The sequence below is a fragment of the Triturus cristatus genome, chromosome 4_2 (genome assembly GCF_964204655.1).
Source record: "Triturus cristatus chromosome 4_2, aTriCri1.1, whole genome shotgun sequence".
Classification (NCBI taxonomy): domain Eukaryota; kingdom Metazoa; phylum Chordata; class Amphibia; order Caudata; family Salamandridae; genus Triturus; species Triturus cristatus.
The window spans coordinates 276,094,590-276,166,678 of record NC_140586.1 but is presented as its reverse complement, the minus strand read 5'-3'; positions in this window follow the sequence as shown (position 1 = coordinate 276,166,678).

The window sequence follows — 72,089 nt, the reverse complement described above, 5'->3', positions numbered from 1 at the left end:
TCCTTCTTCCTTTGACTCCAATCTTTAACCACTTTGCACCTTAGTGAGACAGTCTTGGACAAATGTAAGTGTGCGGGAAGGCCACAGGTCATTTCTTCCCCTTTCCAAAACCACCTCATTCGATGAGATGTTGCAGAGGGCGATAGGGGTGGTATCAACAGAGATCGAATTGACAGAAAGAAAACTGTCTCTGGGCTCAGCGGCATCTATTTATCTATCAGCTAGCTTACTTGAGACAGGAACAGTCATTGATGATTCAGAGACTGTAAATAGCAAGGATGTTGGGGGCCTTGCTGTGGACTTTGATACATCACTGAGTGCAGTTAATGCAAAAAAACCCACAGAGGGTAGTTCGGAACAAGCAGAACAAGGTGGTCACAAATGAAGCTTCCACAATAGGCCCCTCCAGTCCTGCCCATGAGCCTTGTGAAAGCGAGGGAAGGGGCCTTAATATACCACCTAGCTGGTTGACCTGTTTAGTGGAGTACATAGCAGAAAGGGTCAAGGAAAGTCTGTGTATAGAACTCACACGGGTAGTGGCACGGCTGGCCCAGATTGAAAAATAGTATGAAACCCTAAATAAGCAGGCCTCAATGCAAGCAACCATGAGAGGAGATCAGTATGCCTGCTGTAACTCCACTATCCCCCTTAGGAGCTTAGCCATGACCTGTATGACCAGTAGCCCTACCCCCACTATCCCTCTACTAGCACCCAGAGCCATTACAACCACCTTTGGTTATCAAATAGTACATCAAGGGGACCTACAGTTCCAAAATGGGAACTCAAATAGGTCAGCAGGCCCATGTAACAGTAACATTCAGCCTGTCATAAATTTACCATCTGTGTCATGTCCCTATGTGACTATCCTTGCAGGAGCCCCTGATCTAAGGGACGGGCAGAGAGAAACCCAAGAGAAACTTTCTAATGAGATTTTTGATTTTATTGGCACACAACATCCTCCTAACACGCAGAGTGGGGTGGATTGGGCAGGGCTGCGCTGATCACCCTGGAGATTGTATTATGATTCACTTTTCAAATCTAAATATGTGTGTAAACTTCTATTCAATGTTGCACATAGACCAATAGGGGAGTCATTAATTGCTCTCTTACCACTGGGTTATTTTTACAAGCCAAGACCTTTTGCCACCCGTAAGCACCTCACACCACTACCACTACCACATCAGCTGCTCTAAGCAGAATCAAATGGCATAATCTGTACAGATAGAATCCACAGTGCCTTGAACAACAATCAGAGAAGGGTGAAGGATGTCTACTCCAAACTGACCTACAACCATTGTTCCTGCTTGGAAGGGGTTGATTGACCTTTGCTCATAGGGCAAGGTCCACAAGACAGTTCGTCATACTTAGTCCAAAACTAAGCGACTCTCTTACCCCTAGGGGATTGTCTGGTTTTGTAAGGGAAAATGCTGCCCCTAGGGCCAAATTCAGCAAGATTGACCATATAAGGAATACCAAGAAACATTCTACCCATAATGGAGAGGGAGGCTGTTGAAATGTTTACCCTGTTTTGATAGAACTGCATTTGGCCCAAAACAAGAGTCTATCTACTGCTACAGTTGGCAGCATTATTAGAACATGTGACCCAAAGCCCACGTGAGGTAGCTTGTGTTGAGGCACGTGTGAGGTGGCACTGCGACAGATCATGCAAAAGCAAAAGAGTTGCATGGAGAGGGTTGCTATAATGTTAGCCACAGGAACACAGACTAATCTTATTTCTTGGAATGTGGCAGGCTTGGCACCAAAGCTTGATCACCCCGAGTAGTGTGAATTTATTGAACAGTTTGGTTTCTGCCTCTTCCAAGAGGCCTAGTCCCTTTACCACGCAGGCTATGTCAATTTTACAGAGGCAGTATATCACCTTCGGGGAACGGAAGACCCTCAGAGGGACTTACACCTTGGGTAAGGACTACAGTGGAGGGGGTGTTGAGAGAGGTTAAGGTGGACTCCACAGACTTATTGTGTGTTTGTCTTTCAACTCCCCTTGGCAAAACTCTCTATTTCTGTATCTATTGTAGGTCTGCTGAGACTAACAACAAACCCATTGTTCTGGAGCACTTAAATGCTCATTTAGCATCATTGCCCACTAGTGCCAGGAAAATTGTAGGTGGTGATTTTAATTGTCAATTTGAGCTCCTGAGCATTGTATCTCTGTGCCCCTTGACAGATGAGGATGAACTGTGGTCTATTCCAGTTTTGGAGATTGAGCCTATTAGTAAGTGGACAGCCACTGCTAAAAAAATCAACGCATTTGTCTTAAACCAGTGGCAGCGAGCCTGCAATGGCAAATCCAATTCTGATAGGGCACGATCGCATATCTTCAAGCGCATCACATTAACTAGCTTAATAGATTTCTTTTTGCTGGATCTCAAATTATGGCCCTATTTGGAGGATATTATGATTTACCCCAGCAGGTTAGTGATCACAATGACCTGTCTCTTAAGTTAAGACTAAATGATAAAGGTCCAGTGGATTTCTCTAGCGAGCCGCTGAACAGAAGATTGAGAGTTTCCAGTAACAAGTGCAGGGTCAAATGGAGTAGTGTGGAGAACTCACAGAAGACACTGGGCCAGATCTATAGAGTGGTGGCTGACGGGATGGAGGAGTGGTGTTGCTAATGCAAACGTGGGAATGCAGTTTATCATTGGGAGGATCGCTGAGATCCACCAAGGGAAGTTTGAAAAATGAAAAAGTTTGGTTTATATTGAGGCCAGGCAAGTATAGAGAAAGCGACCTCTTCCTGGTATATAAGCAGTGTAGAGTGACAAAATATAATCTAGTTCTAGCCATAAGCAAGCAAGATAGGACCATAATTCAGTCAGCACGGGGAGCACATAAACAGGCTCTCAATATAGCTAGAAAACAGTGGGAACGGTGAAGGTGGAAGAGCCTCTGATCTGCTGCCAAGCAAAAAGATCAACGTGCCTTTTGGAATTTAATGTCCTTTGGTTCCAGGGAGGGGCACAGTACTATAGCGACTAATATTTCAGTGAGCGGCTGGATAGCTGTCAGGATCCCTAATGTGAGTTCCAAAACGAAGCGCAAGGAATTAAGTTCTATGGGCGCTTCAGTTCTGAATGGTTTTCAATGGTCGAGTTTGTGGCATGCCCGCATTTCCAAGATGGCCGCGCAGACGCTGGGGTCGGCGGTCTAGTTGTTAACAGATCTAGAGGGAGACGATGTGACGCGCGCGCGCCTGAGGTAGTGCGCACTTCACCAAGATTTTTCCTCAGAGAAGATGTGTTAGAGAGAGTTCCCAGTTCTGAAGAGAATATTTGTCGAAGAAGTTTTCCAGAGTGACACAAGAGAGTTGTGTCGATACAGAAGAGAACAGAAAAGGTTGCAGAGTCCGTAGAGGCAACTTACTGAGAGTTGAGTTCTGAGTTTTTCCTCGTCGCTTTAGGAAACGAGACACGACTTCTACAGCACCTGAAGAGAAGACAGAAGAAAGCTAAGTGAATTATTGATAGATTATCAAAGGTCACATTAAATGATAAGTAGTGTTGGGCGACGCAATTAATTAAGACTTACCAGGGACAGCTGAGATCAGTTTATTGAGTCCTGAAAAGAAAAGAAGTATATTACAGTTTTACCGTAAAGGTTTCAAGGGAAAATACATATTAAAGACTATAGAACAGCCAACTAAGAAAGTAAGGAGTAAGACTTACCAGAGCCATAACAATCCGCAGTAACCATAGGAGAGGAAGCAACTGGAGAAGTCCAAGCATAAAGAATCCTCTAGAAGTCTACAGTCATTAGTGTAACTAGAAGCAGAAAAGAAAGAAGAGAAATCACGAGAAGAAAGATTGATGGTAGGTCAAAAGAGAGAGGGTTAAAAGATATTAAAACTACAAGATAAATAGGGATAATAACGAATATATGTTTTACAGATAATAGTGACATCAATAACAAGAAAGAAGAAAAAGGCAGAGTTGAACAAGAAGAGAGGCACAGAGTTCAGGATACCTGGGTAGGTAGGAAACACATTAGAGGAAAGAAGAAAAGAGACAGAGTAGAGTAGAGGAGGAATAATAATAATATAATGTTGTGTGCTTAGTTACCTCAGGAATATTCAGTAGCAGAGAGATAGCTGAAGAAGAATTCCAGATAGGAAAACCAGAAGGTCCAGAACCAGTCTCTTCTCTCGTTTGTTATTTCATCCAATTCCCCCTTCCCCCTTGCTGATCAGTTAGAGCCCAAGACATTCCTTGGGACTGAGTGATTGGAAGTGGGAGTTGGGAAACTAGCAGCTTCTGTTCCTGTGCAAGACAACGGCAACCAGCGAGAAGCTGAAGGTGAGCCCTGACAATAGCCCACATCTCTGACTTGTATGTACAGCTGAGTAGAACTGTTACCTACCCAGTTTAATCATTGAGCACTGGATTTGTAAGACAGACATTTGGAAGTCTTGAGGAGGTAGATTATGGTATTGTGAGGATGTCTGCCACAATCTCCGTAATTGGGAATACCCATAAACCTTTCTGAAACATCTGTATCTGTGTGCCCAGTCTTGAACATTCTTTAGAATCAGAGGGGCAAAAAATGTAGCCCTGCCAAACAGGTATATCAGTCTAAATTCAAGGGGTCGTCCTTACTACCTTTTTTATTGATAGGACAATGTGCAACCCCCGCCATGACTGAGAAATTAGGCCAGTAAAGAAAAAGTTGTCAAAGACCCTGCTCATTGCATTGATCCAGAACCTGCTATTTGCTAAAGTTCACAGTAGGGAGTCCATGTGGGCCTGGTGCCCCATGGTAAAAAAAAAAAGACAATTTTAGATCTTTCCTTGGTCTGTCCTGCTCCTGAATGGCCCAGGTGAGCTAACTCAGTTAACCTTTTCCTTAAGGAGATCAGGGGGACAAACCTAATACCCCTAAAGAGAAGAACCTTTTTATGGATAACTTATCTCACACCAATAACTTAACCCACATCAGCCAAAACATCATTTAATTAGTCATGAAAGTTTTTCCTTAGGGCATTTTTCTTTCAAAAGAAAGTTTACCAAAGATATCATTTTATCTTTCTCAATTTCAGCTCTCCAGTTCTCTTCCTGAAAACCTCCTTCAGTTACTGCACACACATTCTGCCATACACCTTCACTTTCCTCTTTTTCTTCTTCACCAACTCTCTCTGTGTCTAACATGAAAAGGCAACATGCTGCATTGTTCTTTGGCCATGGGATATATTCCACCTAGAAGCAATACTGTTACAAACCTGCCACTCATATTTTATCCATGCTGAAACCAGGTCTAAGCTGTTAATATTTGACACAGGTGTTTTTGATTAGTCTTCCTCTTAAATATAGCACTGCATCATCTCTATAGTAGCAACCTGTCTTCCCTATAACTGAATAATTGAGTTCCACTGCCTTTAAAGCTTAAAAGGCAAATGCAGTCATTCTCTCTTCATATTTCACTACCTGTACAAATTTTGTTTCTGATTCTTCTGAACTAGCATCCATTATGACAAAACAGTCTTTACCAGCTCGAGGCCGTATGGTTGGTGTGCATTCCTTAAATCTTATTTCACCATCTTAACCCCTTCAGTGCCCATGACGAGATAGTCTTGTCATGGAGCGCGGTTGCGCTGTGCCCATGACGAGACTGTCTCGTCATGAACCCCGTCCACTAATGAAACGCCCGGCACAGGGCGTGGAAAAGGGCGGGGCAATGAAGAGGTTAACGTAGTCCAAACACCTATCATTCTGTGTAACTCTACATTTTTCTTCATCAAAGATAGCAATAGCCAGGTTTTAGCAGACAAGTTCTCAATAAACCTTCTATAATATTCTACCACTGCCAGACAAAGCATCTCTTCCTTACTGCTTCATACCTCCATCTTTTTGATTGCATTTACAAAATCTTTTTTACAATTAACTCATCCCGCACTGGTATGATGTCCGAAATATGTTAGCTCCTCCTTACCAAAATTGCACTCTTTAGCCCTAAAGGTCAATCTAAACTTCTCAAATGTTTAAGACCTTTCTTCACACGTTATGTTCCTCATACGTCGACCCATAAATCATCACATCTTCCTAAAAGAATTTCACCCCTTCTATTTTTTCTAAAAAAGAAAACACTGAGCTCAAAAGACATGAGAAGACTTCTGAAAGCCCCTGTGGACATAATAAAAGGGCATCAATTCTTGTGAGTCCTAGTGCAATCTTGTCTGCTGCTATGCAGAAACAAGCTTTGGTGTAGTGGACATTTTTGCCCCTGCTAACATGGTAAGCATAATCATAATATTGGTCAATGGACAGTTGCCACATTTACCTCCATTTTTAGTGCTCTAACGGCCACATCCAGATGGATCTCGCTACTTATCGTTTAGGCCCCACCACCACAAGGACCAACTACCCTGTGGCCTCCACATATGTTATAACACCAAACCTGCATGCTTCTCCAATTGCGCGTTATCATCCCCTAGCACATCTGTAGGTAATTGTCCTGACTTTAGTCATCACACACTTGGTGAAATCCTTCAGTTTTATTTAATATATGATTTCAGACACCCTAATCTGTCTTTGAAGACACTCAGAAAAAGTAGCTGGAAATCTGCACACCCTTCATCCACTTGCCACACCTGTGAACATGCTTTCGGATCCAACAGAATCCCTAGTTCTTCTTGATGGGGCCATTCTAATATTTCATCCTCTGCCTGACACTGTTACAAGTCCAATGGTAACTCTACACTTGAGCTCCATGATGGCTTTGAAGTAATCTCTAATTTTTATCAACTGACCTCATAACCACCTGCTTTTGCATCCATCAGTCACAAGGCATTCTTCTCCTGAAAATGTTTTCCAAATAAACTATAAGATATGATGGTTAACCAAGAACATTGATCAAGCATCATTTTGATATTCACATGGTCCAAAACAACCCACTTTGAGGGATTGCCCTAATTTCTCTCACCTAACTGCAAAACTTTCTCCTCACATACTTCCTTCACTGGCTGATGTTTTTTGATTGTGGTAGCACTAACACAGACTTTCAAGAGATTACTCTACTTGTCACAGCTGTTGCAGGTAGCCTTCTGCATGTGACACACTCTACTATTGGCCATGTGACCAGCCTTACCACACCTAAAGCATTGGCCTTCAATTTTCAGAGCTTGTTTCATCCATCTTGTAGCTCTTCATAGCCATCTCTATACCCATATTTTTTCTCACACCCTTTCTTTAACTCACTGACTCTTTTCTCTTGCCGTGCAAACCTTAAATCAGCTAACTTTCTTAAATCAGTAACATTTCTTCACAGGCTCCACCTTGACTTGTGTATATCAACCAAAATGATATGTCTCTAACATGGTGGAAATTTGTGTAAATAAGTCTAAATTTTTTTATGCACACCTCATACCCTTTCAAATCCTGTATAGCATCCCTTCTGCATCCTATACATTGTCTGATGCCTCTTGTCCTTTTGCCTCTAAACTGTGCAAATAAGAGCAATTGTTCACATCCACCTTCATGTGCAGGCTGCAACCCCTGTCTTAATTTTTAAAACCTTTATTGGATGTATTCCATCACATAGAGGGTTCCTCTGTGTGGCTATCAAAAAAGGGATAGAGGTGATTTTCTGCACTGTTTATGCCAGCTTTCCTCTTATCATACCTCTCAGACACAAAATCCTCAGTTCAAAAAGGTATTTATCAAACTGTAATCTCCCTTGGTCATTTAACACCAAAATGCACTTCTTCAATACAAGGTCAAGTAAGTTATTAATAAAAGACATAAGGTCTCTTTAACTTTAAGCCTGACACAAAACTTCTCTTGAGTGCCATTTTCCTTTTCTTCTTAAAACTCTGGCTCTCAGTGGCCAAGATGGCGGTTGAGACGGACTTGTCTTAGAGACCTCTGTATAAGACCCCAAAAATCCTGCATTAATCCTACTTCCCACACTTGTCAATCCCTCCACGCCAATGGGCATGGACTGAGGGGCCAGGCAGCGACCCAAAAAAGTGGAGATGCATTAACAGATCAACAGACAGAACGGGTATATTTCCAATTAATGGAGGCCGGATCACGCCCGTAATCAGAGTGGAATTAGACTGAGGCAAGGGAATGTACCTGCAGGAGTTGCTATGCGGTATTTCCCTACGTGTGCCTTAACACAGGCTAGCCGACTCAGCAACTCCTAATATGTCTACCACCAATGAAAACCTGCCTTCCCCTATTGCTATGCAAGTTATTACAACAACGTACTTAAAACATTTGTCAACTACTTGCCAATTGGCAGGAGGAAGCCAAAATCAAGTAAGACTGCAGCACCCCAGGGGGACACACAGGAGGCAAACATGCACCCAGAAGATGGCAACAATGCGGAAAGGACCCTGCCGGCATCTCTCACAGACCACTCCCATAATTTCAAGGAACTACTGGCGGCAGTTATGTACATTAAATCCACCCCGTAACCCAAAATTGGACTCAATGAGCATAGACATGAGTATTTTATGAGAGGAACATAAGAAATTGAAAGACAGAGTCACAGAAACAGAGTCAACTTTAGCGACCATGAGGCCCACAGTGAAAGAATCAGACAAGTGGTTTCAAGCCCTACAGATTGAAGTGGATCATTTAAGAAATAGACTAGAGGACCAGGAAGGGCAATCTGGCACAATAATGTGTGCATAGTAGGTCTCCCAAATTGGGCAGAAGGCCCCAACATGGAGCTCTTTCTGGAGGACTGGTTCGTGAATACTATTTTGCAAGGAAAGCAGTCGATCTTCTTTTCAGTGGAAAGAGCCCACAGGGTACCGGGAGGGCCACCTCATCCAGGCGCCGCGTACAGACAAGGCACGCCTGTTCAGTTACCGGGACAGAGATCATATCCTCCAATTGGCAAGGGCAAAGGGACCATGGTCTGTCCAAAATTCCTTGTGCATATTTACCCAGACTATACCCTAGAGGTACAGAGACGCAGGTCCTCCTTCCTGGAGGTAAAGAGATCCCTACGGGTTCTTGACATAAAATATGCTCTGCAATTTCCGGCAATGCTTTGGGCCCAACATGAAGGTACTACACATTTCTGGACAACCCCAGAGTACGCATGGTCCCGGCTTGAGCAGAAGGGGTTGGCTCAGAGGACCCAAACCAACGCAACACACCGAGACAGTTGCAGCGCAGACGCAGAATTTGCCCGAATAATCAACCGAAGGGCCCAACCAAGGAACAATATAACAAATAGTGGGATGCCCAATAGACCCTTGATGGCTTGGGCGGTTCAATATGAGCAGGTAAGTGTGCCTACAAGGGATTTGTTCAAGGATATTTCAGCAATAGTTAAATAAATAAATTTGAGTAAGTTCTATTCAAGTAACTCACAATTAACTTATTCAAAAAACAATTCAAATTATCAATGAATAGATCATCAAGAAAATAATTAAATAAAACAAGGGTGTATATATTCAAAAAATGATTTAGTATTGACTGAAATTTGTTCAATTATACAGGGTACATAAAAAGCAAACAACACAATGTAGCCGGAAGTGAGGATTACAATCAGATTAAATATCCTCAGGACCGGGTTACTTAAATCTTTATAGTGCTGTATAAGGTTAAAGATAAATGAAAACAAGAATGAGGCCGAAAGATAACCAGAAATGGTAAACTAGTTAATTAGAGAAGGCACGGGGGAGAAAAGGGTAGGGAAAACTACCTTGAGTGGTAGTTGATGGTCTAGCTGGATGGAAACTGTAAAGGACAATGTCGCTGCTGAATCTGTTTAAAGGAAGATATAATTGGCCAAATGGAGAGGCAGAAAGTGATGAATTGGCCGCTCAGGAGTTGCAGAAAGAAGAAAAATTACCTGCAATACTTGGAAATAAGGACAACGTTCAAGAATTTGTAGTCCTTGTGGGATTAGCTGCGTAGGTGCAGGACGAGGAGTGTCCTTCATGAGTGAATCATCAGGAAAAGATATCTCGACTGTGAGGGTAAAGTGACTCACAAAATAGTGTATTGCGACTCACTATTAGGAAGGGGCGTTCCCTTCCTTATAGCTACCCCACAAGCCATATACAGATGTTTTGCGACCGCAAATGTGATTGCAAAACACTCACAATTTACCGCCCTCTTCAAGAGGATGGTAATGCAATTACAAAAGGGAAGTGGTCCCCAGGGGACCCCTTCTCCTTTGAAAATGCAGGGGAAAGTATTTTTTAGGGCCAGGCATTGGTCCCAGGGACCACTACCTGCCCTTAAAAAAATCAACGAAAACGTTTTTTTTTTTTTTTTTAAATGCAGCCCGTTTTCCTTTAAGGCCAAGTACTCCAACGTGGTGACTCCCTATGGAAGCGTTAAAAGATACGCCACTACATACATCACTCTCCGAAAGTATTGTCTCTTATTTCCAAGACAATGAAGGAACTGCCTTAAATTTAGGGATTGAATGGGATGAATTTAAAGTTTTGTTGAGGGGACCCATGATTAAGGCAGTGTACGGCACGACAATGACTCTACACAAAGATATTGAACAATTACATTTAGAGATCAGGTGTTTGGAGCAGGGAACCCCTGATACCCCACTACCAACAGCAGATCTAGCAAAAATCAAACTAAATTATAAAGAAGCAATAGATTGCCTGGGAACTGTATATTACAGAGAATATATGGCCAAGCTGCATGCAGAGGGGGATAAGGCTGGCAGAAACTAGCAAGGTTACTACGCACAGACACACCCAGAAGTCCGATATTGGCTTTTAAAGACAACACTGGGCATATAGTCATTACACAAGCACAGCTTGAGATAAACAATGCTTTTTACACATACTATGCCACCCTATACAGTACACAGCAGGGAAATGACACCTTAGACTTGCAGTCCTTCTTGGAGGATATCATGCTGCCACAGATCCCGCCAAAAATGCTGACAGAGCTGGAATCTCCTATCATAGTAACGGAGATAGAAGAAACCATACAACAAATGGCGAAAAGGTAAAACCCCGGGAGCAGATGGCTGGCCACTGGAGTTCTATGCAACCTTTCACTCTCAACTTGCACCCCACCTGCACAAAATGCACATGGAAGCATTTAATGTAGGCACACTCCCCTCCTCACTTCAAGAAGCAATACTGGTTGTACATCCCAAACCGGTCAGAAACCCATTATTACTTGGATCGTATCGTCCATTGTCCCTTTTAAATGCCGATTATAAAATCTCGGGGAAAATATTAGATAATAGACTAATAGAGATGGCCACATTGTTGGTACACACAGACCAAAACGGCTTTATTCCGAATAGGAGCACTTTTTAAAATTTAAGTAGGCTCTTCATGCTGATGGATGGGGCAAAAACAAGTGAGACCCAATGCTGGGTAGCATCTCAGAGTCTAGATATAGAGAAAGCATTTGGTACTCTGAGCTGGCACTATTTGAAAGAAGTGCTAACATGCTATGGTTTAGGGCCGCACTTTATGAAGTGGATATCCTTGCTGTATAGTGGCCCTATGGCAAGAGTACGGACATGTTCCATTATATTGAATCCATTTAAAATTGTAAGAGGCACTCGCCAAGGATGCCCCTGTCATGTAGTTACTACAAATCTATATAGGATCTGCATGTTTAGACAACATAAACTGAGGGATTGGTGTCCAGACTGATTCCAGACACCCTCAAAGGATATCTGAGTCTGTAGACAAGCTAGCTCACAGTGCCACTATAAGCCCCACAACCTTACCAAGGAGCGAATAGTTTCTGGCAACTATCAAACATGACAACCCGACCCCTCAGGGATCATGGAAACAGTACAGTACTTTTCGCTCAGTCATCCTGCTCACTCAGTCTCAGAGAGATATACAGAATAAACAATGGAGACAGGTTCAATAAGCATTTATTGAACCAGCGTAAATGTAGTATAACATACGTGTGCTGCAACACCCATTAGACAGAAACAGATGTATAAGTTTATAAGCACCGATAGAGTAAAGAAAAGGTAGAATTCTACCATGGTGCTAAAAACAATTAATATATGCAGGCACATTGATACATGGCAGTAATCATTAGTACTCCTAAGATGCAAACCCTAACTAGATGCACCTAAGTGTACCTAGCCTGTATGAAGGTATATAGCCAAGAATACCCCCAGGAAAGAGCTAACCTAATTACCTGATGGGAGAAAATGAAGGATCCCGTCTTGGTCTCGAGTTGGACACCCCGCAAGGACGTCAGACCACTGCATGCTGGAGTGTCTGCATGTCAGCATGGAAGCTTATTCCCCTCTCGTTTGCCCAGCGAAGATGTGGGATTTATATACCCGAAGGGTACCCTCTGGGGTTCTTCCTAGATGTATCATGGTACTGTTGGTCTGTCGGCCAAGGATGATGATAGTGGTGACTTTGTACAGAGTTATTATGCAGAAGATGGTAATCCTGCTGTGATAATAAGAATCCTCATGCATAATAAATTAGGCTAGTTTTCAAAGAAAACCAGACAACATTTATTCGGCACCTAACTAGGCAAAAGGTCAGCACCAGGGCCATTATATAGAGCAAGGTAGGACCTAATATAGGTAAAAGGTCGTGCAACTACCTAGGCCTATATTGGGGTACATTGGGGCTCATAACACCCACTATCACCAATAATTTCTGCATTGGCAATGGAATCACTGGCATGCACACTATGCAGGTGAGCATTGAACTGGGGAATAAAGGCATACAATAGATGGCATTTGATCTCATTATATGTGGACGACGGGCTAATATACCTGTGCAGTAGCGAAACGATCCTACCAGAATTGATGCTGCTCTTAAAGCAATTCGGAAAGGTGTCGGGGCTCAAGGTTAATTGGGAAAAGTCGCTATTGTTTCCTATGACTCCCTTAACACCTGAATAGAGCACTTCTAAACATGCCACTTTCACGGACTTAAGATTCTTTTAAATATTTGGGGGTCCAGGTGTATCACTCACCTACGGGCCTGTTGGATGGGAATTTGGGTAGGGCAGTGTCCAGTACCAGATCCACCTTACCATTCTGGACAGAACTTCCTTCTTCACCCAAGGGTCGTATCGTCATTTCCAAAATTCTACTTCTACCAAGACTATTGTATTTTTTTGCAGTCATTCCCCTACAAGTACCCCAGAGAGTATTTAAGGACTTGAGATCAGTGCTGGTAGCACTAAGATGGGACAAGAATAGGAAGTGGGTCTCTCTTAAGAAATTATATGCACCAACATGAGAAGGGGGTTTGGGAGCCCCAAACTATGAATATTGTCACACAGCTGCTCAGTTGCAGTGTCCGACTAGACGGATGACAGGCCAAGATACATCAGAATTAGGAGAATGGTTTACCCCGACTCATCCAGCTGTGATCCTGGAGTGGTTGATGAGTGTAGACACTGTGATACCCAAAACGATCAGCAATCTCGTGATGAATGCTGCTAGGTCATGTTGGCCCCAGTATCTGTATAGGAAAGAATCCTCCCCCCATGACACTGCACTGCCATTGAGGGTGATGCCAGGACATGAAACACAAGGCCATAGAAGTATGCGACGAGTTGGTCCAACTCAGGATTTACCAAATGCGCTACTAGATGACTACGGGATAACTCTGGGTTCCTTCTTACAGTACGGGTCATTAGCGAACCAGTTGCAAGTGGTGTGGAAAAAACCCACTTGCAGAGCCAAAGATGTCCAGACTCCTCCAAATACTCCTAACACATGGTACAGCCCGTGGAGCCGTCACAATGTTATACAGCTCATTACGTCTAGATGAAACCCCCTGTTGTCGTCTATGCAGGCTTATTGGGATGAGGAGCTCTCAACTACACTGACAGATAAACAGTGGGAACAATACCTAGTGGTTCCAAAAGCTATCACAATAAATGCAAGGCTTAAATACACCCAGTTTAATTATCTGCATCATATTTATTTAACCCCTTAGAGAACAGCCAAAATGTATCCAGGAGCAGCGGACACCTGCTTGCGATGCAATGCCCCAGAGGTCACATTCATACACATGGTATGGTCATGCCCAAGCATAGTTGAGTTCTGGACAAAGATAGCGTGAATATTGTCTGAGACTATGGATATGCTAGTACCAATAAATGGGCAACATTTTATGTTAGGGATCACCAAGCGCTCCTCAAAGCGTAAACCACTGAATAAATTCTCAGACCAAGCTATGGTGGTCGCTAAGCATAGGCTAGCTATGTACTGGAAGGCATGCCTGCCCCCATCATCCCATGCTGGCTGCAAGATGTGCATAGGGCCCTCACAGCTGAAATACAGATCTGCCACTGCATAAGCCCGAGCTGATCGAATGCAACTAACACGCCTGACTTTAGGGCATGTCTAGCCCCCATAGAGGCTAAACTGGGTACTACCCCAAATGTGACACACAACACCACGATAGAACCCCACACATGCACAACTGAGTAGTACCTACCAGATGACAGAATCTAGGTTAGAAGCTAGACATTTCCCCCAGACACAGTACTCGATCCCTTTGATATCTGATTATACCACCGGCACCCCTGGTGAAATTAATGTAAATATAACTGGTGTGATGTACCAAAATAAACTAAAGGACTATACCTACCAATAGTCCCAATACCATTACCAAATAATCAGTCAGTTGGCAGTGAAGAAGATTCAATCGTTTATTAAACAAAATACTCTATAGAGGAGCCTCTCCGAACCTCACCCATCAGGTGCGCCGAGAAGACTGTCGGCTCATATTCAAACATGAGGTTATATACTTTTCGGTTCAACACACACAATCACTGCAAAAGGAAAAACACCAGTTGTCCCTCGAGCGCCAGGAAAAGACCATATATGGCACACATCAGACCAGTACAAAGGCTTGACTATCTATTACTGATGAGGTCAGGAGGGGTGACTCCCTTTCATCTTGGTGCCTGGGAGTGTAGACACGGCGCCTCCAGGAATGCGCTTATCGCCCCCAAAGCCAGATACGACCTTGAGTCCTAGAACAGTCTAGTATACAGCCTACCTTCTGCTGCTACCAGTAACTCAGATGAACTGGGGCCTGACAACTGCACGTGATCAACGTGTGATCACGGCCCGTGCTCGTGCATATGACCAGAAGATGGCGTCTGTATGGTTCTCGGCCTACTCTTTTAGCAATAGATGTACAGGGGGGAAATAAATGAGTTTCCTACAAGCAAAAGCATATATATCAAACAGAAAGTATACGTATAGATGCATCATGCTAACATAATATAGGTCCGATACTCCTTATATACAGGAAATCTACTTTTTTATCCCTCAGGTGATTAGGGTCTCACGTCATGCATAAACCTCTTTCAATGGGTTGCTAATGGGAGTTAGGAATACAGAGAAAGTGGTATAAAAGAAGAGTTATAACACAGTCGAGATTTTGCTCACATTGTTCTCCCCCAATATTTACTTTCTTATTATGTTGAATGTTGTTTCTGTTATTAAAACTGATATATCTCAGAATACAGAGGAACGTGTGTAACCCACACCCTAGGTTGTGATCACCAATGATTATATGAATGAGATGTGGCAAACTGCATGGCTCCAATACTAATCTATTGCATTGTTATAATTTGAAATGACAAACGGAGACACTGTGCTATGTTGCCATGTCTTGTGTAATAGTACTTGTAACTTATGCATATTGAAGAAAAACGAATAAAGACCAAGTAAAAAAAAGACAACTGACTCTCAATGTGATAGTTCACCTCAATAAGCACAATTTGGGATTGACACCACTGTCTTGTAGCAATCCAGTAGCTTTTTGCCACTGAGGCTCCAACAAACATGTGACAGCCACCGCTGTTACTACTGAGTGGCCAACTCTCTGGTATGTTCAGCACAGACAACCTCCATATTGTATGCTTTCTCTTTTTTAATGGCAAACAATAATGTGTGCCTATTAACAACAGGCTTAAAGTTACCTCAGATCACAGTGCTAATGTGATCTGTAGAGGACCGCTGTTGTCGCCCTCTTTTCTCTGTGCCACTTTGATGCTGCTCCCTATTGCATCCCCACAAGTGGCCTCCAGCATCTCTGCAGCAACCTGTACATCACAAACAACAATACCACAGACTCATCGATAGAGCATTCACTCCTCCTCTTTGTGCGCATGTGGCCTTATTGAAACACAACACGCTTGCATCTCCTTGGATTTCATCAGATGTCTATGTCGTGAAAGTTACTGTCTGTTTTCATAAAGTAGTTGCAGCCCTTTGAAAATTCACTCTGCACCGGCCTGTGCAGCTAAAAGAACAGAGCTCAACATTCCTGTCTCAATCTTGGATGCCGTCTTTGGTGTCAGACATCTGTAACATGCTGTGTGGGCCTCCTTCTGATCCAAAGGCTGTGTTGAGATGCCACTGCCCTCTCTAGGGTCTCCCCTAGCCCTGGAGCATGCAGATGAATTAAGCTACACAGGAACTGCAGCTAAGCATTAATTTATTCTTCAGCATACACTCACACACTGCTCATTACATCATACTTCTCATTCACCAGTCCCTAACACCTCCCCACAAATTATATAGTTCCTGTTCAGTGTCCGCCCAGACCACGAGGGTCCTAGTTCGTATAACATCAATGTGCTACGCCCTGGTCATTCATTGCCAGTCCATAATTTGGGTGTGAGAGATTAATTGAGCACAAACCAGAGGAGCCTGAGAGAATCAGCAAGTAGGCTCGATACTGACACCCCAACCACCTGCAGACAAAATCCACCATGAAGATCTATGACTAGACTTTCTCTAAAGACCATGCTTCATGAGCTACCTTTATTTTTACTAACATAACATAAATGCCCTTATTGACACGACTTTCTCCAAAGACCATGATACATGGGCCACCTTTATTTTTACCAACATAACATAAATGCCCTTATTCACATTTGAACTGGTCCTGGAATGTGGATTACACATAACATGGAATTGTTATCCCAGTGTTCTCATTTCAAGTCAGGAGGACATGGATTAAAAGTATTCTGTTTGCTTGGTGAATGTCGGCATCCATCACTTCCTGTGCAACACTTGGGTTTCTGAATTTATAGTGTTAATTAGAAATCAGAATATTCATAATTATTCCAGGCCCACATACTCTATTTACAATAAAGATTGCCTCCCAGTTGGCACTCCTTGTTTGCTAGGTCAAAGGTCTTCTGTGGGATTAATCTTAAATCATTGCATATTGATGTTTTGAAATTCATGACGATGATATTGTCCTTCCTCTTAGCAGCGGCCTTGCCATGAGTAATAATCAGCTTTTGACTCATTAAGTTATGAGCGTGTGGATTCTGATATGGGGTACTCCCCCGTGGCTCGACTGAGAAAGCAGCCACCATGCAAGCGGAACATTATTGCTCATTCAATAGTTCTGTAAATGACCACCAAATGTATCACATTTATCCCAATAGGCTTTCTCTTCATGCAAGATTTGTTGCATGTGTTCAGTAAAACTCAGCAGGACCACAACTACCTTTTTATGCGAAGATTCTGATGAAACTCAATAGACAAAGCTGCTTTGGTTGTTTACCCATTAAGCAAAAGGCTGTGTTACTTTTAGTATATACTACGTCTAAGCTCGTCAACTAACTGAATACTAAAATTTAGAAGGTTTTTAGAGTGAACAACTCTTTTGCCCTGGCACTCATTATATGTAAAGTCACTTTAGACATAGTCATTGTGGATATCCTGAAAACGTGCATAGATTTTACTAGTTAGTTGATCTATGTGCCCAGCCCTGCTGTTTGCCAAACACTGAGAACTCTTCCTTTTTTATACCTGATTCTCTTTGTGAACTCACAGTCATATTTATACATCCTGGTGCTTGCAGGTCACGGTGCAAGCTGCGGCGTTGTCATTGCTGAAGCGCTGTCATTGGCTGATGACCCGGATTTGATGGCGCCTGGGTCGGTGGACCAAGGCTGCGGTGTTGGATGAGGAAGGTGCGTCATGTAACTTACGAGCGGTGCCCGCGAACCACGGTGCAACCAGCGGCATCAATGATGGTGTGGGGCATTGTGGTCGGTGATACCAAAGCGGCATCATGAAGCAAGGCGGTGAGAAGTACGGTGCCCACAGGTCGGGTGGCATCATCGGTAAGACCAGGGTTGCGGTGCGGCATGCAGTGGTGTCCTCTGCAGTGTCTTCAGGACACGGAGTCGGCAGAGGCATCGTAGACGGCGTCAGGTTGCTTTTTCTTGTGTTGCTGCACAACACACAGTCCCCTTGCTGATGGCAGAAGAACTTGAAGTCTTTGCTGTTCCTGAGACTTCTTGAACAGGGGGCAAGCTCTACCTCAAGCCCTTGGAGAAAATCAATAAAGAAGTTGTAAGAAAGTTCAGTCCAGTCCTTTTACTTCCCAAGACAGAAGCAGCCACTGCAGGCCAACACAGCAAAGCACTCAGCAAAGTGGTGGTTCCTCCTCACAGCTTCTCCAGCTCTTCTTCTCTTGTCAGTCTTCTTGGTCCAAAAGAGTTCTACGAAGTCTTTTCTATCCATGAGACTTCCAACAGGAGGCACGCTCTACTTCAAGCCCTTGGAGAAAACTCTAACAGCAGGATGATGAAAGTACAATCCAGTCCTTTTCCTGCCCAAGACAAAAGCAGCAAGCAGCAAGCAGCATGGCAACACAGCAGAGCACGCAGCAAAGTGGCAGTTTCTCCTGAAAGCTTTTCCAGCCCTTCTTCCTGGCAGGTTCCTTAGTTCAGCAGTAACTAAAATACTGGGCCCTGGGCCCCAATATTTATACACCAAAATCCTTTGCTCTCTGGAGGCAGAGAGTGTCTGTGCTCAGCCAAACCCAGGTCTGTCCCCTCTGGCTCAGCTTGCCAGCAGGAGGTGGAGACAGCATTGTCCAAGGCAGACAGTGCCTATTCAGGTGCAAGGGAAATCTCCTCCCACCACTCTAAATGAAGACTGGGCCTATTTAGGTGCTAGTGAAAATTCCTCCCACTACTCTGAACGCAGCCCAGGTCTATTCAGCCCAGCCCTGACTCATTCAAGAAAGGTAGGACACACATCAACCCCCCCCCCCCCCCGGTGGCCGTCTGAGAGAATGCACCTCCCCAGCCCCTGTCACTCAAAGCCAGACAGTCAATACACAAACCAGCAGACCAGAATGGCTAAGCAAGAAAATACCTACTTTCTAAGAGTGGTCTTTTCAAACACAGAATATAAAAATCTTCTTTGCTAAAAGATGCATCTTTATATTCTGGGTTCAGGCATACTAACTTTACTTTCCCATCTTGGCCCACTGGCAAGTTATATTTTATAAGTAAACTTCTATTCTACCCTATGGGACATAAGCCTTTCCATAGTGAAAAACAAAATGCACTGCAGACCCTGCAGTGACAGGTCTGAGATACGTTTTAGGGCTACTCATGTGGGTGGCACAATCAGTGCTGCAGGCCCACTAGTAGCTTTCGATTTACAGGCCCTGGCACACTCAGTGCACTTTACTAGGGGCTTACCAGTACATCTAATATGCCAATCATGGAAACACCAATCCATAAAACAAGTTACACAGAGACTATATGCACCTTAGCACTGATCAGCAGTGGTAAAGTGCCCCAAAACAGGTCAGGAAAAAATAGGAGGAAGAATCAAAAAGCTTGGGGATAACCCTGCAAAAAGGGACATTTCCAACAATCATCATCAGGGAAGGCTGATGTTCTTGCCATGAAGTGCATGTGGCACTGCTTCATGATATCCAGAATGTACTACTGTCATCATAAAAGCATTTAGGTGCGGCCAAAGGAATGGGGGTTATCATTATTACATGATTTTGAATTAGAGTGGGCTGTCTTGCAGGCAACACTCCTGAAGCTACCCCCATGCTCTGTAAGTTCGCCAATTTTAATACAGGTTTGGTTTTAGGCTGGATAGTTAAGGGAGTCTGCAGCCCCCATGACCTGAAAGGTTGGCAAACTAGAAGACTATGCAGAGATATCTCTCAGGGTAATGTCTGATGTTTTCATATCCTTGCAGTTTGCAACAAGGCTTTGCAGAGACCATATAGACCCAAGTCCTTCTTCCTGACCATTCCTAACAGTAAGACTCAATACACACCAAGAAGGCGAGATCAGAATTAGGGAGATAGATCTTATTGGTAGGATGGTGCTCTGGAGTTATTCTCGGATTGACAGTTTATAAAAAACAAAGATAAACAGCATTTGAGGTTAGCACCTATCTTCGCTGAGGGCTTCCCTCTGTGCTGCCTCTCCAACCCTCCCGATGGAATTGACTAAAATACCTGGGATCAACTTGCTCCTGCCCCTCACAGAGGTGTTGAATGGATAGGGTTTATTCTAAACTGGTCTCTTTTCTTCACACTACCAAGGAACTTGGAGTACCATTGATTTCTAGGAGAGATACAGAATCATCAACCTCTTTCTTCTTAAACAGGATTATAAAACTTAATATATACTCTAAGTACCTGTATTCGTTTTGTTAGATTCCAAAAGCAAGGATCCAAATGTTTCATAACATTGGTTCTCTCATAAGTCCTTCTCCTTGGTTGGTTGCCTTAAGTATTGGTCACTGTGCATCATATTATTAGTCACACATGTAAAGTTCATAAAAGGTAAAGCAGTACCTTGTGTTTGTTGTGCTTGAAGTTGACCTTCTTGGTAATGTCTTTGTCCTTTGTTGTAGGCACCTGTGGTGACAGTGAAATACAGGTGGCTGCCAGCGCTGCTGTGCAGCCAATCGTTGTGGTGTGGTGTGCAGGATGCTGTGGAACATGGTCTCTGATGTGGGCAGGGAACCACTTGCTGGAATCAGGTAAGTGCCCCGCTGAGGCCAAGGCCATTGTCTCCGATGTGGGCAGAAAATCTCCTTTAGGTAAGAGAGCCTCTTCATCAATAACCTTGAGGCAAAGCAAAGATTCTAATCTTGGGTGTGGTTTCAATACATACGAGATCTCGGCAAGCCTCTGTATGCAGAAATGAGTCAATCAGGCAGGCATAATTACAGTTGAGCACAAGGTTACAACATGTGTTTTGAAGACTCAGGGCTGTGATCTGGTGATTTGGGACCAACGCTTCGAAGCCTCAGGGGACTGGGGTCTGGTTGATTTGGGACAATGCTTGAGTGGAAGACTCGGGAGTAGGTTATGGATCGGGAGGAATAAGCTATAGCTCGGGGGCTAAGATGCAGGTGTAGCTATGGCTCAGGGGGCTATGGCTTGGGGGTGTGAGATCCCAAATGAAAGCGAGGAGCCTGAGAAGGGGTGAAATGAGCCACTACCCTGACATGGGTTCACACAATCACATATTCTTTAGTATGCCTACCTGTCTTTTTGGTCGATATATAATGAAGGTTTTCTTTTATACAAAAACCTGCCTGTAACTGTGAGGGGTATATGTCAATGTCTGAGCCTACAGTTTTTGACTGGTGCTTTTGATTAAATGTAGTTGAACTATTCATCTTTTGTCACGACCTTATAGTGAAATTGATTGTCGGACCTTCCCAACTTTCCCTGTAACATGAAATAAAAATTCTATTTAGTTTTCACCATTGTTACTTCTATAAAAATTTTAAAGCACATTGTTCGCCACTAATTTCCCAGAATTTTCTTGATGAATATACTCCAAGTTCTCTGTAAAGGTATTTTAAATTAGTGGTGAGTTAAATTAAAACTTTACTTAAGAAGGTGGTTGGAATTAGGAACCGCTACACTTTATGACGCAGATGAATTTCCTAGATTTACACAAGGTAAGGTTTATCCTTTCAGGCCTTCCAGGTGAGATGATCTCCTGATGCAGAATGTCCCACGTTGGACATCCTCCAGCAAATACATTTTAAGTGTGGAGGCTGGAAATCCACCACTTGAGGTGAGATGTGTGGGAGGGAATGAGGGCTCTGAACTGATGCCACTTTCTTTTTTTATCAGAAAAGAACTTGAATAGCTTTGCATTGCACAAAGTTTGAGCAGCTTAGAAAATACACAAAGTAGCGAGTCAGCCTACTTTACAGCTTTACACCCCATTACCTCTAGTTTAAGTCCCATATTATAGATAGGATTTAAAATCAGATGGTGAAAAGTTGATTGAGTGTGCTTTAATTTTTAACTTTAAAAAAACACATATTCCATCACATAGAATCAAATGGTGTGCACCTGAATATTGAAACCAGAATATTGAGGACAGAATATCAAATCCAAAATATCGACAGGTAAGTATCCTCTTATGTACCTTACCGTACATATATGTACCTACTCAATATATATATCTACAAGGTATGAAGATGTGGAGTTAGGAATAGTAAATGTATACTATATGCACTCAACTTTCAATATCCTGTCCTCAATATACTTGTACCACGATATTATGGAGGTCGTTATTTAGAAGTACTACCAGTATTTGGGAAATAATACACTGATAGAGCATAGCTTCAATATCTGGTCATAGCTGAGGGCCATGCCCCCCCTAAAAATATACTTCTGGCTATGGCCTAACGTTATTCAAGTCCAAACAAGAAGGGGGGACTGGGGGCAATCAAGGTCCAGCAAACGTACTCCCTAGCGTAAATCAAAGAAAAAGGGTATGCCGTTCCTAAATATTATAGGTGTAAGCACATATTTTGTCATCCCCTGAAAACAGACAGGTCAAAAGGAGATTTGAAAATCAGAAGTAAAAGCCCTCAACCACCCAATTGGGTGGCATGCTTCATCATTGGGCAGCTCCTCGTTAGGCCGGCACTGCATTACTTAATGGGCACCCATGAGGGGGCTATTTGCAGGAGATCTTTTGAAAAATATAAAGAGATGTCTGGATTGAAAAAGAAAAGGTGAGAGTTACAAATGTCTAAAATACATTGGGTGGATGAGGGCTTAGTCCTGATTTTAAAATCTCATTTCGACCTGTCTGTTCTCAGGGGATAGCATAATATGTACTTAGCCCTATAATATTTAGACGGTGCTTAACTCTTTTCTTTGATTAACGAATTCCATCTGTAGCTTTACCAATTATTACTTTAATTGGTAGGTGGTAGGTGCAAAGAGCGTTGTCAATTAGGGGTCACTAGGGGAAGAAGCTACTACCTATGTTCTTGCTGCCAGTTAATCAAAATGCCCTCTGCTGAATAAAAAAACGATTTTACTCTGTGAGAATTATACTAGGTTAACCGGCTGTCAAACACATGAATATCATGCAGCCAAGGGAAATAGACCACTGACCGAACCATGGTTTGATTTTAATACATTCAACAAATACACAGAACCAAAATTGCATCGGAAATATTACTTTATTTTGAGAAACCCTTTTAGAAGTCATGTATTAAGATAGCACTTTTAAATTCCAGACCCTCTTGTCAGCAGAGCGACTTTTTGAAAACAGAGATTCAAATTTGAAACCCCACCATGCTCTGGGGCTCTGAATGTCACAGTCGAAGTCTGTAGTCTGAGGAAGAGTTTAGAAGTTATTTCATTTTTGATAAAATTGCTTCACTGGAAAAGATGTTGTTTGTTTACAGACGTTGTTAACTGAATTTTAATTCTAAGTATTAAAAAACCCAACTTTTGCAAGCAAACGCAAACCAAGCACATATTACATTAATCATTGTTGCTATGCAGGTAACTGCACTTATGCTCAGAACTCCTCAGTGAAATGCTAACCAGTATCACAGAAAGAGGTAGAGTTCAATTAAAATGCCACATTATGCTCCAAAAGCAAGGTACCTTGTGAGATTAACTGATTTAAATTGTAGTTGTGATTCATATTTTACTTCCTGATTTTATGTCTTAAATGATTGTGAAGTTTATAAAACGATTTTATTTTTAGAAGAGCTTGTCTCAGCCGATTTCCTCTTATTCATCTAGGCTCAATTATTGTGGAAGATGGCAAATGCATTGACATTAACTCACTGTGTCCCAAGTGGGACCATTCCTTACTACATGCATTGAGACACAACAGAAGGTAACCAAAAAGTCAAGATAAGAATATTAGCATGAAAAATGGAAGTTACCGCAATGGAATTGTAAATTTAGCAGGAGAAAAACTTTGGTCAGAGTGGCATTCAACGTGGGATTACCCCAGCTACATGCAAGGAAATTCTCCTGGTGACATACCCGGCGTAGGAATCAGAATGATCGATCTGATTCCTGCACGTTATTCCCCCAAACTGTATACTCATTATTTTCGTCCCTCCAGAATTGTGGAGTTCCGTGTAATGATAATTCAGAGGTGGCGGGGAATCTAGGGGGCAGATTTATGTTTCCTGGCGCATCCCTGCAAATCAGCAGGGATGCGCCAGGAAAGATGCGTCACGCAAGTTTACCCTTGCGCCACCACAGATGCGCCGCATTTACAATGCAGCGCATCGTGGCGCAAGGATAAACAGATGCGTGACGCATCTGATGGCATAAGGGCAGCGCATTGCTGGAGTCGTGTTGCAAGCACGACGCAACTCCAGCAATGCTCAGGGGCTGCCCATACCTAACATGCTGCGTCGTGCCTTACGCCTGATTCAAGCAGGCGCAGGGTTTTGACGCAGCAGCGTCGGAAAGTGACTCAGTGAAATCTTGTAGATTTCACTGCGTCACTTTTCCGAGGCTTTTTCCGATGGAACGCCCACCCTGCATACATTAAACCTGACGCAGGTTTAATGTAGCGCAGGGCTTTACAACGTGACGCATCTCCCTAGATGCGTCACGTTGTAAATGAGGCGCAACATGGCGCATGGTTTTACGCCACCGCTGCGTCACAGAAGTGACGCAACGGCGGCGTAAATGTCTCGCAAGGGGCTTGTAAATCTGCCCCCAAGTACTTAAATTAGAAACTCATTATAAGGACGAAAATCCCATTGCCCTCTGAAGGCATCATATTAAAAAATCATGTGATGTCACTTCCTGCGATTCCATCCAGGGGCTTAAGGAGTAGTCAATGCCACTTTCGCTATACCTATCCATGTGGTAAATTGTTGTTGCTGTCAAATCCAGTCCACTGGCTGCAAGCTGCAAAGTGGTGGTACGAATTGCTATTAATTAATATCCCCAAATGACGTCCATTTCAACTTAAAATGGCGTTGACACGTAATGGAAATTGTAGACAGTGGATTATGAATTTAGCGTCGGGTTACTCAGTCAGGGACATGGCGGGTACCCCGTCCATCTTATTACAAATGCATTATATCCTATAGCACTTGTAATGAAGAGGATGGGACATCGGTTACATTTGTGAGAAGTCACCCTTCCACCAAATTCTAAAGCAGGCCTCAAGTTTCAAACAACACAAATCTTCCAATAGCTTCTCAACTTGATTTAAAAAAAAAAAAATGTGTGCAGAACGTTTTCAGTGCTAGAGAAATGTATTTTTTCTTGCAAAAAAGAAATAATACTTTGGCAAACAATAATTCCTGAACGATTGAAGCTGTCTGTTTACCAGCAGTCATGCTAATTATACAGAATGATAGACGATCCCGGAGAGGTAGTTCTCAATCCACTATAATTACAGTGCTTTGCCAATCTTTTTTTTGTTAAAAGCCCAACTATTTTCTTTCTCGTATGTGAACAGCTATTTGACAATTTTGTTTTGCACGCTGATTGTTTAGCAGTGAAAAGGCCATTGTTATTTTAAATTTCAAGTTCAGTTTTTGAAGAGAATGCACTCAAGCATAATTCTCATATGCATTGAATTTAAAGAAGTAGGATCAATTTACGTTAAGTACACGTCTACTTTGTGATAGCTCAGTTTTTAATTTGTGTTTATTGTTAGCATTACATCCCCCCTTTTTCTCTCGCTCAAGGTTTTCCTTCTCTCTCTTTGATGTCTCCCACCTATCCCGTATTCATTAAATCTATTTAGCTTGGATGTGATCAGCTATTCGACCTTTTTACTTTGAATACAGATTGTTTAGCAGCAAAATCCCATTATTAATTCAAATCTCAAGTTCAGTTTTAAAAGAGAAAGCATAATTCTCATACGCACTGAAATTAAAGAAAGTGTTTCAATTCTCAAAAAGTACAAGGCTACTTAGTGATGGTGCAACGTTTAATTGATGTTTATTGATAGTATCTGTTAGATCTGATAGCCTTAGGGTAGCCACCTCCTAACTTTTTGCCTACCTCCCTCGATTTTTCTGACATCGTTTTTCCTGGCTTTAGGAGTCTGTGCACTTTACCTCTGCTAGCCAGTGCTAAAGTGCTTGTGCTCTCGCCCCCAAACATGGTAGCATAGGCTCATACCCAATCGGCATATTTAATTTACTTAAAAACCCCTAGTAAAGTGCAGGGCCTGTAGATTAAATGCTACTAGTGTGCCACAGCACTCATTGTTCCAACTACTTTAGTAGCCCTCGAACTATGGCTCAGGGCTGCATTTCAGATCATATATGTGCAGTTTACATTGCCACTTCGACCCGGCATGGTAAAATTTTTGCCAGGCCTAAAGCTGTCCTTTTTATACACATACCTCAATCCTAAATTAGGCCCTATATGACACATAGGGCAGGGTGTGATGTATTTACAAGGCAGGACAAGTACATTTCCGATTTACATGTGTTGATAGTGAAAAACTCCCAATTTCGTTTTTCACTACTGCAAGGCCTATCTGTTCCATAGGTTAACATTGGGATTGCCTTATTACATCTTTTAGGAGTAGTTCCCAATTGTGAAGAGATAGACTTTTCAAGTTTGGTGTCACTGGACTCACAATTTAAAATCACAATTTATGGTGAAGTTGGATATTAAAAGTACAGTTTAGCCACTTTTAGAAAGTTTACATTTACCTAAATTAGCCATTTGGTGCCTGCTGCCTATATTTGCTCAGTCTGGGCTGGGTGACAGCTGGGCTTTTATGTATTTCCTCTAGACATGGAAGCTTAGGTGTGTACTGATGGGCCATCCTGGGTAATGGGACGGAAAAGCTGGGCGCAGCCTCACAGTCCTGTCCACACACAAAGGACTTCATACTCCCCCCATACTGAGTCTGGAGCCAGTGCAGGAAGGAAGGACCTTTGTGCACTTCAAATCATCCTTTAAAGTCTCCCCCAATTGAAAGGCACAAATGAGTACAAGTACTGGACCTCTGACTCCATTATATTAGTATACTTCTGGACCTAGTACCACTCTGCCATGTAGAAGAACTGCTGTGCTGCTGAAAGAACTGCCACGCTGCTGGACTGCTACTTTGCTGGACTCATGCCTTGGTGTGCTGTGGCCATGCTGAGGTGCCCTGCTGCCTGTTGTCCTCCTGCCTGGGTGAGAATGACTGGACCTGCATCACTTAAACACAGAGTGACTACAAGCGCTTTCTTGCTTGCCTCCTGTTCCTAGTCTCAGGGACATCAAAGACTTCACCTACCTACATCTGCATCTGTGCTCTACAAGCTATGATTCCACCCTGCCAAGTGGTGCCACACCAGTCCTGAACTCTTGAAAGTTAGGCCTAAGGTGCTTCTACATCCAGTATACACACATCCTCATTGGAACCAGTGTATCTTCGCCTTTGAGTGAGTCAGAACCAGCGCATCCTCGTGGGTGCATGTAGCACATCACCTTCAGAAACGATGCACAGCCTTCTGTGGGAGATTGAGCTGTGCATTACACTCGGTACCAACGCATTGCTGCAGTTGCATGGAGAAAATCAATGCATCTTGTACACTGAGTGGCTTGACACCAACACATGACTTCGGCTGCACCTCACACCTTCGTTCTCAATGACGCATCCCGGGTCAAGGTACTTTGAATCAGTTGGCCCAAGTGGGTCCTTTATTCCGCCCACGCTCCATCGTGGTTAGCTTGAATTTATGACTTTGCCATGGTCCCGCGTGACCAGATATCCCATTTAAGCACTTATTGCTTCTAAGCTCTATTTTACCTTCATTCTTTAAAAAATCATATTTCGACTTCTACTTGTTGGATTTTTGTCATTTCGGTCTTGTTTTATTTATAAAATTAAACTCTATTTTTCTAAGCTGGTGTGAAGTCTCTTAGTGGTGTTTTCACTATGTTTCTGTTTGAAGTGTTGCGTACTACTCACCGAAAAGCGCTTTGACAGCTAAAATGGGGTAGTAAGCGCCATATAAATGTAATTATAATTAGAAAACTATACACATTGCCTCTTAAGTTAAGCCTGAATGCTCTGTGCCAAGCCACCATAAGGTGAGCACAGGATAATTTAGGGTGTATTATGACTTACCCTGACTAGGATTGTGGTTCCTGCTTGGACAGGGTGCATAGCTCTGCCAATCAAAAAACCCAATTTCTAACAGTATTACTTGTTTTATAGCTATCTATCTCTCTATTTGTCTATCTATCTATCTATCTATCTATCTATCTATCTATCTATCTATCTATCTATCTATCTATCTATCTATCTATCTATCTATCTATCTATCTATCTATCTATCTATCTATCTATCTATCTATCTATCTATCTATCTATCTATCTATCTATCTATCTATCTATCTATCTATCTATCTATCTATCTATCTATCTATCCATCCATCCATCCATCCATCCATCCATCTATCTATATATATATAACATATATACCCATAGTTCTCTGCTTCTTTCTTGTATAATTTATGCATCACTCTAACCCTGAAAGAGTTTTATCTATCTATCTATCTATCTATCTATCTATCTATCTATCTATCTATCTATCTATCTATCTATCTATCTATCTATCTATCTATCTATCTATCTATCTATCTATCTATCTATCTATCTATCTATCTATCTATCTATCTGTCTGTCTGTCTGTCTGTCTGTCTGTCTGTCTGTCTGTCTGTCTGTCTGTCTGTCTGTCTGTCTGTCTGTCTGTCTGTCTGTCTGTCTGTCTGTCTGTCTGTCTGTCTGTCTGTCTGTCTGTCTGTCTGTCTGTCTATCTGTCTATCTATCTATCTATCTATCTATCTATCTAACTACTTGCTGGCTGCTGCCATGCTCCTGATCGATGGGCGTGTCAGCAATGCGAAAACAGAAAAATCCACAGTATATACCTCCAGTACTATGGTTGAATAAAACAAAGATGCCATAGCTTCTGGATAAGTGCAAAATGTTTTTTATATTAAAGGGTTTGCCATGATATATATATCAAACAGAAAAGGAGATCATAAAGCCAAATCTCGCGGTACTCTCTGCTTTTATTCACAATGTAAAGTGACAGCGTACACAATTAACATGTCCCTGATGCGTTTCAGCCCTTCCATGGGCCTTGGTAATCGGTGTCATGATACACAACCCTCCAGTTTTGAAACAGCCAATGAGTGCCATGAAAGTCTTTGTAGAGACTGCAATTAACAGCATGCATTGCGAATGCAAAGCATTTTTCCCCACTTGCAGTGTTCAAATCCAGGTTAAATAACATCATTAGTCCGCTGTGGTTTGTAAAATTCAAGTAGCAGCATTGCTGGAGAAATGGAATGTCACGCTGCTTTTAAACTGTCTATTCATTATATTGCACTTGTCCAATAGTTAATTTGGTAAAGCAGAGAGATCGGAGGCCAGAACAGAGAAGCACTTGTCTCCTCCTGTCACCTTTTCTCACCCCACAGATCATGATGCCAGAAAAATCTTTCCGTGAAAGCCAAGGTGAGCGGGTCCTGCCTCCTGTTACATGTCCACTGGATCCCAAAGAAATCCTCCATTTAAGGAAGCCATACACTCTGCAAGGCGGCTTTAAACAGGAAATGGAACACCCATCATACATCAAACGAAAAGGGAGATTATGAAGCCAAATCTCATGGTACTGTCTGCTTTTATTCACATTTTAGAGTGACAACGTGCAAAATAACATGTCCCTGACGCGTTTCAGCCGTTCCATGGGCCTTGTTCACAGGTGTGGGTGATTGTCATGATACACAGCCCTCCAGTTAGTGCCATGATACACACACATATATATATATATATATATCAACGCTCCCGAGGTTACCACACAGCAGAGAAGCACTCGAGCAACAGGTAGGTTTACCTCATAACCTTTAATCTTTAGTACAGGCAAGTTCGGCATTCGAGTAAATGAAAGCAGTTCCGGCACTTCGCCTTACGCGTTTCGAATGTCTCTTCATCAGAGGCTTGGGCCAGGATAGCGTGCAATTGTAGACACTCCCCCATAGATATGCTCGCATCTACATGAAATGCCTTATGGGAGAGAAAGTCCTCTTATTCCTTCGTGAATCGATGCACTTTGTATTTCCTGCTGTATTGAAAGGCTCCGCATGAGCCCCCCGTTTGCCGGTACGCCCTTATCTGTAGCCTGTTGCCCCACGGTGGGACGGGTGTATCCAGGTCCCATGTGGCCCCCAATTATCGCAGGGTGGTGCTCCTCCAGCGGCTGGGCTGCCGCTTATACATCAACGCTCCCGAGGTTACCACACAGCAGAGAAGCACTCGAGCAACAGGTAGGTTTACCTCATAACCTTTAATCTTTAGTACAGGCAAGTTCGGCATTCGAGTAAATGAAAGCAGTTCCGGCACTTCGCCTTACGCGTTTCGAATGTCTCTTCATCAGAGGCTTGGGCCAGGATAGCGTGCAATTGTAGACACTCCCCCATAGATATGCTCGCATCTACATGAAATGCCTTATGGGAGAGAAAGTCCTCTTATTCCTTCGTGAATCGATGCACTTTGTATTTCCTGCTGTATTGAAAGGCTCCGCATGAGCCCCCCGTTTGCCGGTACGCCCTTATCTGTAGCCTGTTGCCCCACGGTGGGACGGGTGTATCCAGGTCCCATTTGGCCCCCAATTATCGCAGGGTGGTGCTCCTCCAGCGGCTGGGCTGCCGCTTATACATCAACGCTCCCGAGGTTACCACACAGCAGAGAAGCACTCGAGCAACAGGTAGGTTTACCTCATAACCTTTAATCTTTAGTACAGGCAAGTTCGGCATTCGAGTAAATGAAAGCACTTCCGGCACTTCGCCTTACGCGTTTCGAATGTCTCTTCATCAGAGGCTTGGGCCAGGATAGCGTGCAATTGTAGACACTCCCCCATAGATATGCTCGCATCTACATGAAATGCCTTATGGGAGAGAAAGTCCTCTTATTCCTTCGTGAATCGATGCACTTTGTATTTCCTGCTGTATTGAAAGGCTCCGCATGAGCCCCCCGTTTGCCGGTATGCCCTTATCTGTAGCCTGTTGCCCCACGGTGGGACGGGTGTATCCAGGTCCCATGTGGCCCCCAATTATCGCAGGGTGGTGCTCCTCCAGCGGCTGGGCTGCCGCTTATACATCAATGCTCCCGAGGTTACCACACAGCAGAGAAGCACTCGAGCAACAGGTAGGTTGACCTCATAACCTTTAATCTTTAGTACAGGCAAGTTCGGCATTCGAGTAAATGAAAGCAGTTCCGGCACTTCACCTTACGCGTTTCGAATGTCTCTTCATCAGAGGCTTGGGCCAGGATAGCGTGCAATTGTAGACACTCCCCCATAGATATGCTCGCATCTACATGAAATGCCTTATGGAAGAGAAAGTCCTCTTATTCCTTCGTGAATCGATGCACTTTGTATTTCCTGCTGTATTGAAAGGCTCCGCATGAGCCCCCCGTTTGCCGGTACGCCCTTATCTGTAGCCTGTTGCCCCACGGTGGGACGGGTGTATCCAGGTCCCATGTGGCCCCCAATTATCGCAGGGTGGTGCTCCTCCAGCGGCTGGGCTGCCGCTTATACATCAACGCTCCCGAGGTTACCACACAGCAGAGAAGCACTCGAGCAACAGGTAGGTTTACCTCATAACCTTTAATCTTTAGTACAGGCAAGTTCGGCATTCGAGTAAATGAAAGCAGTTCCGGCACTTCGCCTTACGCGTTTCGAATGTCTCTTCATCAGAGGCTTGGGCCAGGATAGCGTGCAATTGTAGACACTCCCCCATAGATATGCTCGCATCTACATGAAATGCCTTATGGGAGAGAAAGTCCTCTTATTCCTTCGTGAATCGATGCACTTTGTATTTCCTGCTGTATTGAAAGGCTCTGCATGAGCCCCCCGTTTGCCGGTACGCCCTTATCTGTAGCCTGTTGCCCCACGGTGGGACGGGTGTATCCAGGTCCCATGTGGCACCCCGCACTTTTTCGAAAAAAAAAAAAATGTTTTTTTCACCCTTGGGGGTCCTTCAGTGACCCCCTGACAAAGGCTAGGGGGTCAGGAACTGTCCACCCTGCCCCCTTTTCACGTTCTCCACCTTTGTTTTTCACTGCCTCAGACTGCGAGAGACAAAATGGCGGCTGACACTTCCTGATTTCGACCGATTCGAATGTTTACTGACATCTAACAACCAATCAGAATTGCGCTCACGCACGTCATCGTGCGCGCACCGTGCTCGTACGGTGCGCGCCTATAGATATGTATGTACTAGTTTTAACTGCAATTTTCTCAGGAACTACTGAACAGATTGACTCCAGATATCCAAAAGGCACATCCCTCACCTGAGAACTACCTCTCTGCCAAATTTAAAGTAATTCTGTTCAGCCGTTTGGGCTGTACCTTGGACTAAAGGTCCCTATGAAAAAATGCATGGGGAAAACGCGTTTTGGGACCCCCCTTTTTTCTCAGCCCCCGCTTTACGAATCCCCCCGAGACTTTCAGGGTAGGAGCGGAGCGGAGCGCCCCACCTATTTTGAAAATTCGTCAACCGGCGCCAAAGTTATTCAAAATAGAATTTTCAGATTTCCTATGGAAACACGGTCCTAACTATAACTATCTACTGGCAACCGCCAACGTGACGCGTTTCACCTACCTTGGGCGGGTGAAACGCGTCACGTTGGGTTTAAGATGTAAATAAACCCCCTTGAAGTGCCCTTGGAGTGTTGTGGTGTCTTTTCTTACGACCTAAGAGCACAGTTGGAACTCCGTTTTTCTATAAAAAAACTATTACCGGCTTACTCCACTGGCGCTGTGCCACCCCTCAAAGGGCTACGCTCTCCGGCAGGAGTGCATCTTGTTTGGATATATATATATATATATATATATATATATATATATATATTCCATCCAATCCTGGTTTCATGAATAAAAAGCAGGCACTGACTCCATGGGGTAACTTCAAAGAGATTCTTTATTCCAAACGCTAAAGCCCAGACGCGTTTCGGCGGACAAGTCCACCTTGCTCACTAATAGATGCACTATTTATAGATATAGATATATATATAGATATATATATAGATATATATCTATAGATATTCCCCCGTTATAGTTAGTTCAGCTAACTATAACTCGCGCCCCCGCATTGCACTGCTGATGACGTCACATATTACATCACTCATGACATGGTCAGTGAAATCACTGATGACATCACTGATGACATCTCAAATGACATCACTGATGACATCATCCAGTGACTGTGTGTTTCTGTAAAGTTTAAATATGTTTGTCTGAATGGATGATTTAGTAGGTGCGTGACTGACGCTATAAGTGAGTGATTAAACATATCTTACTGAATGCATGGGTTAGTGAGTAAACTGTGTGAATGTCTGTATCCATCTGTCTGTTGGTGTGTAAGCGGCTGCATGGGTTTGCGAATAGCTACATGAGTGTCTATATGGGTTATTGATTGGTTGTCTGAGTATCTGTATGGGTGCCTGAGTGTTTGTGTGGGTGGGGTGTGTGTGACTCTGTACATAGATGTGTGAGTGGGTGAGTAACTGGGTGCATGGTTTCAAGAGTGCATCTGTGATGGACTGTATAGGTGGGTGAGTGTGTGTATGGGTGTGTTAGTGAGTGAATGTATATCTCAGTTGTATATGTGTGAGTAAGTACATATGTGAAAGGCAGTATATATGTGTGTTGGAGTATATAAATGGCTATAACTGAGAGTGTGTGATTTTGAGAGTGGCTGTATGGGTGAGTTTGTGCTTGTATCATTGATTGTATAAGAGAGTAAGTATGTGCTAGTATTTGTATGAGTAAGTGAGCTGGTGTGTGTATAACTGTATAGGTGAGTAAATGGGACTGTGATGAATGTTTTACATCACTGACTAGGTGTGTGAGTACCTCTATGGATGAGTGGTGATGTGTGAGTGTGTATATAGGTGTATGAGTGCATATGGTAGTCCTGTACTGAGTGACCGTAAGTATGAGTGACTGCATGGGTGAGTGAGTGGATGTGTGTGTAGACCTAAGAATCAGTGAGTGGGTATCTAGCTATTGGTCTTGGGGTGTCTATGGTTTTGAGAATGGCAGTCTGTAATTTAGAGTGGGTGTATCAAAGGTTATATTAGGGTGTGAGAAGATGCATTAAATTATCACATGGATGATGTCATCAGTGATGTCATCAGTGATGTCACTGACCATGTCATGAGTGATGTAATATGTGACGTCATCAGCAGTGCATTGCGGGGGTGCGAGTTATAGTTAGCTGAGCTAACTATAATGGGGGAATTTCACGGGTTTTGTACGAGTGAAATGTCCAACTAACTATAACTTTCCCTAAAACCTATGTATTTTTCAGTGAATTTCTAAGGTTTTTAAATGCTAATTCCTAACTATAACGTGTCTGAAACCTATGGTTTTTTCAGTGAATTTCAAAGGTTTCTTAAATGCTAATTTTTAATTAAAAAAGTAGTTATACCTATTTTTTTGTACACAATTTGAAGATTTTTTTAAACTGTTAATTTGTTAATATATTATTTATTAAACAATATTATATACTTTTCTGAAAATTGTTGATTTTTCAAAAAAAAAATTAAAACTGAAATATACTGTAATTATTATTTTTTCTTTTTGAATTTTAATATATTTATATTATTTTCTTTTTTTTAAAGAAAAGAAATGTTGAAGTTGCGCACCCTAAGCGCACCTAACGCGATGGGTGTGCGTATTACATCTGCCATATTGGAAAAGTTGTGAAGGATCCACGTATGGTGTGCGACGGGTGCGTGTTTTCCAGTTACGTGATATACGTATAATATTACGTGTTGGGAATGATAGGTATGAGACTGATGCGCGACTCATGCTCCCGCTAATTCGCGACACATGCGCATTACGGTACGCGATGCTTGCGCGGTGGCGGGCCCCGCGTGACGTCATATGTGGGGTGCTCTGGGTGCGCGACTCCCGTGAAATTTTTTATGTTCTAAAATGATATATATGTGTCTTTAATACACATATTAGGGCTAGACATTACCTAAGGTATTCATAAAAATAATATATTTCTATTTGTGATAAAGTTATATTACTTTTAAATATATTTTTGTGAAGTCGCGTCGGGTGCGTGGTTCGTAAGCGCTGGGTGCGCGGATCCCATGTGACCTAAAAAAAAAAGATTTGATTGGTTCATAACATTTCCCATTGTAACTATTGAAGGACCTCACACATTTCAATCTTTCTTCTTTGAGCATCTTTGGAGAGTGAGCTCTGTGCTTTGAAGAACCCTTTTTTCACCATTTTTTTGGTGTTTTAAAAAGAAAAGAAAATCATGGCTTCAGGACAGCAGCAAGAGGAGGAAGAACATTCTTCAGAAGAAGAATTTTTGCCAGAGCTGAACGTCCTAAAAGGCCAGAATCAGTGGTGTGGAAATTCTTTACCTTTCCAACAGGGCAGAATAAGGTGAATGCCACTATGGTCACCTGCCGGATTTGTGAGAGAGTACTATCTAGAGGCAGTAGTGAAAAGAAGTATTCCTGCAGTACTGCTTCGATGTATAAACATCTGAAGACCATTCATCCGGTGAATCTGGCTCGGGAGAAGTGTAGACGAGCAGAAAGGAACCCTCCAGCTGCAGTTCCAAGTACTTCAGGGACATCAACTTCTACATCTGCACCAGACATACGTCCTGAGTTTGCTTTCCTAGAGCAGCACTGCTTGAAGTGCAAAAAACTCATTTGTTTTGGGGAGCAGTCTGTAGAAGCAGTTTGTGCTGCGCAACGGAACCATTGTTGCTAGTTTTTTGTTTGCTTTGTTTTTTTGGAATGCGAAATAATTCCTGAAGTTTCCTGGTTTTTTTCATTTTTTTGTTGTTGAAAAAACACCAAATAAAATATAAAATCATTCAGAAAAATAAAAAAAAAATATAAAAGAAAAAAAGAAGAAAAAAAAGTTCTTATCAGAACTAACTTCTCTGGTTAAAGAAAGAACTATATTTGTATGAGAATGTGTGAAAGTTTGGTTGAATATATGTGTAGAGTATGAATGACTGAAAGAATGTATTAGTAGTGTATGGTGAAGTGAAGATTTATGAGGAAGTACTGCAGCGTTACAGTGCAAGCTCTTTAGCTGCACCGCGCTGCTGCACTTTCGAAGCACAGGGATGTGACATATTTACATAAATATGTCGCAACCTTGTGCTTCTTCCTGCACTGGCGCACAAACAGCTGCCAAGTGTTACTACAGGCATGCATAGTGTCTGGATACTTACACTGCTGGTAGTTGACTGCAGGGAGACTTTTTAAGTGCTTCTATGTTGGCACAGAGATTAGATAAGGACATCCTTCTGACAGTATGATTGCAGGAGTAGACAGAGACTGTCAATCTAATTGGGGCACTGCATGAATACTACCTGGGTTATAGCAAGGGTGAATCAGTACTCCGCTAGGGGTTAGAGGCCTGCATAGATTGTGCACATTTGACTGTAGCACTGTGTGTATTAATACCTGAGTCATTTTGCGTATTTAGAATTAGGATCTGTAAAAGAGAAGAAAAAATAAAGTTATAATATATAATCTTATAATTTTTACAACACAACCTAATTTTGCCATTTTATAAATTATTTAGTTTGCCTTTTTTGCTGTTCTCAGAATATATTAAATTTCACTATTAATAGTGATTTCAATGTTACTCATCACATAACAGTGGGCAAAAAAACAACAATCAATAAGATTGTTTAAAAAAAAAAACAAATCTGAGTCAAAAATATTTTAAACATAGCCAACTATCTCTCCACATTGCATATAAATAACATCCTGAATAACATAGTATATAATGCAACTCTCGTATAGATAAAATGCTTCTTTCTAACAGAATTTTCTCGAAATAATATCAAAGAAGATAAACAATAACTCAATCAACATTTCTTTATAATTTCCATATACTCTAAATGATGTCATTTAAAATATTTGCTGATAGAATATCTCTAAAAAACTGCTTAATTTTAATTAATATCTTTCCTGTAGGCCAAATGATATTTCTAAAATCCTTCATACTGAAATTGTCAAAAGTATTGGTATTAATACATATTAACATATCCCCAATAGGTCAAATTATGTTGTTAGAACTTTGGCATTAAAAATATTAGGTATGAATTTGGTAATTCCTTAGGCAAACAATATTAAAAAACCAAATGAGCATCATTACAATATGTCCATCCTTTATTGCATTTTAAATAGACTGTTTAATGTCCAGATGTTGTTGAAGATCCATCGTGGAAAATAATTGCTACTGCTACAAAAGTTCTTCCTGATATTGATAGTTGACTTGCTACAAAATTTGTAATTAAAGTTTCCAATTTTCTTCCATCAGCTGTGCAACGTTGTATCATTAAAATTAAATATTCTCCAAATCTTTCTATAGATAATGTTGATAACATTTCTTATTTTACATTGGCTACACTCCATGTTTTGATTTGCTGCTTTAACTAATTTGTTGAAAGATACTGCTTTGCAGTCCGGAGTTGTTAAATATATGAATCTCTTAGTGTGTATGTTAGTGGCAGAAGTAAATATACAATTTTCACATTAATGTTCCCATTTATAACGAAGTCCAAATAGATTTTCTATTTCTATTCCTTCATCTTCCAATACTGCAAGCAAACACATTAGAAATTCCTGAGCATCTTGTTGGACATTCTGTGAAAATTGTGTAGAACCACTACATATATCCAGAAGATTCCGAATATCAGAAACACTTTGGATCTTACTTTTATCAGTTTTCTATTTTTCAAATATAGAATGCAACAAAGAACAAAACCGTTTTTCTCGATGCTCCATAATTTGCTGTTGCAGATATTCTAAAGAAAATACAACATTTACCACTACATTTGCATAGCAGTTAATACCTGAACTATTTTCTAATTGATATCCAACAATCTCTTCAATAGTCTCCTTCTGCTTTTTGCTTGGAATCTCAACATTATTTTGATTTCTTTCCTTCTCTTTAACTTCACTACAGATATTCTCATATCTCCGTATATTCACCTAAATTGGGAGCATATAGGCTTCTTAACCGACTATACTCTCTTATACAATTTGAATCTGCACTAATCTTTCTCTCATCAAAATCAATCAAATACAACCCAGATAAAGTTCTGACTTGTGAAAAAGCAACATGTGCCATACCCTCTTTAAATACGGTACTCCCAATGTTTACAAAAGCCCTGTCTACACTTAAACCTTGAGACTTATGAATAGTCACTGCATATGCCAAGGAAAGAGGAAACTGTTTCCTAAGAACATACAAATCTTTAACTAGCAAAAAACGAGCAGAACAACGACCAATTTGCTTTACTTTTTCAATCTGATCAAATTTTTGATTTTTAAAGATTCAATCCCATCTCTTTTTTGATAATTGACAAATTCAACCACTTTTCTCATTGCTCCATTTACTAAACCTTTTTCCACATTCAAATTACGCCGTAAAATGACCCGACAATTTACACATACATATAAAAAAAATTCTAAACCAGCAGTTTTAGATATAGATTTTTCTAAAGAATCCAATTTTGTTTGTAATTTTTCTGTTAAAATAATAGTAACATCTTCATGCTCTATTTTGTCAATGGCTTCCATTTTTATTATTTGTTCGTTTTCAAGCTTTAAAAGTTCTTCATTGAATGTAGAACACTCTTGTAGTGTCGGCATTAGGCAGATTACAGATCTTTTTTCTGCAATTTTCTTGTATATTTTTTCAGGAACAATATTTTCATTTGCAAACAAGGTAGTAAGTAGCCGACTTTCCAAAGTTTGTTTGGCATGTTCTGTCAATACCCCAATTCTTATATCTTGAAGAATACTGCCATAATCTATATCATTTGCCTGTCTCATATTTTTAGTAAATTCTTTGTATTCAAAATATGACCAAATATTAACGTTCCCAATGCTTCCCAAAGACTTTCTGGTGTCTTCATGCTGAAGTGTTTAAAATACTGGTTGTCCTTTTACAGGAGTGAGTTGAAGTAGATCACCAAAAACTATGACCTGTTTTCCTCCAAATAACACATCGTATTCTGTTTTTTAAATTTGCTGCATTCTTAAATGCACAAAGGCAAGCATTGAGTTTGAGACCATGCACACCTCATCAATAATTAGAAGTTTCATTTTCTTTAGCACTCTTGAAACTTCAAAACACGCTTCTCCAGATAGGTTGTGATATTCCAATTTATGTTCATGCTCTACAGGTAGCATAAGTAAACAATGCAATGTAATTCCTTTAATTTTGTGCGCTGCCAACCCAGTTGGAGCAGTTACAACACAAGACAAATCTGAGTCCGTTGTTTTCTGTAGATAACTGGTCAAAACTTTAATTAAGAAACTTTTTCCTGTACCAGCTTGACCCCTGACATACATTTGGATAGGTTGAAATGATGTGCATGTACATTCTTTCTTTTCATGAAGAAAACCATGGTCGATCTGTTCTTTCACTTGCTGGTATATTTCTTTCTGTTCAACATTTAGGTGCCGATTCCGATCCGTTAAAAAAATTTACCGACTGACTGGTATCCGTATTTTATTACGTACGAATCGTACAAGTCCCATACAAACGGCGAATTACAATTCGTACGTGAAAAATACATACGAATGACCTCGTGAAAAGTCTACGACACGTCCCCGGACGAGTCGTAAAACTGAAGTCCGAGCGCACAAGTCCGATCCGTACCGGCATCCCGAATACACAAGCGTATGGAAAACGTCCCGTACGGAGAGAAGTTTGTACGACCCCTACCCCGGGGTACGAGTCGTACGGCCACCCCCAGCCTCCCACCCCTCCCGCATATGTACGCGCCGTACCCCCAGCCCCCCGTATGTATGCGCTGTACCCCGTAGCGCTGGGGGTACGATGCGTACATACGGGGGACTGGGTTGTACGGTGCATACATACGGGGGGCTGGGGGTACGGTGCATATATACGGGGCTGGGGGGATGCGCTGGGGGTACGGTGCATACATACGGTGGCTGGGGGTACGGTGCGTACATATGGGGGGCTGGGGGTACAGTGCGTAGATACGGAGGGCTGGGGGTATGGTGCGTACATACGGGGCTGGAGGTATGCGCTGGGGGTATGGTGCGTACATACAGGGGGCTGGGGGTACGGTGTGTACATACGGGGGCTGGGGGTACGGTGCGTACATATGGGGGGCTGGGGGTACGGTGCGTACATACAGGGGGCTGGGGGTACGGTGCGTACATACGGGGCTGGGGGTATGCGCTGGGGGTACGGTGCGTACATACGGGGGGCTGGGGGTACGATGCGTATATACGGGGGCTGGGGGTACGGTGCGTACATATGGGGGCTGGGGGTACGGTGTGTACATACGGGGCTGGGGGTATGTGCTGGGGGTACAGTGCGTACATACGGGGGCTGGGGGTACGGTGCGTACATATGGGGGGCTGGGGGTACAGTGCGTACATACGGGGCTGGGGGTATGCGCTGGGGGTACGGTGCATACATACGGGGGCTGGGGGTACGGTGCGTACATACGGGGGCTGGGGGTACGGTGCGTACATATGGGGGGCTGGGGGTACAGTGCGTACATATGGGGGGCTGGCAGTACGGTGCGTACATACGGGGCTGGGGGTATGCGCTGGGGGTACGGTGCGTACATACGGGGGCTGGGGGTACGGTGCGTACATACGGGGGGCTGGGGGTACGGTGCGTATATACGGGGCTGGGGGTATGCGCTGGGGGTACGGTGCGTACATACGGGGGCTGGGGGTACGGTGCGTACATACGGGGGCTGGGGGTACGGTGCGTACATACGGGGGGCTGGGGGTACAGTGCGTACATACGGGGGGCTGGCAGTACGGTGCGTACATACGGGGCTGGGGGTATGCGCTGGGGGTACGGTGCATACATACGGGGGCTGGGGGTACAGTGCGTACATACAGGGCTGGGGGTATGCGCTGGGGGTACGGTGCATACATACGAGGGCTGGGGGTACGGTGCATACATACGGGGGCTGGGGGTACGGTGCGTACATACGGGGGGCTGGGGGTACGGTGCGTACATATGGGGATGGGGGTATGCGCTGGGGGTACGGTGCGTACATACGGGGGCCGGGGGTATGGTGCGTACATACGGGGGCCGGGGGTACGGTGCGTACCGGGCCCCCTTTTCCTCGTGCATCGCGGCGTACTTAGCTTTTCCGCCACTTTTTGGCTCCCGTAAAAATATAGCCGTGCGGAGTGCTGTGGGTACGAATCGTACTTTCTGGTCCATAAAATGCTGCTGACTCTGTGCGGACGTCGCGTACGCGCTGTCCAGGATCGGAATTGTATGTATTTTTTAGCCGTACTGTGTTTTTTACGATTCGTACGGAAATGGTATTTCTGTACGAATCGTACTTGCTGGTTTGTACGGTGGAATTCCCGGGTACGAGTCGTACGGAGAAAACGCTCTGTACGACCATTTGTACCCGGGTTTTACAGGATCGGAATCGGCACCTTAGTTGTTCTTCCAAGATTCCCAAGTCCATCATATCTTCTTGAGCTTGATGCATTGCTGTTTCCACTTCACTCATGGCGATGGCTGCTTCATTTTCAAGAATTGGTTCTCCTAGAGGATCCTGACTCAGTGGAGCAGAACTTTGACTATTTGGAGAACTGTCTCTAGCAATCTCAGCTGCAATAGTAGCTACTTGATCAATTTCTTCATTCAACATTTTGAGATAACTTGCAAAAACTGTGCTTTCAATGCTATCTTTACATGCATTGAAAGAATCTTCATAGCACTCAAAATCTCCAAGTAACTACAGTTTCATACGCCAAGGTTTGAAGAGTTGTAAAAGTGCCAAATAGTAAAATTCTCTTTTATCAGGAGTATCGCAGGTCAGTTTCCTATGATTAATCAAATTTCCTTTAGTATGTTTCACCAGACATCCTTCTGAACCAATCACTGCATATTAACCTTCATTTATATTCTCTGTAGTATTTCTCTTAAAACTGTAATAATGCAGTACTTCATAGAGATATATGTTCTCAAGATGAGGACTTCTATTTGGATAGTATGTATTCAACAAGTTTGTTTTGACTATAGCTGTGTTTTTCGGTTCATTTAATGCTAAATATTAAATTTCCTGGATAGGTTTAAGTACTCGATTTTGCGTTGCTGCAAGACCTAGACTAACCCAAATAATTCCTCTTGACTTTGAATATAAACTTGCAGACGATAACCGATCCGAACATCCGTATGATCCAATTTCTCGATGTGACAGCATCTTCAAACTAAAGTAGTACAATTTCTTACTGAGAGTCTTCTCGTGGGAAATTTCTTCCCACATTTCTTTCAACTCCGTCTTTTCTGATTTTGTTATGTATGATGTTACATACCGAGCCACAGCAATGGAATTATCTGCAACATACTCGATATCCATATTAGCATTCCACATTGACAGAATAACTGGATTATAATCATTTATATACTTCGATTCTTCACTTCTTCTCAAATTGTACGTATTTTTGGAAGATTTTCTAGTGATGGTATGTCTCACCGCTGACCTGAAACTGTTCACTCTTCCTTTGGATATTACTGGATGTGGAAATCCAAAACGACATTTGGTATAAAACTTTTCCGTTGACTTGTATTTCCGTCGACAGTATTTCCCACATCGATGACTTTGGAATCCCAACACTTGTTGCCTTAAGGTGTTTTCTTCTGTTCTTTTAGGTATAGCACATGTAACATAATCTTCAATAAAAGATAAAACAGTGTCATCCGAATCAGTTCCAAATATGGGTGCATCATTGATCCATAGAAGCATATGAATATGAGGAGCACCTCTAGCATGATACTCCTTTCTCCCAAAAAATCAATAATTTCTCCAAGAGGAGGATTCTTTTTGTTGCAGATAAAAGACATCATAGCTTCAAACCTATGATTGAAATATCTGCATACATTAACAGGATAACACAATTCTCCAGGAGTTTTGAATTCAATGTTTTGAATGTTTGAATTTGCTTCTCGAAGAAATTGAAGTAAATCATCCCATGCGTATTCTGCACAGCTTAGGGTAAGAAACCACGTTGGAGTTCCTAAATTCCTTAACATTCATTTAAGTTCTCCATGACGACGATACCAATACTCGTTAGTACCACGCTGACATGCCATCAAATTAATCAGTTGAGATTCCAAATGATTATCTCTCTAATGTACTTTTTCCATAAATTCCTTTGCAGAAACATTTAGAAGATGTACTCCTGATTTTAATATATGGTTGACTGCATATGAAAGTCCAGACAAGTCACTCTCAAACAAAAGATGACATTTATGTGGGATACATTGCCGAAATCTAGGATCTTCTGCATACAATCTTGTTGTCCGATATTCTGATGCAGGAATCTGTATTGATCGTTCATCATATCGTCCACATTTTCCAGTTGTGAACAGATGGGGAAAACAATGAGCTTCCAAAGTCTTTTCCCAAACACTCAAGGGATTCCCCTTCGTTTTCTTCATTTGGAATAATTCAATACTTCTTTAGAATGTTCCCCAACACTTCTTTAGAATGTAAAGGATGTACACTATAATGTTCATAAATTTCTTCAGTTTTCGACATGTCCACTTTCTCAATCTGACCACTGGATATTTCGCTGTCATCTTCTAAAAGTATTTCTTCTTCATCAACATACACATTCTTGTACAAATCATTGTTTTTTATAAGATACAATGTTGCCTTTTGCATATTCCTGACATCCACTAATTCCTGCCAGATTTTCTTACTCTTAGTAGGAACACCATTCACTAGAATAATCAATGGTTCACTTTCTTCTTTATCTACACCAATAGTTTCAATATTTTTCTTTAAATCTAGATGTAAATATACAACCCTTCCTTTTAATCCTCTCTGTAAATCTGTGGGAGGCAATTTACCTGTTTTAGGCTCCATACGAACAATAGCCTGAAATGAGTGCACAGATTGAATCAGAATACACTCATACGTGTTTAAATCCATCAGTTCTTGAGGAATATCTACCAACTCCAGATCATTATGCACAGCTCTTCCTGGCATTTTAAAAATCCTCTAATATGTTATAACAATATTTACAAATATGTTAATTAGTACCCAAATCAAAGTAATCCTCTACCAACAAATATGTTGCAAATTCCTTCCACTTATCATTATTTTCTTTTTCGCTTTTTAAATACAGATCAACAGTCCTAGTTTGATTCTTATAGTGAGTTTGTCAACAACAAATACATGTACAATTTGGCTTTTCACACGAAATTACCTTAAACTTTGACATTTCTTCTTCAAATTTCTCTGTAATAATCTTCTCCACGTTTTCTTCAAAGCCTACTTCTATCAATGTCTCACTTTGTCTACTCTCTTCTTCAGGACCAAAGTAACGAAACTCTATTTCATCACAAACGTTTTTTATATCTGATTCTGACCCATGCACAAGTGCACTGTTTAATTCATTTAAAAATATTGCTGAACTTTTTGCGTAATACAATCTTCTGACTAACTTCCGCATTTGAGAATGATGCACTGCTAACATTCTAAAATGATGAAAAACACTTTGACATACTTTTCTAGAAAGAGAAGCCAGAGAATGACCTTGCAAACCAATATTTTTTCTCACTCTGCAAGGATCTAGACCTTGCAACATCTTAATCTTTTGTTTAAGACTTTTTTTTACTATAAACTCGTAAGAAATTCCGAAAAATATCAATAGATTCCTGACGTATACTGCATATGCTACTACAATCCCAAGAATACACTGGGGCTTTAGTACGTCTCCCTAGAACTTCATCAGCTACCAGTTCCTCTACATTTCTAGGAACCATTTTTTCTTTTTCAATTGGACAACCCTTTTTAACCTCATAAGCACGACCACTGGTATCAACTGCATGCAACAATCTATTGGTTTGAAAATAACTCCCTTCATTAAAAAAAAGGCCCTGAACTTGAACTATGTTTCCATTCACCCCAAAAAAATCACAAAAGTTGCTTCTGTTAACTCATCTCTTCCTTTTACTTTTGGCCTTCATAAAATATATTGGCTTATATAATGATCGAATTCTATTTAATACTAAACTGAATAATTTCCCTTTCAGTTCAAAAGCCTTTTCAACAATAGTTTCAATCTGTTTTTTCTTTTTAAATGCTGATCTTTTTTTATATTTCCTCACATCTTTCAACAAATTAAAGATAGCTCTATTATAAAACATTCTTTTTCTCATTTCAGTTAATTTATTCTTTCTCCTTTTACCAGATATGTTTTCTTCAAAACTTCATTTTCAATTAATTTCTCATTTTTTCTTGTTATTGTTCTTTCTTCTTGAGGCATTGTTTCTACTTTCCACATTGTGCACACTGTTTCTAGGCTGTGAAAGTCTTTTTATAAATTATTTTGTTCTTTTACTGCAAGATTTCTTATTTTTTCCCACATGTTGTTCTTCATCTAAATGTTGCTGTTGTTTTTTCTTCAAATAACACTCCTTTTTTTGTTGTTTCCTTCTTTCTGTTTTTTTAGTCATGGTGACTTTTGTTGTAATGATGATGAGCACTATCTGTTATAATATTAAAAGAAATCTATAAAATAATTTATTGTATTATTAAACAAATATCTTCTACATAAAAAATATGTGTATGTTTTGTTTAGAAATCACAACCCATTTTCTGCAATACAGAGGTAGTAGTTTGAAAAATGAAGGACACAATAAGTAGTGTTTATGTGTTTAGAGGACTGCATGAATACTGGATAGGTGTTTGTAATATTGGTGTATTACTACCAGGGTAATTGCATAAGTACATAAATACTGACTAAATGATTAGAGTACTGCAACAAAAGTGAATACTGAATTTATAAATCCCTAGGTTTTGGTACAGTGATTACATAAAGACATAGTTCTGTTAAGATGATTGCAGGAGTGGACAGAGAATGACAGGCTGATTGGGGCACTACATGAACACTACCTATCTTATTGCAAGGGTGATTTAGTAGTCTGCTAGTGGTTAGAGGCCTACATAGATTGTGTACATTTCACTGTAGCACTGCTTATCTTAATGCCTGAGTCACTCTACAAGTGCATGGGAACTGACTGGATATTTACACTGCTGGTAGATGACTGCAGGGAGAGTTTACAAGTGCTTGTGTGTTGGCACAGAGAATCGATAAGGACATGCTTCTGTCAGGATGACTCCAGGAGTGGACAGAGAGTGAGAGTCTGAATGGGCACTGCATGAATACTACCTGGCTTATTGCAATGGTGAATCAGTACTCTGCTAGGGGTTAGGGACCAGCATACATTACACACATTTCACTGTGCCACTATGTGTCTTAATGCCTAAGTCATTCTACATTCTACATTCTATATTCTATAGACACTGACTAGATAGTGAGAGTGCTGGTAGTTGACAGGAAGGTGACTTTTTAAGTGCTTGTGTGTTCAAACAGTGATTAGATAAGGACATGCTTCTATCAGGATAATTGCAGGAGTGGACAGAGACTGATAGGCTGATTGAAGCACTACAAGAATACTACCTGGCTTATAGCAAGGGTGAATCAGTACTCTGCTGGGGGATAGGGACCTGCATACATTGCACACATTTCACTGTAGCAGTATGTATCTTAATGCCTGAGGCATTCTACAGGTGTATGGACAGTAACTAGATAGTGAGAGTGCTGGTAGTTCTCAGGACGCTGAGTTTTTAAGTGCTTGTGTGTTGAAACAGCGATTAGATAAGGACATGCTTCTGTCAGGATAATTGCAGGAGTGGACAGAGACTGATAGGCTGATTGAAGTACTGCATGAATACTACCTGGCTTATTGCAAAGGTGAATCATTACTCTTCTGGGGGTTACGGACCTGCATACATTGCACACATTTCACTGTAGCAGTATGTGTCTTAATGTGGAGAAGTGTGGCTCAATGATTAGAGCGGCAGACCCTGATGCAGAGGTCTAGCCCGGGACCAGGGTTCAATTCACCGCCTCGGCGGGTCTTGGGCTCAAAAATTCCACGGACCTGATAATTCTCGCCTCGGTGTCATTCCAATCATGGAGTCCCACTCTGCAACTCTGGGCAATAGCTTGCTTAATCTCCACAATGGCCCCCACAACGCTAAGGATGCCTGGCCTCCACCTTGGAGGTGCCCAGGAGTGGACGCCTCACAGGGAAAGCCAGGATGGGTTCCACAGCGGTATTCGTACAAGCGCCTTGAGACCCTTGCGGGTGAGTAGTGTGCTATAGAAGTATCGATTTGCATTTTTACTTTTTTTTTTAATGCCTGAGCCTTTCTACAGGTGTATGGACAGTAACTAGATAGTGAGAGTGCTGGTAGTTCTCAGGAGGGTGAGTTTTTAAGTGCTTGTGTGTTGAAACAGCGATTAGATAAAGACATGCTTCTGTGAGGATAATTGCAGGAGTGGACAGAGACTGATAGACTGATTGGGGCACTGAATAAATACTACTGAGCTTATTGCAAGGGTGAATCAATAGCATGCTGGGGGTTATAGGCCTGCATACATTGCACACATTTAACTGTAGGACTATGTGTCTCAATGCCTGAGGCATTCTACAGGTGTATAGACACTGACTAGATCGTGAGACTGCTGGTAGTTTACAGAAGAGAGAGTTTTTAAGTGCTTCTGTGTTGGCACAGCGATTAGATAAGAACATGCTTCTGTCAGGATAATTGCAGGAATGGACAGAGACTGATAGGCTGATTGGCGCACTGCATGAATACTACCTAGTTATTGAAAGGGTGAATCAGAAGTCTGCTAGAGGTTACAGACTTGCATACATTACACACATTTCACTGTAGCACTATGTGTCTTAATGCCTGAGGCATTCTACATGTGTATGGACACTGACTAGGTAATGAGAGTGCTGTGAGTTTACAGAAGGGTGAGTTGTTAAGTGCTTGTGTGTTGGCACAGACAGTAAATAAGGACATGGTTCTGTCAGGATGATTGCAGGACTGGATAGAGAGTGACAGTCTAATTAGGGCACTACTTGAATACTACCTGACTTATAGCAAGGGGGAATCAGTACTCTGCTGGGGGTTAGGGGCCTGCATACATTGCACACATTTAACTGTAGCACTATGTGTCTTTATGCCTGAGGCATTCTACAGGTGTATGGACAGTGACTAGATAGTGAGAGTGCTGGTAGTTGACAGAAGAGAGTTTTTAAGTGCTTCTGTGTTGGCACAGCGATTAGATAAGGACATGCTTCTGTCAGGATAATTGCAGGACTAGACAGAGACTGATGGGCTGATTGGGGCACTGCATGAATACTACCTAGTTATTGCAGGGTGAATCAGAAGTCTACTGGGGATTACAGGCCTGCATACATTGCACACATTTCACTGTACCACTATGTGTCTTAATGCCTATGACATTCTATAAATGCATGGATACTGAGTGGATAGTTTAAATGGTGGCAGTTGACAGCAGGGAGAGTTTATAAGTGCTTCTGTGTTATCACAGTGATTACATAAGGACATGCTTCTATCAGGATAATTACAGGACTGGACAAGGACTGATAGGCTGATTGGGGCACTGCATACATACTACTGAGCTTATTGCATGGGTGAATCACTAGTATGTTGGGGGTTACAGGCCTACATACATTATGCACATTTCACTATACCACTATGTGTCTTAATGCCTGAGACATTCTACCGGTGTATGCACAGTGACTAGATACTGAGAGTGCTGGTAGTTGACAAGAGGGTGAGTTTTTAACTGCTTCAGTGTTGGCACAGAAATTAGATAAGGACATGCTTCTGTTAGGATGATTGCAGGAGTGGACAGAGACTATTACTCTGATTGGACACTGCATGAATACTACGTGGACTATTATAAAGGTGAATCAATAGTCTGCTGGGGATTACAGACCTGCATACATTGCACACATTTCACTGTAGCACCATGTGTCTTAATGCCTGAGACATTCTACAGGTGTTTGGAGACTGACTAGATAGTGAGAGTGCTGGTAGTTGACAGGAGAGTGAATTTTAAGTGCTTCTGTGTTAGCACAGCGATTAGATAAGGACATGCTTCTGTCAGGATAATTGCAGGAGTGGACAGAGACTGATAGGCTAATTGGGGCACTGCATAAATACTACCTGGTTATTGAAAGGGTGAATCAGGAGTCTGCTGGGGGTTACAGGCCTGCATACATTGCGCACATTTCACAGTAGCACTGTGTGTCTTAATGCCTGAGGCATTCTACAGGTGTATGGACAGTGACTAGATAGTGACAGTGCTGGTAGTTGACAGGAGAGTAAGTTTTCAAGTGCTTGTGTTTCAGCACAGAGAGTAGATACAGACATAGTGCTGTCAGGATGATAGGAGCAGTGGACAGGGACTAACAGTGTGATTGCTTATCTACATGGCTACTGTATGGATTTTTACAGGAGTGAATCACTAGTGTGCTGGAGGTAAAGGTACCACATAGATTGTGCACATTTACTTATATACTAACTACGAAATTAGACATTATAGAACCACAAAATCACTTGTCATACACTTATAAAATCACATTTACATCACGTGTGCAATCCTCTAATGTATCAGATACCTCTCATTAATTCATACAAATATAAATATAACGTAAACAAATCCCTGACTCATGACATACCAACTACTACATACCAGAAAGAATAAAATGTACTGACTTGCTTTGCAGCTGCATATTGTCCTTTAAATCTACATTGCAACTTCATCAAACTGTACCTCTCAACAGACTTAATGAAGAAGAGTAATAAAGTAATAACAGATTCATAATTATTAACAGCTTATATGATCATTTTACAAACAGCACAATTGTACCTCCTTTTACCACACTATCTATAATAATGCAATATTTTTAAACTATACCTTTTTACACAGAAGAAATAATAATGCCTAATAAACTCCACCTTATATGAATATTTTAGAAAATACACCTTCTTAGTATATATTTGACCAATTAATAGTAAATAAAAGCCTTCATTCAACTATATCTTCCAACACACTTAAATAAATATATTACTGTACATACTGCTTTCTAAGCAAACTTCAAGTACAATAAAAATAATCCCAATATACATCTGTGCATTTTATAATATATTTCAAACAACAAAGTTTCATAAAAATGTCAATTATTTTTTAAGTTAACCTCAAAAATATGTAACTCACCTTTAAATAAATCTGTTGAATGTAACCTCTCACACACTCGTCAGGATTTTCTTTTTCACACAGAGAATGTAGATCAACAGACTCTGCAAGGTTGAACCAGTATTGGCAAACTTTCCCTCAGTTTTTCAAAACATATAGACATAAGCAACAAATGGCATTGCTTCCCAGTGTTTTTCAAATTGAAAAACGATTTTCCATTGGTCACATAGAATAATACTTCTCAACCGACATCTTCACCCCTTGTCCCTAATGTCAGTTTCCATAGCAACAGGTCACGCAACATTCAACTTAGCTGCCATGTCACAAGTTCACCACACAATGTTGTACCTTTCCAGCATATGTTAATAACCAATAAGAAACATGCTTTGTAAACAAAGTAAAATGCACCCTATATTTGAATGTAGAGTTTTCTTAAACAGCCAATCAAATCTCTGCTTTCTTAAAAACAGCATCTTGTCCACCATTTTAGCTAGATTTTATTCTTCCACCTGCCTACCTCAGCTGCAGACATCGTCTGATTACCTACAGAAATCCCTTCAAGATGCTTTCTGTGTGGATTATTGGACACAGCTATTTTTTCTGGTGCAAAAGGTATGCTGAAAGCAGAGGTATTGGCAAAGACCTAGCTTTGCAAAATGTAGACATTAAATGGATTGGACAGAGAGGATTAAAGTGGCACCAATTGATGCCATTGGTTAAGTCATTTTTGCATCTCCAACCATGTGTACTGTGGTGGCAATGACCTAGGCACATTGACTGGGTTAGCTCTGGAATTGCTAATGAAGGACACCTTTGCAGAATTTATGTTGTTTTTCCCCCAAACTGCCTTTGTGTACTCTAACATATGCCAAAGACAGAAATGAAACAGGTCCAATCAATTTTGTCCACAGATTGAGAAAGCAAGAAAAATGTCAATAAAGCTGTTTCTGCTTATTTTAGAGACCATAGTATGGGGTCCATATACAACAACAATCTGCATTTTAATATGGATGGCATATACAGAAGAGATGGTGTACATTTCACAGATGAGGGAAACAGAGTCTTTGTCAACAACTTAAGACTCTTCATTGGCGCTTACATGTAGCTACACAAATTTCCCAATAAACACAAGGGTTCTTTTTAGAGCCACCCAATATTCTAACATATAACCTAGGTTTTTATTTAAAAAATAATAATATTTTTCCTTGGAGTCACGCACCCTGTGCGAATTGGAGTGTGCACACTAGGGGCCGCGCTGAGCACCGTGCTAGGTACGCGACTCCTTATTTTCCTGTAAAAAAAACATGGCTCTTACCATTAACTTCTATTTGCCCCGGGGACCCCATTTCCCTACCCCAGCTGAGAAAGTCAAAAATTTGGGGATCGGGGTAGGAGCTGAGCGGAGCGCCCCATTAGTTTTGAAAATTTTGCGAGGATTCGTCAACCGGCGCCAAAGTTATTCAAAATAGAATTTTCAGATTTCCTATGGAAACACGGTCCTAACTATAACTATCTACTGGCGAACGCCAGTAGATAATATATATATATATATATAATCCCCAGTGGGTTGCGAGGCCGAAGTCTTTACCCCTGCAAATGGAGGTAGTAAAAATGCAGCAGGGGTAAAGACTTCGGCCTCGCAACCCACTGGGGATTATTTGAAACTTGGAAACGAGGGCACAGCAACTCACCTGAGAAAGAAGGCACTACAGTTACCATCAGGCCAGAGTGTTGGCCACGCTCACTGAGGCGGAGACTGTGATGTATTTCAGGTGCCAAAAACTGCCGTTGCCTACTTGCAGTTCAGAAGCCATGAGCCCATGATTAAGTGCTGGGAGCACGAAACGCGTCGGGGATGGATTTCATTATTCAAGCTTGGCAGTTTTGTTTTACCTGTGTTGCAACCTTCATTAAAATTTTTGGACAAGAAACCTCCTGTGGTGGCCTCTCCTCTTCGGGCAACCTTTGCGATGATGTGTAGCGGCCATGCCTGGGCCGCGGTGAGAGCCCCGCTGTGTTAGCAGCCCCTTTGTTGCGGCAAACAAGTGACCGCTTGGGGACAGGAGCCGGCAAATGGAGGTAGTAAAAATGCAGCAGGGGTAAAGACTTCGGCCTCGCAACCCACTGGGGATTATTTGAAACTTGGAAACGAGGGCACAGCAACTCACCTGAGAAAGAAGGCACTACAGTTACCATCAGGCCAGAGTGTTGGCCACGCCCACTGAGGCGGAGACTGTGATGTATTTCAGGTGCCAAAAACTGCCGTTGCCTACTTGCAGTTCAGAAGCCATGAGCCCATGATTAAATGCTGGGAGCACGAAACGCGTCGGGGATGGATTTCATTATTCAAGCTTGGCAGTTTTGTTTTACCTGTGTTGCAACCTTCATTAAAATTTTTGGACGAGAAACCTCCTGTGGTGGCCTCTCCTCTTCGGGCAACCTTTGCGATGATATATTGATATATATATATATATATATATTATCTACTGGCAGTCGCCAGTAGATAGTTATAGTTAGGACCGTGTTTCCATAGGAAATCTGAAAATTCTATTTTGAATAACTTTGGCGCCGGTTGACGAATCCTTGTGAAATTTTCAAAATAGGGGGGTCCCAAAACGCGTTTTCCCCATGCATTTTTCCATAGGGACCTTTAGTCCAAGGTACAGCCCGAACGGCTGAACAGAATTAATTGAAATTTGGCAGAGAGGTAGTCCTCAGGTCACGGATGTGCCTTTTGGATATCTGGAGTCAATCTGTTCAGTAGTTCCTGAGAAAATTGCAGTTAAAAGTACATACATATCTATAGGCGCGCACCGTGCGCGCACGGTGCGCACGGTGACGTGCGCGAGCGCAATCCTGATTGGTTGTTAGATGTCAGTAAACATTTGAATTGGTCGAAAACAGGAGGGAGCGGCTGCCATTTTGTCTCTCGCAGTCTGAGGCAGTGAAAAACAAAGGTGGAGAACGTGAAAAGGGGGCAGGTTGGACAGTTCCTGACCCCCTAGCCTTTGTCAGGGGGTCACTGAAGGACCCCCAAGGGTGAAAAAAACATTTATTTATTTTTCGAAAAAGCGCGGGGTGCGCGCACCGTGCGTGCACCGTGCGCGCACGGCACGAACAACGCATCGTGGGCACTCGGTGCGCTCGCGAAGCTACCGTGCGCGCACGGTGAAAAACCTGAAAAAAAATATTAATAAAGACATAACTTAGCATTTAAAAAAACGTACAAATTCAATTAAAAAACCATAGGTTTCCCACACGTTATAGTTAGGAATTAGCATTTAAAAAACCTTGCAAAAAACCTTGTAATATCTGACGTCATCAGCAGAGGATTGCGGTCGCGTGACTTATAGTTGCCTGCACTAACTATAACGGGGGAATTTCATTGTTTTTTTACGAAGGAAATGTCCAGCTAACTATAACATGTGTGAAACCTATGGTTTTTTAAGTGAATACATATATATATATATATATTTACCTACTGGCGGTCGCTAGTAGGTAGTTATAGTTAGGACCTCTTATTCATAGGAAATCAGCAACATTCTATTTGGAATAACTTTGGCACTGGTTGACGAATCTTCGTGAAATTCTCAAAACTGGTGGGGCACTCTAGTCTGCTCCTATCCTGAAAATCTCAGGGTGATTCGTCAAGCTGGGGCCGAGAAAAAAGGGGGTCCCAAAACGTGTTTTCCCCATGCAATTTTCCATAGGAACAGTTAATCGCAGCTGTAGACCGAACTGCTGAACGGAATTACACGAAATTTGGCAAAGAGGTAGCCCTTGGTTAACACTCGTGCCTTTTGGTTAAATGGTGTAAATCCGTTCAGTAGTTGCTGAGAAAATCAAAAGTAAAATCATAGATATATCTGGGCGGAGCCTAACCACACATCTCATCGTGAGATCTGATTGGTTGTCAGCACTTCATCCAAGAAGTGTTGGCAACCATCTTGGGACCCATATATATGATAGCACCTCATTAAAAGGCATTGCAGTTAATAGAAGGTTTTAAGACTTTAGTTACATTATAAATCATTTGTTGATGGTACCATACTCATTTTAGGAATTGTGGTGTGTTCTAAGGAGATTTTACCATGTGAAAAACCCTTCTGCTGGGATATCATGAATCATGTTTGAGAGAAAACTATTGTCTCATGCTTTTCCCACAGAGGTTTGGAAGGTGATCTGAGAGCATATTTTCTGTAAATGCACATCTTTTCTCAGTCATGACAATCTCAGTAAAACATGTACATCCAACAAGGACGTCAGTTGATTCCTTTGTGTTCTACTGCAGCTTCCCAGAGTGTTCTAAAGAACAACTAGAGCGCTAACAGTCCTACTTATGACAAACGTATTGCACACCTGAAGCCATCTTGAGTGAAATAAAGTGGTAACTCTTAAAACATTTAATTTTAAAAAGAACAAAATTAGGGGGTTCATTTTGCCATAGAAAGTATGATTAGTGCTGCAGAAAGAAAAATTAGGGCACATTTTGAGTGACTTCTCAAATCCTCTTCTATTTCAAAAATCCATGCAGACTGAAACATGCACTTTCAGTACCAGCAGCAGACTTCCCTGGTGAGCAGTAGCTTTACTACAGTGATCTAATGAGCAACTAGAGTGCTAACATTCTGAATTTATGGCAAATGTGTGACACCTCTGAATGCCTTCTTAATGGAATCAAAGTAAAAAACTGAAAGTATTTCCTAATGAGGAGACTGTAGTAAATTAGGAAATTAGGAAACTTCATAACAAATAAGTCTCCCAAGATGGCCACCAGAGACAAAAGAGCCCAAATGTAGCACAAATATCACCCAGATGTAGCCCAAGTATAGCCCAATGACAGAATGTCCCAGAGTGTTCTAAAGAACAACTAGAGCGCTAACAGTCTTACTTATGACAAAAGTATGGCACACCTGAAGCCATCTTGATTGGAATAAAGTGGTAACACTTAAAACATTTAATTTGCAAAGGAACAAAATGAGGGGGTTCATTTTGCCATAGAAATTATGATTAGTGCTGCAGAAAGAAAAATTAGGGCACATTTTGACTTCTCAAATCCTCTTCTATTTCATTAAAAAATTCTGACATGCAGACTGAAACATGCACTTTGAATACCAGCAGCAGACTTCCCTGGTGAGCAGTAGCTTTACTACAGTGATCTAATGAGCAACTAGAGTGCTAACATTCAGAATTTATGGCAAATGTGTGACACATCTGAATGCGTTCTTGATGGAACCAAAGTAAACAAACATTGAAAATGCAATAGGTCTTGCTCTCGTTTAAGTTAAAGCAATTCTGTTTGAAATTAGGTGGCTTTTTAGCTTTGCTTTTATTAGTGTTTGTCAAACTTTCATGTACATAACATGCATATGTATGCATTCATTTATATTTGTATTTATATAGATATGCAGATTATATATATGTTTATATATGTATGTATATATATATACACACATATATATATATAAATGCATATGCATATATATGCATATATATGTGCATATGTGTGCATGTAGAGAGTGGTAGAGAGAGGTAGAGGTGTAGAGGTGTAGAGGTGTAGAGGTAGAGGTGTAGAGGTAGAGAGGTAGAGGTAGAGAGGTAGAGAGTAGAGGATGAGTAATAGAGAGTGGAGAGTAGAGAGTGAGTAGTAAAGAGTAGTAGAGAGAGTAGCAGAGAGTGAGTAGTAGAGAGTAGTAGAGTGAGTAGAGTGGGTAGTAGAGAGTGAGTAGCAGAGAGTGTGCAGTAGAGAGTGAGTAGTAGAAAGTAGGAGGAGAGTAGTAGAGAGTGGGTAGTAGAGAGTGAGTTGTAGAGAGTAGTAGAGTGAGTAGTAGAGAGTGAGTAGTAGAGGGTAGTAGAGAGTGAGTAGTAGAGAGTGAGTAGTAGAGAGTAGTAGAGAGCAGTAGAGAGAGAGTAGTAGAGAGTGAGTAGTAGAGAGTAGTAGAGAGTGAGTAGTAGAGAGCAGTAGAGAGAGCAGTAGAGAGTGAGTAGTAGAGAGTAGAGAGTAGTAGAGAGTGAGTAGTAGAGAGTGAGTAGTAGAGTGAGTAGTAGAGAGCAGTAGAGAGAGAGTAGTAGAGAGTGAGTAGTAGAGAGTAGTAGAGAGCAGTAGAGAGTGAGTAGTAGAGAGTGAGTAGTAGAGAGACTAGTAGGGAGTAGTAGAGTAGTAGAGAGTGAGTAGTAGAGAGTAGTGCAGTAGTAGAGAGTGAGAATTAGAGAGTAGTAGAGAGTGATTAGGAGAGTGAGTAGTAGGGAGTAGTAGAGAGTGAGCAGTAGAGTGAGTAGTAGAGAGTAGTAGAGAGCGAGTAATAGAGAGCAAGCAGTATAGAGTGTGTAGTAGAGAGTGAGTAGTAGACAGTAGTAGAGAGTGAGTAGTAGAGAGAGTAGTAGAGAGTAGTAGAGTAGTAGAGAGTAAGTAGTAGAGTGAGTAGTAGAGAGTACTAGAGAGCGAGTAGTAGAGAGTGAGTAGTGGAGAGTGAGTAGTAGAGAGAAGTGGAGAGCGAGTCGTAGAGAGTTAGTAGTAGAGAGTGAGTAGTAGAGAGTGAGTAGTAGAGAGTAGTAGAGAGTGAGTAGTAGAGAGAGAGTAGTAGAGAGTGAGTACTAGAGAGTAGTAGAGGGAGTAGTAGAGAGTGAGTAGTAGAGAGAGAGTAGTAGAGAGTGAGTAGTAGAGTAGTAGAGAGTGAGTGGTAGAGAGTAGTAGAGAGTAGTAGAGTGAGTAGTAGAGAGTAGTAGAGAGTGAGTAGTAGAGAGAGTAGTAGAGAGTAGTAGAGAGTGAGTAGTAGAGAGTGATTAGTAGAGAGTAGTAGAGAGTGAGTAGAGGAGAGTGAGTAGTAGACAGCAGTAGTAGAGAGCGAGTAGTAGAGAGTGAGTAGTAATGAGTGAACAGTTGAGAGTGAGTAGTAGAGAGAGAGTAGCAGAGAGTGAGTAGTAGAGAGTAGTAGAGTGAGTAGTAGAGAGGGAGTAGTAGAGAGAGAGAGTAGTAGAGAGAGAGTAGTAGAGAATTAGTAGTAGAGTAGTAGAGAGTGAGTGGTAGAGAGTAGTAGAGTGAGTAGTAGAGTAGTAGAGTGAGTAGTAGAGAGTAGTAGAGAGTGAGTAGTAGAGAGTGAGTAGTAGAGAGTAGTAGTAGAGAGTAGTAGAGCGTAGTAGAGAGTGAGTAGTAGAGAGTAGTAGCGAGTGAGTAGTAGAGAGTGAGTAGTTTAATTTAAAAGGAACACAATGAGGGGATTCATTTTGCCATAGAAGTTATGATTAGTGCTGAAAAAAGAAAAATTAGGGCACATTTTGAGTGACTTCTCAAATCCTCTTCTATTTCAATAAAAATTTCTGACATGCAGACTGATACAAGCTCTTTCAATACCAGCAGCAGACTTCCCTGGTGAGCAGTAGCTTTACTACAGTGATCTAATCAGCAACTAGAGTGGTAACATTCAGAATGTATGGCAAATGTGTGACATATGTGAATGCCTTCTTGGTGGAATCAAAGTAAAAAACTGAAAGTATTTCCTACTGAGGAGACAGTAGTAAATGAGGAAATTAGGAAACTTCATAACAAATAAGTCTCCCAAGATGGCCACCAGAGACAAAAGAGCCAAAATGTAGCACAAATATCACCCAGATGTAGCTCAAGTATAGCCCAAGGACAGAATGTCAAAGAGTGTTCTAAAGAACCACTAGAGCGCTAACAGTCTTACTTATGACAAAAGTATGGCACACCTGAAGCCATCTTGATTGGAATAAAGTGGTAACACTTAAAACATTTAATTTGCAAAGGAACAAAATGAGGGGTTCATTTTGCCATAGAAATTATGATTAGTGCTGCAGAAAGAAAAATTAGGGCACATTTTGACTTCTCAATTCCTCTTCTATTTCATTAAAAAATTCAGTTTGTAATTAGGTGGATTTTCAGCTTTGCTTTTATTAGTGTTTTTCAAACTTTCATGTACATAACATACATATGTATGCATGCATTTATATTTGTATTTATATAGATATGCAGATTATATATATGTTTATATATGTATGTATATATATAAACACATACATATATATAAATGCATATGCATATATATGCATATGTATGTGCATATGTGTGCATGTAGAGAGAGGTAGAGAGAGGTAGAGGTGTAGAGGTGTAGAGGTGTAGAGGTGTAGAGGTAGAGGTGTAGAGGTAGAGAGGTAGAGGTAGAGAGGTAGAGAGTAGAGGATGAGTAATAGAGAGTGGAGAGTAGAGAGTGAGTAGTAGAGAGTAGTAGAGAGAGTAGCAGAGAGTGAGTAGTAGAGAGTAGTAGAGTGAGTAGAGTGAGTAGTAGGGAGTGAGTAGTAGAGAGAGAGTAGCAGAGAGTGTGTAGTAGAGAGTGAGTAGTAGAAAGTAGTAGGAGAGTAGTAGAGAGTGGGTAGTAGAGAGTGAGTAGTAGAGAGTAGTAGAGAGTGAAAGTAGAGAGTGAGTAGTAGAGAGTGAGTAGTAGAGGGTAGTAGAGAGTGACTAGTAGAGAGTGAGTAGTAGAGAGTAGTAGAGAGTGAGTAGTAGAGAGTGAGTAGCAGAGAGAGAGTAGTAGAGAGTAGTAGAGAGTGATTAGTAGAGTGAGTAGTAGAGAGTAGTAGAGAGAGTAGTAGAGAGTGAGTAGTAGAGAGTAGAGAGTAGAGAGTAGAGGAGAGCGAGTAGTAGAGAGTGAGTAGTAGAGTGAGTAGTAGAGTGAGTAGTAGAGAGCAGTAGAGAGAGAGTAGTAGAGAGTGAGTAGTAGAGAGTAGTAGAGAGTGAGTAGTAGAGAGCAGTAGAGAGTGAGTAGTAGAGAGTAGTAGAGAGTGAGCAGTAGAGAGAGTAGTAGGAAGTAGTAGAGAGTGAGTAGTAGTGAGTAGTGGAGTAGTAGAGAGTGAGTAGGAGAGTGAGCAGTAGGGAGTAGTAGAGAGTGAGCAGTAGAGTGAGTAGTAGAGAGTAGTAGAGAGCGAGTAATAGAGAGCAAGTAGTGAAGAGTGTGTAGTAGAGAGTGAGTAGTAGACAGTAGTAGAGAGTGAGTAGTAGAGAGAGTAGTAGAGAATAGTAGAGTAGTAGAGAGTAAGTAGTAGAGTGAGTAGTAGAGAGTACTAGAGAGTGAGTAGTAGAGAGTGAGTAGTAGAGAGTGAGTAGTAGAGAGTAGTAGAGAGTGAGTAGTAGAGAGAGAGAAGTAGAGAGTGAGTAGTAGAGAGTAGTAGAGTGAGTAGTAGAGAGTGAGTAGTAGAGAGAGAGTAGTAGAGAGTGAGTAGTAGAGTAGTAGAGAGTGAGTGGTAGAGAGTAGTAGAGTGAGTAGTAGAGAATAGCAGAGAGTGAGTAGTAGAGAGAGTAGTAGAGAGTAGTAGAGAGTGAGTAGTAGAGAGTGAGTAGTAGAGAGTAGTAGAGAGCGAGTAGTAGAGAGTGAGTAGTGGAGAGTGAGTAGTAGAGAGCAGTAGTAGAGAGCGAGTAGTAGAGAGTGAGTAGTAGAGAGTGAATAGTAGAGATTGAGTAGTAGAGAGAGAGTAGCAGAGAGTGATTAGTAGAGAGTAGTAGAGTGAGTAGTAGAGAGGGAGTAGTAGAGAGAGAGTAGTAGAGAGAGAGTAGTGGAGAGTTAGTAGTAGAGTAGTAGAGAGTGAGTGGTAGAGATTAGTAGAGAGTAGTAGAGTGAGTAGTTGAGAGTAGTAGAGTGAGTAGTAGAGAGTAGTAGTAGAGAGTTGTAGAAAGTAGTAGAGCATAGTAGAGAGTGAGTAGTAGAGAGTAGTAGCGAGTGAGTAGTAGAGAGTGAGTAGTTTAATTTAAAAGGAACACAATGAGGGGATTCATTTTGCCATAGAAATTATGATTAGTGCTGAAAAAAGAAAAATTAGGGCACATTTTGAGTGACTTCTCAAATCCTCTTCTATTTCAATAAAAATTTCTGACATGCAGACTGATACACGCACTTTCAATACCAGCAGCAGACTTCTCTGGTGAGCAGTAGCTTTACTACAGTGATCTAATGAGCAACTAGAGTGCTAACATTCAGAATTTATTGCAAATGTGTGACATATGTGAATGCCTTCTCGATGGAATCAAAGTAAAAAACTGAAAGTATTTCCTACTGAGGAGACAGTAGTAAATGAGGAAATTAGTAAACTTCATAACAAATAAGTCTCCCAAGATGGCCACCAGAGACAAAAGAGCCCAAATGTAGCACAAATATCAACCAGATGTAGCTCAAGTATAGCCCAATGACAGAATGTTCCAGAGTGGTCTAAAGAACCACTAGAGCGCTAACAGTCTTACTTATGACAAAAGTATGGCACACCTGAAGCCATCTTGATTGGAATAAAGTGGTAACACTTAAAACATTTAATTTGCAAAGGAACAAAATGAGGGGTTCATTTTGCCATAGAAATTATGATTAGTGCTGCAGAAAGAAAAATTAGGGCACATTTTGACTTCTCAAATCCTCTTCTATTTCATGAAAAAATTCTGACATGCAGACTGAAACATGCACTTTGAATACCAGCAGCAGACTTCCCTGGTGAGCAGCAGCTTTACTACAGTGATATGTATATGTATATGTATATGTATGCATGCATTTATATTTGTATTTATATAGATATGCAGATTAGATATATGTTTATATATGTATGTATATATATATTCACTGAAAAAACCATAGGTTTCATACATGTTATAGTTAGGTGGATATTTCACTCGTAAAAAAACAATGAAATTCCCTCGTTATAGTTAGTTCAGATAACTATAACTCGCGCGCCCACAATCTACCACTGATGACGTCACATATTACATCACTTATGACATGGTCAGTGGCATCACTCATGGCATCACTCATGACATCATCCTTGTGATAGAGTGGCGGTCGCGCGAGTTATAGTTATCTGAACTAACTATAACGGGGGAATTTCATTGGTTTTTTACGAGTGAAATATCCACCTAACTATAACATGTGTGAAACCTATGGTTTTTTTAAATGAATTTGCAAGGTTTTTTAAATGCTAATTCCTAACTATAACGTGTGTGAAACCTATGGTTTTTTCAGTGAATTTGTATGGTTTTTTAAATGCTAAGTTATGTATGTATTATTATTTTTTTTATATAAACTACGTATTAAACATTTTTTTTTTGTTTTTTTACCGTGCGCGCACCCCCGCGATTTTTTTTAAAAAAAATTAAAATTTAAGTTTTTCTGCCTTCGGGGTCCTTCAGCGACCCCCTCACAAAGGCTAGGGGGTCAGGAACTCTCTACCCTGTCCCCTTTTCACGTTCGCCACCTTCCTTTTTCACTCTCGCACTGAAAACAAACAAAATGGCGGCAGACACTTCCTGATTTCGACCGATTCGAACGTTGACTGACATATAACCACCAATCAGAATTACGTTCGCGCACGTTAGGGTGCGCGCACGGTGCACGCACGGTGAGCGGCTATAGATATTTATGTGCTTTAACTGCAATTTTCTCAGGAACTACTGAACAGATTGACTCCATATATGCAAAAGGCACATCCCTGACCTGAGGACTACCTCTCTGCCAAATTTCAAGTAATTCTGTTCAGCCATTTGGGCTGTACCTTCGACTAAAGGTCCTATGGGAAAATGCATGGGGAAAACACGTTTTGGGACCCCCCTTTTTTCTCGGCCCCCGCTTGACAAATCCCCCCGAGACTTTCAGGGTAGGAGCTGAGCGGAGCGCCCCATTAGTTTTGAAAAGTTTGTGAAGATTCGTCAACCAGCGCCAAAGTTATTCAAAATAGAATTTTGAGATTTCCTGTGGAAACACGGTCCTAACTATAACTATCTACTGGCGACCGCCAGTAGATAATATACTCCTAAATATTTATAAATGCATATGCCTATATATGCATATATATATGTGCATATGTGTGCGTGTAGAGAGAGGTAAAGAGGTGGAGGTGTAGAGTTAGAGGTGTAGAGGTGTAGAGGTAGAGGTAGAGAGGTAGAGGTATAGAGAGGTAGAGGTGTAGAGAGGTAGAGAGTAGTAGGAAGTGAGTTAGAGAGGTAGAGAGTGAGTAGTAGAGAGTAGTAGAGAGTAGTAGAGGGAGTAGAAGAGTGTGAGTAGTAGTGAGTAGTAGAGTGAGTAGTAGAGAGTGAGTAGCAGAGAGTGAGTAGTAGAGAGTAGTAGAGAGAGAGAAGTAGAGTGAGTAGTAGAGAGTAGTAGAGAGCAGTAGAGAGTGAGTAGTAGAGTGAGTAGTAGAGAGCAGTAGAGAGTAGTAGAGAGTGAGTAGTAGAGAGTAGTAGAGAGTGAGTAGTAGAGAGTGAGTAGCAGAGAGCAGCTCTGCTGTCCTGGTTCTCGACCTCTAGAGCAGCTCTGCTGACCTGGGTCTCTGGCTCTAGAGCAGCTCTGCTGACCTGGGTCTCTCGTTCTAGAGCAGCTCTGCTGACCTGCTTCTTAGGCTATAGAGCAGCTCTGCTGACCTGGTTCTCTGGCTCTACAATGGCTCTGCTGACCTGGTTTCTCTGGCTCTACAGCAGCTCTGCTGACCTGGTTCTCTGGATCTAGAGATGCTCTGCTGACCTAGTTCTTAGGCTACAGAGCAGCTCTGCTGATCTGGTTCTCTGGCTCTACAACAGCTCTGCTGACCTGGTTCTCTGGCTCTAAAGCAGCTCTTCACGAATATATATTTAAAAATAATATACGTTTATTATAAGTACAAATATATTATTTTTATGAATATCTTAGATAATCTCTTGCCCTAATATGTATATAAAAGACACGTACATATCATTTTGGAACATACATTTTTTGCGGGAGTCGCGCACCCAGCACACCCGTATATGACGTCACGCGGGACCCGCCACCGCGCAAGCATCTCGTACCGTAATGCGAATGTGTCGCGAATGCGCGGGAGCAGGAGTCGTGGATTGGTCGTATACCAATCGCGCATATCACGTAATATTAAATGTATATGATGTAACTGAAAAACATGCACACCGTATGCGGATCCTTCACTACTTTTCTAGAATGGCGGCTAGAATCCACGCACTCACCGTGATGTGTATGCTTTGAGTGCTCGACTTTTTTTTTTAAAGAAAATAATATAAATATATTAAAATAGAAAATGAAAACAAAAAAATTATTCAATATTTCAGTTAGAATGTTTTAAAACTTTTTTTTTGCAATTGTCAGAAAAATATATGTTATTTAATGAATAAAATATTAATAAATAAACAGTTAAAAAACTGTAGAAAATCAGTACAAAAAAATAGGTATAACTTACTATCACACTTAAAAATTAGCATTTAAAAAACCTTTGAAATTCACTGAAAAAAACCATAGGTTTCAGAGACGTTATAGTTAGAAATTAGCAGTTAAAAAAGCTTTGAAATTCTCTGAAAAAACCATAGGTTTCAGAGACGTTATAGTTAGAAATTAGCATTTAAAAACCTTAGAAATTCACAGATAAAACCATAGGTTTCAGGGGTGTTATAGTTAGCTGGCCATTTCACTCGTACAAAACCATAGAAATTCCTCCGTTATAGTAAGTTCTGCTAACTATAACTCACACGCCCACAATGCACTGCTGATGATGTCACATATTGCATCATTCATGACATGGTCAGTGACATCACTGATGACATCACTGATGACATCTCAAATGACATCACTGATGACATCACTGATGACATCATCCAGTGAATGTGGTTAAGTTTGAAATTTAAAAATGTATTATATATATTAGGGGTGGGCGGAAATTGCTAAATTCACTTTCGCAAATTATCACGAAAATGTTAAAAATCTCCGCAAACATGCGGAAATATCGCAAAGATGCGGAAGTTTTTTCCCGCCCGTTCGTGGTATTTTCTGCGTGGTTGCGGCTCGCAAACTTACCTATGCGGTTGCTTGCGGGCGCGGCCATCTTGCTTTCACTTGTCTCGCGGTGCATGATCGCGAGTAGAAAGACGTGATCGCGCGATGCATGACGTTACTGCGGGCGCGAACTGTCGCGAGACAGCGCAAATGGCTAGCAACAATCCAACATCTCGTGGAGAACGCGACCGGATCGGGAAAACTTGTCAGCGAGCGCGAGGATTCAGGTAAGGCAATCGCGCGCACGCAAGAATGTATTATTTTACAGCGCTAGCAAGCAAAAAATTTACAGTAAAATGCGGATTGCGGAAATTTTGACATTTTCGCGCTCTCCGCAGAACGCAAAAATGTCAAATTATCGCAATTTCCGCGATCGGAACGGAATTTTAGAACAGGCCTAATATATATACCAATCTGTATTAAAGATTGAGTGGCTATATAACTATCCGGATGGAGGATTTAGTAGCTGTCTGTTTAAGTGAGTAATTAAAAGTGTCTCACTTAATATATGGATTAGTATCTAAACTATGTGAATGTGTGTATCACTGTCTCTGTTGTCGTATAACATGCTGCATCAGTTGGTCACTAACTACATGAGTGTGCAAACGAACCCTTAGGATTCAATGGGACTTTAACCCCCAACTTAAAACGCACCACTGGGCGCGTTTGCACAGTGGTGAAGAGAGGGGGCAGGGCCTGAGGTGACATGTGTGCAAACACGCCCTGTGGTGCGTTTTAAGTTGGGGAATTAATTCCCCTTGAATTCTGAGGGCCCCTGGGGGCCAGCTAGCCCACCAGGTATCTCCAGTAAGCGCCATAGGCCTGCGTTGCAGAGAGGTGGTCCAGGCCACGCCTCTTTTTACACCTCTCTGCAACGCAGCTCTGTGGCGCTTTCTGGAGGTACCACGTGGGCTAGTTGGACCCCAGGGACCCTCAGGATTCAAGGGGACTTTATCCCCCAACTTAAAATGCGCAACGGGGCGCGTTTGAACAGTGGTGAAGGGAGGGGGTGGGGCCTGAGGTGACATGTGTGGAAACACGCCCTGTGGCACGTTGTAAGTTGGGGAATTAATTCCCCTTCAATCCTGAGGGCCCCTGGGGGCCAACTAGGCCACCAGGTACCTCCAGGAAGTGCCACAGGCCTGCATTGCAGAGAGGTGATCCAGGCCACGCCACTTTTTACACATCTCTGCAACGCAGCTCTGTGGTGCTTACTGGCGGTACCTAGTGGGCTAGTTGGACCCCAGGGACCCTCAGGCTTCAAGGAGACTTAATCTCCCAACTTAAAACGTGCCACAAGGCGTGTTTGCACAGTGGTGAAGGGAGGGGGCTGGGCCTGAGGTGACATGTGTGCAAACACGCCCTGTGGTGCGTTTAAAGTTGGGGAATTAATTCCCTTTCAATCCTGAGGGACCCTAGGGGCCAACTAGCCCACCATGTGCTTACAGTAAGCGCCACTGCGCTGCGTTGCAGAGAGGTGATCCAGGCCACGCCGCTTTTTACACATCTCTGCAACGCAGCTCTGTGGTGCTTACTGGCGGTACCTAGTGGGCTAGTTGGACCCCAGGGACCCTCAGGCTTCAAGGGGACATAATCTCCCAACTTAAAACGTGCCACGAGGCGTGTTTGCACAGTGGTGAAGGGAGGGGGCTGGGCCTGAGGTGACATGTGTGCAAACACGCCCTGTGGTGCGTTTAAAGTTGGGGAATTAATTCCCTTTCAATCCTGAGGGCCCCTAGGGGCCAACTAGCCCACCATGTGCTTACAGTAAGCGCCACTGCGCTGCGTTGCAGAGAGGTGGTCCAGGCCATGCCCCTTTTTACACCTCTCTGCAACGCAGCTCTGTGGCGCTTACTGGAGGTACCTGGAGGGCTAGTTGGACCCCAGGGACCCTCAGAATTCAAGGGAACTTAATTCCCCAACTTAAAATGTGCCACGGGGCACGTTTGCACAGTAGTGAAGGGAGGGAGCGGGGCCTGAGGTGACATATGTTCAAACACGCCCTGTGGCGTGTTTTATGTTGAATTAATTCCTTTTCAATCCTGAGGGTGCCTGGGGGCCAACAACCCCACCAGGTACCTCCAGTAAGCGCCACTGCGCTACGTTGCATAGAGGTGAGCCAGGCCACGCCCCTTTTCACACCTCTCTGCAACGCAGCTCTGTGGCGCTTACTGGAGGTACCTGGTGGGCTAGTTGGACCCCAGGGACCCTCAGGATTCAAGGGGACTTAATCCCCCAACTTACAACACGCAAGGGGGCACGTTTGCAGAGTAGTGGAGAAAGGGGGCATGGCCTTTGTCTACCTCTCACCAATCCCACTGCGTGGGGCTTACTGGAGGTAAAAGGTAGGCTCATTGGCCCCTAAATGACCCCCAGTAGTGAAGGGGACTTCAGTCCCCATCCAAGAGCATGCCAGGGAGCACGTTTGTAGAGTGGTGAGCAAAGTGGGCGTGGCCTGGTACGAGTACTTACCAGTGCTGCTGTGTGGGACTGACTGGAGGTAATAGTTTGGGAAGTTGGCCCCCAAGGATGTCCTTGGGGCCAACTACCCCTCTTGTTACCTCCACTAAGTCCCACGCAGTGGGATTGCTAAGACGTCTTCAGAGGCCATGGTCCACTTTCTCTACCACTCTGCAAACGGGCCTCTTTGGCAGACTACGGGATGGGGGATGAAGTTCAATTTAGTCCTGAGGTTGTTTGGGGGCCAAGAATCCCTCCTGGTACCTCCTGTAAGTCCTATGCAGCGGAATTCCTGAGCATTGGTTGGACGCCCAGCACCCTTTCTCCACCACTCTGCAAACGCGACTACTAGTTAAAGTAGCATATTTCTGCACCTCTGACTTAGAGGTAGTTTTAATCCCCCTGCCCTAATATGTACTAGGGCCTTACAGAGGAGGTCATGCTAATCACAGGGGTACCTCAATGCACAGTGTTTCCTAGTGTATGTAGGTGTTTTCACTGTATTCTAAGTGTCTTTTAGCATAGCACTGACTCTAGGTTAGGTTAGTCAGAGTCAGTTACCACCAGTACCCATCTGAAAAAGTTGTGGGCACAGGAGGATTTTGCAACAAGGCCTCTTTCTGCTCCTCTGTTGGTTCTTTCTGCATATGTCTTGCTTCTTCCTGCACTTTTCTTCATCCTTGTGGACTTTTGTTGCTTCTTTCTGTGCATTTTTTGTTCTTTCTTCACATGTCCTACCTCTGTAGGCATAGTTAGAAACTAGCATTTAAAAAACCTTTGAAATTCACTTAAAAAACCATAGGTTTCAGGCAGGTTAGAGTTAGAAATTAGCATTTAAAAAACCTTAGGAATTCACTGAAAAAACCATAGGTTTCAGGGAAAGTTATAGTTAGTTGGACATTTCACTCGTACAAAACCAGAGAAATTCCCCCGTTATAGTTAGTTCCGCTCACTATAACTCGCGCCCCCGCAAAGCACTGCTGATGATGTCACATATTACATTACTCATGACATGGTCAGTGACATCACTGATGACATCACGGATGACATCTCAAATGACATCCCTGATGCCATCACTGATGACATCATCCATGTGATAATTTGATGCATCTTCTCTAAGCCTGGGCAAAGCACTACGCTACGTTCGCGTAGTTTGCGAAATTTGCGTTACTTCGCACTACGCAAATTGCACGTAGCACAGTGCAAACATGCATAGCATTGCGTAGTGCAGTGGTCATGTTTTGCTTGATCGCGGTCCTCAACATCAAAAAAAATTAGGGCACATTTTGACTTCTCAAATCCTCTTCTATTTCATTAAAAAATTCTGTTTGTAATTAGGTGGCTTTTTAGCTTTGCTTTTATTAGTGTTTTTCAAACTTTCATGTACATATCATGCAAATGTATGCATGCATTTATATTTGTATTTATATAGATATGCAGATTATATATATGTATGTATATATATATACACACATATATATATAAATGCATATGCATATATATGCATATGTATGTGCATATGTGTGCATGTAGAGAGAGGTAGCGAGAGGTAGAAGTGTAGAGGTGTAGAGGTAGAGAGGTGGAGGTAGAGAGGTAGAGAGTAGAGGATGAGTAATAGAGAGTGGAGAGTAGAGAGTGAGTAGTAGAGAGTGGTAGAGAGAGTAGCAGAGAGTGAGTAGTGGAGAGTAGAAGAGTGAGAAGAGTGAGTAGTAGAGAGTGAGTAGTAGAGAGAGAGTAGCAGAGAGTGTGTAGTAGAGAGTGAGTAGTAGAAAGTAGTAGGAGAGTAGTAGAGAGTGGGTAGTAGAGAGTGGGTAGTAGAGAGTGAGTAGTAGAGAGTAGTAAAGAGTGAGTAGTAGAGAGTGAGTAGTAGAGAGTGAGTAGTAGAGGGTAGTAGAGAGTGAGTAGTAGAGAGTGAGTAGCAGAGAGTAGTAGAGAGTGAGTAGTAGAGAGTGAGTAGCAGAGAGAGAGTAGTAGAGAATAGTAAAGAGTGATTAGTAGAGTGAGTAGTGGAGAGTAGTAGAGAGTGAGTAGTAGAGAGTAGAGAGTAGTAGAGAGTGAGTAGTAGAGAGTGAGTAGTAGAGTGAGTAGTAGAGTGAGTAGTAGAGAGCAGTAGAGAGAGAGTAGTAGAGAGTGAGTAGTAGAGAGTAGTAGAGAGTGAGTAGTAGAGAGCAGTAGAGAGTGAGTAGTAGAGAGTAGTAGAGAGTGAGTAGTAGAGAGTGAGTAGTAGAGAGAGTAGTAGGGAGTAGTAGGGTAGTAGAGAGTGAGTAGTAGAGAGTAGTGGAGTAGTAGAGAGTGAGTAGTAGAGAGTTGTAGAGAGTGAGTAGGAGAGTGAGTAGTAGGGAGTAGTAGAGAGTGAGCAGTAGAGTGAGTAGTAGCGAGTAGTAGAGAGCGAGTAATAGAGAGCAAGTAGTAGTGAGTGTGTAGTAGAGAGTGAGTAGTAGACAGTAGTAGAGAGTGAGTAGTAGAGAGAGTAGTAGAGAGTAGTAGAGTAGTAGAGAGTAAGTAGTAGAGTGAGTAGTAGAGAGTACTAGAGAGCGAGTAGTAGAGAGTGAGTAGTGGAGAGTGAGTAGTAGAGAGAAGTAGAGAGCGAGTAGTAGAGAGTGAGTAGTAGAGAGTGAGTAGTAGAGAGTGAGTAGTAGAGAGTGAGTAGTAGAGAGTAGTAGAGGGTGAGTAGTAGAGAGAGAGTAGTAGAGAGTGAGTAGTAGAGAGTAGTAGAGTGAGTAGTAGAGAGTGAGTAGTAGAGAGAGAGTAGTAGAGAGTGAGTAGTAGAGTAGTAGAGAGTGAGTGGTAGAGAGTAGTAGAGTGAGTAGTAGAGAGTAGTAGAGAGTGAGTAGTAAAGAGAGTAGTAGAGAGTAGTAGAGAGTGAGTAGTAGAGAGTGACTAGTAGAGAGTAGTAGAGAGCAAGTAGTAGAGAGTGAGTAGTGGAGAGTGAGTAGTAGAGACCAGTAGTAGAGAGCGAGTAGTAGAGAGTGAGTAGTAGAGAGTGAATAGTAGAGATTGAGTAGTAGAGAGAGAGTAGCGGAGAATGAGTAGTAGAGAGTAGTAGAGTGAGTAGTAGAGAGGGAGTAGTAGAGAGAGAGTAGTAGAGAGAGAGTAGTGGAGAGTTAGTAGTAGAGTAGTAGAGAGTGAGTGGTGGAGATGAGTAGAGAGTAGTAGAGTGAGTAGTAGAGAGTAGTAGAGTGAGTAGTAGAGAGTAGTAGAGAGTGAGTAGTAGAGAGTGAGTAGTAGAGAGTAGTAGTAGAGTTGTAGAAAGTAGTAGAGCATAGTAGAGAGTGAGTAGTAGAGAGTAGTAGTGAGTGAGTAGTAGAGAGTGAGTAGTTTAATTTAAAAGAAACAGAATGAGGGGATTCATTTTGCCATAGAATTCATGATGAGTGCTGAAAAAAGAAAAATTAGGGCACATTTTGAGTGACTTCTCAAATCTTCTTCTATTTCAATAAAAATTTCTGACATGCAGACTGATACAAGCACTTTCAATACCAGCAGCAGACTTCCCTGGTGAGCAGTAGCTTTACTACAGTGATCTAATGAGCAACTAGAGTGCTAACATTCAGAATTTATGGCAAATGTGTGACATATGTGAATGCCTTCTCGATGGAATCAAAGTAAAAAACTGAAAGTATTTCCTACTGAGGAGACAGTAGTAAATGAGGAAATTAGGAAACTTCATAACAAATAAGTCTCCCAAGATGGCCACCAGAGACAAAAGAGCCCAGATGTAGCACAAATATCACCCAGATGTAGCCCAAGTATAGCCCAATGACAGAATGTCTCAGAGTGGTCTAAAGAACCACTAGAGCGCTAACAGTCTTACTTATGACAAAAGTATGGCACACCTGAAGCCATCTTGATTGGAATAAAGTGGTAACACTTAAAACATTTAATTTGTAAAGGAACAAAATGAGGGGGTTCATTTTGCCATAGAAACTATGATTAGTGCTGCAGAAAGAAAAATTAGGGCACATTTTGACTTCTCAAATCCTCTTCTATTTCATTAAAAAATTCTGACATGCAGACTGAAACATGCACTTTGAATACCAGCAGCAGACTTCCCTGGTGAGCAGCAGCGTTACTACAGTGATATGTATATGTATATGTATATATATGCATGCATTTATATTTGTATTTATATAGATATGCAGATTATATATATGTTTATATATGTATGTATATATATATATACTCCTAAATATTTATACATGCATATGCCTATATATGCATATATATATGTGCATATGTGTGCATGTAGAGAGAGGTAAAGAGGTGGAGGTGTAGAGTTAGAGGTGTAGAGGTAGAGAGGTAGAGGCAGAGAGGTAAAGGTATAGAGAGGTAGAGGTGTAGAGAGGTAGAGAGTAGTAGGAAGTGAGGTAGAGAGGTAGAGAGTGAGTAGTAGAGAGTAGTAGAGAGTAGTAGAGGCAGTAGCAGAGTGTGAGTAGTAGTGAGTAGTAGAGTGAGTAGTAGAGAGTGAGTTGCTGAGAGTGAGTAGTAGAGAGTAGTAGAGAGAGAGAAGTAGAGAGGGAGTAGTAGAGAGTAGTAGAGAGTAGTAGAGAGTGAGTAGTAGAGTGAGTAGTGGAGAGTAGTAGAGAGTGAGTAGTAGAGAGTAGTAGAGAGTGAGTAGTAGAGTGAGTAGTAGAGAGTAGTAGAGAGAGAGTAGTAGAGAGTAGTAGAGAGCGAGTAGTAGAGAGCGAGTAGAAGAGAGCAAGTAGTAGAGCGTGTGTAGTAGAGAGTGAGTAGTAGAGTAGTAGAGAGTGAGTGGTAGAGAGAAGTAGAGAGTAGTAGAGTGAGTAGTAGAGAGTAGTAGAGAGTGAGTAGTAGAGAGAGTAGTAGAGAGTAGTAGAGTAGTAGAGAGAGTGAGTAGTAGAGAGTAAGTAGTAGAGAGAGTAGTAGAGAGTAGTAGAGTAGTAGAGAGTGAGTAGTAGAGAGTAGTAGAGAGCGAGTAGTATGGAGTGAGTAGTGGAGAGTGAGTAGTAGAGAGTAGTAGAGAGCGAGTAGTAGAGAGTGAGTAGTAGAGAGTGAATAGTAGAGAGTGAGTAGTAGAGAGAGAGTGCTAGAGTGAGTAGTAGAGAGTAGTAGAGTGAGTAGTAGAGAGTGAGTAGTAGAGAGAGAGTAGTAGAAAGTGAGTAGTAGGGGAAGTTTGAATCTGGAGCCCTGCTGAATGCGTGAGACCTGCTGCTGGTCGGGGGTCGTCATTGGTGCTCTCCTTACCTCATCGGAATCCTGCTCTTCCTCTCCTGGGCTGCTACGCTGACATCGCCGCAACGCAACGCCATCTCGCGGCCTGGAAAGCGGAGCGTACTACAGCTCCCAGCTGCCCTAGCGACCCGTGACGCTACCTGCGCGCCCGGAGGCGCTTAAAAGGACGCTGATCTCTCGGGAAAGCGGGAAGTTTGAATCTGGAGCCCTGCTGAATGCGTGAGACCTGCTGCTGGTCGGGGGTCGTCATTGGTGCTCTCCTTACCTCATCGGAATCCTGCTGTTCCTCTCCTGGGCTGCTACGCTGACATCGCCGCAACGCAATGCCATCTCGCGGCCTGGAAAGCGGAGTGTACTACAGCTCCCAGCTGCCCTAGCGACCCGTGACGCTACCTGCGCGTCCGGAGGCGCTTAAAAGGACGCTGATCTCTCGGGAAAGCGGGAAGTTTGAATCTGGAGCCCTGCTGAATGC